The sequence below is a fragment of the Salvelinus namaycush genome, chromosome 19, assembly GCF_016432855.1.
Source record: "Salvelinus namaycush isolate Seneca chromosome 19, SaNama_1.0, whole genome shotgun sequence".
Lineage (NCBI taxonomy): Eukaryota > Metazoa > Chordata > Actinopteri > Salmoniformes > Salmonidae > Salvelinus > Salvelinus namaycush.
In genome coordinates this window covers 32,348,744-32,419,678 of record NC_052325.1, presented here as the reverse complement: position 1 = coordinate 32,419,678, position 70,935 = coordinate 32,348,744, and the positions used below count along the sequence as shown (strand labels likewise).

Sequence of the window (70,935 nt, the reverse complement as noted above, 5' to 3'; positions counted from 1 at the left end):
GTCTCCTCTCTCTCTCTCTCTCTCTCTCTCTCTTTCTCTCCTCACTCAAGAGTTCCACTGGACCCTGACAGAGTGGCTCTGATGTACAGCACATACCTAGAGTAACCCCTGACCTTCACCTCTCAGCACCACATTCAAGTACACACACACACACACACACACACACACACACACACACACACACACACACACACACACACACACACACACACACACACACACACACACACACACACACACACACACACACACACACACACACACACACACACACACACACACACACACAAAACCTTGATCTAGGTCCAGAGATCTTGGATTTAGATTGAGCTACTGCTGCATATTTGGCACACAAGCCCCCATATTCCAAGCCAGCCATGTCTCTGTGATAGCCTATACACGCTTAGATTTCATTGTCATAAGCAGCTATGAAGTCTCCCAGGCGTCAAGCTGTGCATTACCATACGGGGTGTTTGTGTGTGTGTGTGTGTCTGTGCTACGCCTCGGGCCCTAACCCAAATGTGATAACCTCACACAGTTACACATAGACAGAAATATGCTCCCGCTCCCCAAGCGAACACTGATTTAATTTCCCAACCACATGTGAGTGGGTTGGGATTTCTGTGGGAAGATGTGAAAGGATAACTTCATGGTGCGCTGTAGTGTGTTCTACAAACTCCACGTCTGCAGAACGAGTTCGGAAGGATCGTGTCCAGTTTTGCATGTTTAAGACCGGGGCCTGGCATTCACAGAGAGAGTTACTATTTCATTTATCTGTTTTCGTAATAACTAAAAGAGTACGTAATAATAGGTTCATTTAACGTTTTTACTTGAGTAATTACAGAATAACTATAGCATAACTACTGCACACAGATTTTCAGAGGAAACTAATGTGAAGAGTTACCAGAACATGTTATCTACAGACGAGTATAAAGACGTTAGGTCTAGGATTCCTGTGTGGGTCCTGTCCTCTCCATGGTAGTCCATTGAAGAATGACCTGTCTCATGCAGGGGAGAGCTATTGTGTGTAAGGACTGATGGATGGACGCATGGCTGAAAGAGAGCTGCACCCCAGAGTGGGCAACAATAACATAACTGTCAGTCTGGGATGTAGGTTAGTGAGAAGGCATTCTGAACATGAGGAGAGGCTGGCAGATACTCTGATATATATATATATATATATATATATATATATATATAGAGAGAGAGAGAGAGAGAGAGAGAGAGAGAGAGAGAGAGAGAGAGAGAGAGAGAGAGAGAGAGAGAGAGAGAGAGAGAGAGAGAGAGATCATCCTGGAATATCCAAGGCCTGAGGTCATCTGCCTTTGGCCTAAAGAGCAGGAACCCGGACTTCACCAAAGAAATCGGTAATGCAGACATTGTCATCCTGCAAGAAACCTGGTACAGAGGAGACGGACCCACTGGTTGCCCTCTAGGTTACAGAGAGCTGGTAGTCCCATCCACCAAACTACCAGGTGTGAAACAGGGAAGGGACTCAGGGGGAATGCTAATTTGGTATAGAGCAGACCTAACTCACTCCATTAACTTTTACCGAACCTCAACCCCGTATCCGGGATCACCCCCCACCCCCCACACACTGATTAGCATAGCTAGCATAGCTTCACAAGTAGATAGTAGCATCTAAATATCATTAAATCACAAGTCCAAGACACCAGATGAAAGATACAGATCTTGTGAATAAAGCCACCATTTCAGATTTTTAAAATGTTTTACAGGGAAGACAAAATATGTAAATCTATTAGCTAAACACGTTAGCAAAATACACCACTATTCTAACTCCATCAGTTTCTTACTCCTTCAGGTGCTATCACCAATTCGGCTCAACTAAGATATTGATAGCCAATAACCTATAAAAAAAAACATCAGATGACAGTCTGATAACATATTCATGGTATAGGATAGTTTTTGTTAGAAAAAAGTGCATATTTCAGGTAGAAATCACAGTTTACAATTGCACCGACCATCACAAATCGACTAGAATTACTAGATAGAGCAACGTGTATGACCAATTTACTCATCATAAAACATTTCATAAAAATAGACAAAGCATAGCAATGGAAAGACCCAGTTCTTGTGATTTCAGACCATATTTCAGATTTTCTAAGCGTTTTTCAGCGAAAACACAATAAATCGATAAGTTAGCATACTACATGTGCAAACGTTACCAGAGCATCGATTCCAGCCAAAGAGCGCTATAACGTCAACATCGCCAAAAGATATTAATTTTTTCACTAACCTTCTCAGAATTCTTCCGATGACACTCCTGTAACATCATTTTACAACATACATATACAGTTTGTTCGAAAAGGTGCATATTTAGCCATACAAAACCGTGGTTACACAATAAAAATACTAGGAAATCAAGCCTCAATATGTCTGACGTCATCTATCAGAGTGATCTAGTTTAACTTCTTGCGACTACAGGGGGTGCTGTTCCGAATTAGCATTTTGTCGTCTCCAAATTAAACTGCCTAGTACTCAATTCTTGCTCGTACAATATGCATATTATTAATTCTATTGGAAAGAAAACACTTTCTAGTTTCATACAAAGTTGGAATGATGTCTGTGGGTGACCCAGAACTCTTTCTACAGCGAAATCCATGACAGACAGTGAAAGGTCTGAGAGCGAAGCTCTGGTTTCAGATCAGTTTTTAAGGTCTCTGTCTATCCTATGGAACGACACGAACTGCACCCGCCTTCCCCTGGATGTCAGTAACCAATGAGAAGTGGAATGGGCCTTCTCCGTAGCTCTCAGAGGTTATAAAAGACCAAGGAGTGAGAGTAGCCCCCCTTTCGACGCTCGCCCTTACGCAGGAAGGGACCTCCGGACGCCATTTTCACAGGCTCGGTTATCAACTTGAAATGTATCCGTCTGTAATTTAATTCGATATAGGACTTAGAAACATCATAAGGTAGTTAATTTAAACCGTTTTATAGGAAATTATATCCGTTTAGTGCGATTTTGAGGAATTTCTTTGTTGTGCACTCTGAAACTTTGGACACGTTTTGGGGTCCCGTTCGATCGTTAGTGGATATTTCGAAGGACAGAGGACATCTATCGACCAAAAGACGTTTATAACATAGAAAGGATACATTGCCCAAGAATATGATGGAAGAACAGCTCATAGTAAGCAATATTTAATATGATAAATTGTTGTTCTGTCGAAATATTTTAAACGCATATTTCGCCATTTTGTTTGGTGTAGCTTCACTTGGCGAACCCTGTATTGAAAAGTAAGGATAATTTTACAAATGTAAATCAGCGGTTGCATTAAGAACTAATTTGTCTTTCGATTCCTGTCAACCCTGTATTTTTTAGTCAAGTATATGATTAGCTTTCAATTAAACTAGATCACTCTGATAGATGACGTCAGACATATTGAGGCTTGATTTCCTAGTATTTTTATTGTGTAACCACGGTTTTGTATGGCTAAATATGCACCTTTTCGAACAAACTGTATATGTATGTTGTAAAATGATGTTACAGGAGTGTCATCGGAAGAATTCTGAGAAGGTTAGTGAAAAAATTAATATCTTTTGGCGATGTTGACGTTATAGCGCTCTTTGGCTGGAATCGATGCTCTGGTAACGTTTGCACATGTAGTATGCTAACTTATCGATTTATTGTGTTTTCGCTGAAAAACGCTTAGAAAATCTGAAATATGGTCTGAAATCACAAGAACTGGGTCTTTCCATTGCTATGCTTTGTCTATTTTTATGAAATGTTTTATGATGAGTAAATTGGTCATACACGTTGCTCTATCTAGTAATTCTAGTCGATTTGTGATGGTCGGTGCAATTGTAAACTGTGATTTCTACCTGAAATATGCACTTTTTTCTAACAAAAACTATCCTATACCATGAATATGTTATCAGACTGTCATCTGATGGTTTTTTTTATAGGTTATTGGCTATCAATATCTTAGTTGAGCCGAATTGGTGATAGCACCTGAAGGAGTAAGAAACTGATGGAGTTAGAATAGTGGTGTATTTTGCTAACGTGTTTAGCTAATAGATTTACATATTTTGTCTTCCCTGTAAAACATTTTAAAAATCTGAAATGGTGGCTTTATTCACAAGATCTGTATCTTTCATCTGGTGTCTTGGACTTGTGATTTAATGATATTTAGATGCTACTATCTACTTGTGAAGCTATGCTAGCTATGCTAATCAGTGTGTGGGGGGTGGGGGGTGATCCCGGATACGGGGTTGAGGTTCGGTAAAAGTTAATTGAAAGCTAATCATATACTTGACTAAAAAATACAGGGTTGACAGGAATCGAAAGACAAATTAGTTCTTAATGCAACCGCTGATTTACATTTGTAAAATTATCCTTACTTTTCAATACAGGGTTCGCCAAGTGAAGCTACACCAAACAAAATGGCGAAATATGCGTTTAAAATATTTCGACAGAACAACAATTTATCATATTAAATATTGCTTACTATGAGCTGTTCTTCCATCATATTCTTGGGCAATGTATCCTTTCTATGTTATAAACGTCTTTTGGTCGATAGATGTCCTCTGTCCTTCGAAATATCCACTAACGATCGAACGGGACCCCAAAACGTGTCCAAAGTTTCAGAGTGCACAACAAAGAAATTCCTCAAAATCGCACTAAACGGATATAATTTCCTATAAAACGGTTTAAATTAACTACCTTATGATGTTTCTAAGTCCTATATCGAATTAAATTACAGACGGATACATTTCAAGTTGATAACCGAGCCTGTGAAAATGGCGTCCGGAGGTCCCTTCCTGCGTAAGGGCGAGCGTCGAAAGGGGGGCTACTCTCACTCCTTGGTCTTTTATAACCTCTGAGAGCTACGGAGAAGGCCCATTCCACTTCTCATTGGTTACTGACATCCAGGGGAAGGCGGGTGCAGTTCGTGTCGTTCCATAGGATAGACAGAGACCTTAAAAACTGATCTGAAACCAGAGCTTCGCTCTCAGACCTTTCACTGTCTGTCATGGATTTCGCTGTAGAAAGAGTTCTGGGTCACCCACAGACATCATTCCAACTTTGTATGAAACTAGAAAGTGTTTTCTTTCCAATAGAATTAATAATATGCATATTGTACGAGCAAGAATTGAGTACTAGGCAGTTTAATTTGGAGACGACAAAATGCTAATTCGGAACAGCACCCCCTGTAGTCGCAAGAAGTTTAAATTAATCAAAACAGGAACATTTTACATTTGGCTAGAAATTCAAAAGGAAATTATCTTAACAGAGAAAAATGTCCTCCTGTGTGCTACCTATATCCCCCCACTAGAATCCCCATACTTTAATGAAGACAGCTTCTCCATCCTGAAGGAGGAAATCAATCATTTCCAGGCCCAGGGACATGTATTAGTCTGTGGCGACCTAAATGCCAGAACTGGACAAGAACCTGACACCCTCAGCACACAGGGGGACAAACACCTGCCTGCAGGTGACAGCATTCCCTCCCCCATATGCCCCCCTAGGCACAACTATGACAACATAACCAACAAAAACGGGTCACAACTCCTGCAGCTCTGTCGCACGCTGGGTATGTACATAGTCAATGGTAGGCTTCGAGGGGACTCCTATGGTAGGTTCACCTATAGCTCATCTCTTGGCAGTAGCACTGTAGACTACTTTATCACTGACCTCAACCCAGAGTCTCTCAGAGCGTTCACAGTCAGCCCACTGACACCCCTATCAGACCACAGCAAAATCACAGTCTACTTGAACAGAGCAATACTCAATCATGAGGCATCAAAGCCAAAGGAACTGAGTAACATTAAGAAATGCTATAGATGGAAGGAATGCAGTTTGGAAACCTACCAAAACACAATTAGACAACAGCAAATTCAATCCCTTTTAGACAACTTCCTGGGTAAAACGTTCCACTGCAATAGTGAAGGTGTAAACTTGGCAGTAGAAAATCTTAACAGTATATTTGACCTCTCAGCTTCCCTGTCAAATCTAAAAATCTCAAATAGAAAACCAAAGAAAATGAACAACAATGACAAATGGTTTGATGAAGAATGCAAAAATCTAAGAAATAAATTGAGAAACCTGTCCAACCAAAAACATAGAGACCCGGAAAACCTGAGTCTACGCCTTCACTATGGTGAATCACTAAAACAATACAGAAATACACTACGGAAAAAGAAGGAACAGCACGTCAGAAATCAGCTCAATGTAATTGAAGAATCCATAGACTCTAACCACTTCTGGGAAAATTGGAAAACACTAAACAAACAACAACACGAAGAATTATCTATCCAAAATGGAGATGTATGGGTAAACCACTTCTCCAATCTTTTTGGCTCTATAACAAAGAATAAAGAGCAAAAACATATACATGATCAAATACAAATCCTAGAATCAACTATTAAAGACTACCAGAACCCACTGGATTCTCCAATTACCTTGAACGAGTTACAGGACAAAATAAAAACCCTCCAACCCAAAAAGGCCTGTGGTGTTGATGGTATCCTTAATGAAATGATCAAATATACAGACAACAAATTCCAATTGGCTATACTAAAACTCTTTAACATCGTCCTTAGCTCTGGCATCTTCCCCAATATTTGGAACCAAGGACTGATCACCCCAATCCACAAAAGTGGAGACAAATTTGACCCCAATAACTACCGTGGAATATGCGTCAACAGTAACCTTGGGAAAATACTCTGCATTATCATTAACAGCAGACTCGTACATTTCCTCAATGAAAACAATGTACTGAGCAAATGTCAAATTGGCTTTTTACCAAATTACCGTACAACAGACCATGTATTCACCCTACACACCCTAATTGACAACCAAACAAACCAAAACAAAGGCAAAGTCTTCTCATGCTTTGTTGACTTCAAAAAAGCCTTCGACTCAATTTGGCATGAGGGTCTGCTATACAAATTGATGGAAAGTGGTGTTGGGGGTAAAACATACGACATTATAAAATCCATGTACACAAACAACAAGTGTGCGGTTAAAATTGGCAAAAAACACACACATTTCTTCACACAGGGTCGTGGGGTGAGACAGGGATGCAGCTTAAGCCCCACCCTCTTCAACATATATATCAACGAATTGGCGCGGGCACTAGAACAGTCTGCAGCACCCGGCCTCACCCTACTAGACTCTGAAGTCAAATGTCTACTGTTTGCTGATGATCTGGTGCTTCTGTCACCAACCAAGGAGGGCCTACAGCAGCACCTAGATCTTCTGCACAGATTCTGTCAGACCTGGGCCCTGACAGTAAATCTCAGTAAGACCAAAATAATGGTGTTCCAAAAAAGGTCCAGTCGCCAGGACCACAAATTCCATCTAGACACTGTTGCCCTAGAGCACACAAAAAACTATACATACCTCGGCCTAAACATCAGCGCCACAGGTAACTTCCACAAAGCTGTGAACGATCTGAGAGACAAGGCAAGAAGGGCATTCTATGCCATCAAAAGGAACATAAATTTCAACATACCAATTAGGATCTGGCTAAAAATACTTGAATCAGTCATAGAGCCCATTGCCCTTTATGGTTGTGAGGTCTGGGGTCCGCTCACCAACCAAGATTTCACAAAATGGGACAAACACCAAATTGAGACTCTGCATGCAGAATTCTGCAAAAATATCCTCTGTGTACAACGTAGAACACCAAATAATGCATGCAGAGCAGAATTAGGCCGATACCCACTAATTATCAAAATCCAGAAAAGAGCCGTTAAATTCTACAACCACCTAAAAGGAAGCGATTCCCAAACCTTCCATAACAAAGCCATCACCTACAGAGAGATGAACCTGGAGAAGAGTCCCCTAAGCAAGCTGGTCCTAGGGCTCTGTTCACAAACACAAACACACCCCACAGAGCCCCAGGACAACAGCACAATTAGACCCAACCAAATCATGAGAAAACAAAAAGATAATTACTTGACACATTGGAAAGAATTAACAAAAAAACAGAGCAAACTAGAATGCTATTTGGCCCTAAACAGAGAGTACACAGTGGCAGAATACCTGACCACTGTGACTGACCCAAACTTAAGGAAAGCTTTGACTATGTACAGACTCAGTGAGCATAGCCTTGCTATTGAGAAAGGCCGCCGTAGGCAGACATGGCTCTCAAGAGAAGACAGGCTATGTGCTCACTGCCCACAAAATGAGGTGGAAACTGAGCTGCACTTCCTAACCTCCTGCCCAATGTATGACCATATTAGAGAGACATATTTCCCACAGATTACACAGATCCACAAAGAATTTGAAAACAAATCCAATTTTGATAAACTCCCATATCTACTGGGAGAAATTCCACAGTGTGCCATCACAGCAGCAAGATTTGTGACCTGTTGCCACAAGAAAAGGGCAACCAGTGAAGAACAAACACCATTGTAAATACAACCCATATTTATGCTTATTTATTTTAACTTGTGTGCTTTAACCATTTGTACATTGTTACAACACTGTATATATATAATATAACATTTGTAATGTCTTTATTGTTTTGAAACTTCTGTATGTGTAATGTTTACTGTTAATTTGTATTGTTTGTTTCACTTTTGTGTATTGCTACCTCACTTGCTTTGGCAATGTTAACACATGTTTCCCATGCCAATAAAGCCCCTTGAATTGAATTGAATTGAATTGAGAGAGAGAGAGAGAGAGAGAGAGAGAGAGAGAGAGAGAGAGAGAGAGAGAGAGAGAGAGAGAGAGAGAGAGAGAGAGAGAGAGAGAGAGAGAGAGAGAGAGAGAGAGAGAGAGAGAGAGAGAGAGAGAGAGAGAGAGAGAGAGAGAGAGAGAGAGAGAGAGAGAGAGAGAGAGAGAGAGAGAGAGAGAGAGAGAGAGAGAGAGAGAGAGAGAGAGAGAAACCCACCACTCATTCAGTTGCACTGAGTGAGGATGGTTAGGGTTAGAGAAAGCATTTCCAGAGACAGAGGCATCCACCGAGGCATGGTCTGTCTGAGGAATTGAAGGTTTCCAGTTTCAGACTGGGAAGAGCACTTGTGGGACACATGACCATGTATAATCTAGCACTAATGGCAAATCAGTCTGGCACTATATGGAGTAAAGGGAATTGTGAGCCTCAAAGTGCAAACAGCAACATATCTAGGCTACTGATAGGTCCTGTCACTACTTGAGAATGTTTGTACTGCTACTGTTGCCGCCCTGTAGGCTATGTAATTGTAGTCTCTGTCAGGCCTTGTATCTGCAAGGTCGTTGGTTCAAACCCTGTTGCAGGCATTCCAGCACAATTGCTACACTGTCTTTCGGTATTAGGACAACTGTGTGTGTGTGTTCGTGTGTGTCTGTGCGTGCAAGGTTCACTTACTTTCTGAGTCGCTGATGCCGCTGTCACTGACGCTGGCACTGCTCCGTCTCTTCGCGGTCTTCAGGTGCTCGTCGTACTGGAAGTGTCTCTTCTCCATCGGGGAAGTGAAATCCTCGATCACCGCGTCGAACTCACACAGCACGTCAAACAGATCATCCTCCTCAAGGAATTTACCTGAAATAACGGAGGGAATAAGCATGTGTTACTATACTGGACTGGCATGTCTATCCCACAACCATTCTCATACAAAATATATTTTTCTTTACTTCATTTCAGTTAATAAAATAAATAGCTCTCTATTAATTTAGCCTATCCCATGCAACCTATCGACAGTCTATGTTTTTGTGTCATTGAAATATGTGTAACACACATGTTAAATTGAAACATTGTTACATTGTAACATCTGTGGAATAAGAACCACACTTGCACGGTTTCACATAACGTCACATAACTCCCTTTCTGAAAGGTCCAATAACGCCATGCCTGGTCAGTGTTCAGTGCATTGTCCAGTGGAAGTCGACAGAACAACATATGAGATGGTCTAACTTACATTTGCCTTGAGACTTCAACTTTGGAGACTTCATTTTTCTTGTCTTGTGAATCTCAAAAGTATCCAGTATAATTAAGTCAACTCCGCGGGTATTTCCAATAACAACGTGTTTGCACTCTGTGTGCTCCTGTCCGCTACTAGTCCGCTAAAGCAAAGCGCTGTCCTTCTGACAAAGTGCCCGGTGTCTCAGGACTGGTTTTAAACTCTCCCCTACCCACAGCCGGGGCGGTGACTCGGAGGAGGCGGGAGAGAGAGAGGAGGGAGAGATAGATAGGGAAAGGGAGAGAGAAATTCTTATTCTTTTGGAATTTCTGTGAGTGTAATGTTTACTGTTCATTTTTATTGTTTATTTCACTTTTGTATACTATCTAATTCACTTGCTTTGGCAATGTTGACATATGTTTCCCATGTCAATAAAGCACCTTGAATTGAATTGGGAAAACGCACTATACATGATTTTACGGTATAGGCCTATCAGTGACCGTTTTCTATTCCTATGGTGATGTTCCGCTCTCTGGCGTCATTCCCGGTAACTATGTGTTTGTAAACAACTTGTGTGTCACTAAGCGGTCAGAGATGTAATGCTTACCGGGCATACAGTACGTGTAATACTTTTACGTTTTATTTATATCCCTGACCCTGAGATTTCCGTCTTCTATCACTGGGCAGTTTTTGAACAGAATGTGGTAAAACATTGTTAACTAATTAAACGAATTAACAATTTATTTCACAATGTATTATTTGAAATGTGGACAATGCCGATCTTATTCAAGATTTGTTTATAGTCTCATTCATAAGTTTAAAAAAAGTTTAATCTTGTAGCCTATCATAGCATGAAATGTATTCCTAAAATAGACAACTGTCTCTGTGCGATATCCCCTTTCAATATCTTTGTGTGGTCTATGTCAGAATGGACTGGAACTGGAATTACACATAAATACGGCAACCTAATTGAGTTTCTGGTAGTAGGCTAATTTTAATTTGGAGCGACACCATGTGGTGTGAAGTAGAGTTGCAGCCCCTGGAGTTGGCTGATGTCTGCTGCCCCTCTAATAAAATACAGTACATCAAGAATCTGACTGAATATTCATATCCTATGGTATCTGATGTGAAATACGGTGTGATAAGTAGGATAAACAGTATTTCTGATATTCTGTTTTTGTTCTAGGGTAACATTTCCTGCTCCTCATTTGTAATTAACCAAACTCCAATGATCTTTTTGTGTCATGATGATTTTGTATGGATCTTTAATGCAGTACAAAACACTTTTTTACATATCAAATCAATACATACATCATAGCACTGTCAGTACACATTTTCAGATTGCTTATGCACCACTGCATCATAAAAATACTTGTCTTTATTAAGCTATATACTGTATAATATAGATCAACCTACAATGTATTGGCTTTTCACTTTGAAGTCTTTGCATGAGTGGCAGCAGCAAATATATCAGGTCTCAGAATGTGAAGATAGGCTAATTTGCTCAGCCACTTGGGCATAATTTGCGTTGGAGAGCTGTGACAATGTCTGGGAGCCAGCCGTGTTTCTCCTCCTTACACAAACGAAAATGCTGAGTAGAATAATTATGGCCACCATGGCCAGTGGAGCTGACTTGACATAAAGACCCACTCTGTCGATCCCAGACTCAGGTATCCAGCTGACATTCAGCTTGTTGTCCAGACTGAGGTGGGAGGTGGTGCAGGTGTAGTTGTGTCTCTCTCTCAGCTCCTCTGTGTTGACCTCCAGACTCTTTCTCAGCTGGTAGGTCCCGTCTCCATTGGGCAGCAACTGACCCCCAGTCATCTCCTGTTCTACTATTGGCTGGCCGTCTCTCAGCAGGGTCAGATTGATGTGGCGGGGGTAAAAACCAAACGCCAGACAGCTCACACGGGCACCTCCAGACATGGCTTTCTGTATGAGCCTGACTCTGGGACACACTTTACGCATCACAAAGTTCTTCAATCTCTCCAGACATTTCTTCAATGTTTTTATGCAAATGGGTAGGTAAATGGTCTGATAAAGCCATTTTGCATATGTTTGATGCACCTCACTCCATGGCGACAGTAGGTTTCCAGAATTGTATGAATAATGTGTCATGTTGTAATATATTAAATCAGCAAAAATTGCATTGAAAGCATCTGTGGACAGAATAAGGCCGGGTTCACCAGTATCCAACATCTCACAGCCAGTCATTCTCTGCTGAACATCTATATTCCCTGTGGAATTAAAGCGATACCTCAGGTCTGACAGTCGCCTTTTCATGCTGAGGAACATGTGTCCAAACACATAAGCTGCATCTTGGGCTACGTCAACCTCTGTTTCGTCTGGGGCGTAAGGTCCCTTGTGGATAAACTGCTCCATGTTGGAGTCAAAGTAGCCAACTTGAATGTCATCCTGCATCAACACAACACTACACTCAGGGAAAGGTGCTTCTCCTGAGATACAAGTTGCGAATGCCCACAGAGAATGAGATCCTGAATGTGAGTGAAGGTGAAAACAAGATCAGTGAATATTTTTACAATGTCTGAGAAGCTCCTGAAAATATTTTACTCGGTTTTCCTAGGAGTTTTGTACTCTCTACAGTATGGTACTAAACACCATGTAGGCTGGTGCTCACACTGCTCCTAGAATCAAGATGTATACTAAATGAGATATGACAGAGAATAAAAAGTTAATTTTACCTGCGTTTACGATGGTGTAAAGTGAAAGCAAAAGCAAAAAGAAACACAGTTTTACCATGGTTCTGAATGTGTTCAATACTTTTCTGTACGCTCATATGCTCTCAAATAATTTGGCACACTTTCACTTTCACTAAGCCTTACACACTTTCACTTTCTTGGCAAACACCTAGTATATGCTGTCATTGGAAAAATCTGCAATAAACTGTTTCTCAAACAGAATTAGGGATTTAAATTATGATAGAAAAAAACCTGTTCGGTCTGCCTATTAAAGTATTTTGTGTGTGCCAAGCTATTCTTTTGTTAAATTACAGTTTACAAAAACTCTCCTGTGTGGTTTCTTATGTTTTGCATCACTGTTTGATTTGATCCAATTGCCATAGCATGTCAAATGATTTCTGAGAGCTTGCCTAAGGAAATTATGTCACAATCTGGCCTTGTTTCCAGAGCCCAAGCCATGAAAACTAGACAGGTGTGCTATAGTAACTCCCTGTCATCTCCAGGCTGACCAGGGGCGGACTGCCATCTGGCATTTTGGGCAAATGTTAGATGGGCTGGTCCATTTCTAGCCTAGTGGGCCTGTCTTACTTGGATTTTTTTGCAAAATTATAATTATCTGGCTAATAATGGGGGCCTTAACGAATAAAATTGGCTGGTGTGGGGGCCTTGAGAAAAATATGGGCCATTGTGGGGCCTCAAGGAAATAAATTGTCCCGTGTAATGAAAATGCCAGAGACGATTTCTGGTCCCAGTCCGCCCCTGAGGCTTGTATATAGAATGACGCTGCAATGGATAGCTGCCGTTTTACGGGTTCCTGGCCAAATCTGCTATTTTGTGTATTTTTTGCGCTGATCTTAACTTTTTTTGTACATAATGTTCTACTTCAGTGAGTTGGCAGCATTGGATACACTGCTCACAACAGACCAGGTCCTAATCCCCAAAACGCGTCAAAGGAAAATACGGCGTAAGAGAGGCCGACGTGTGAGCACCCTGACAAAATAACCTTTAGTGAATTAATAATCCGCCTCTACCCTCCACTCTATTGTCGAACGTACAATCACTGGAGAACAATCTGGATGAGCTCTGTTCGAGACTATCCTATCAACGAGACCTGAAGAACTGTAATATGTTTCTCTGAGTTGTGGCTGAACAACAACATGGATAATATACAGTTGAAGTTGGAAGTTTACATACACTTAGGTTGGAGTCATTAAAACTCGTTTTTCAACCACTCCACAAATGTCTTGCTAACAAACTATAGTTTTGGCAAGTCGGGTAGGACATCTACTTTGGCAAGTCGGGCACGACACAAGTAATTTTTCCAACAATTGTTTACAGACAGATTATTTCACGTACAATTCACTGTATCACAATTCCAGTGGGTCAGAAGTTTACATACACTAAGTTGACTGTGCCTTTAAACAGCTTGGAAAATTCCAGAAAATTATGTAATGGCTTTAGAAACTTGACATCATTTGAGTCAATTGGAGGTGTACCTGTAGATGTATTTCAAGGCCTACCTTCAAACTCATGGGAAAATCAAAAGAAAATCAGCCAAGACCTCAGAAAAAAAATTGTAGACCAAAATTGGCCAAAATTGTAGTCTGGTTCATCCTTGGGAGCAATTTTCAAATGCCTGAAGGTACCACGTTCATCTGTACAAACAATAGTACGCAAGTATAAACACCATGGCACCACGCAGCCGTCATACCGATCAGGAAGGAGACGCGTTCTGTCTCCTAGAGATTAATGTACTTTGGTGCGAAAAGTGCAAATCAATCCCAGAACAACAGCAAAGGACCTTGTGAAGATGCTGGAGGAAACAGGTACAAAAATATCTATATCCACAGTAAAACAAGTACTTTATCGACATAACCTGAAAGGCCGCTCAGCAAGGAAGAAGCCACTGCTCCAAAACCGCCATAAAAAAAGCCAGACTACGGTTTGCAACTGCACATGGGGACAAAGATCGTACTTTTTGGAGAAATGTCCTCTGGTCTGATGAAACAAAAATAAACTGTTTGGCCATAATGACCATCGTTATGTTTGGAGGAAAAAGGGGGAGGCTTGCAAGCCGAAGAACACCATCCCAACCATGAAGCACGGGGGTGGCAGCATCATGTTGTGGGGGTGCTTTGCTGCAGGAGGGACTGGTGCACTTCACAAAATAGATGGCATCATGAGGAGGAAAATTATGTGGATATATTGAAGCAACATCTCAATCAGTCAGGAAGTTAAAGCTTGGTTGCAAATGGGTCTTCCAAATGGACAATGACCCCAAGCATACTTCCAAAGTTGTGGCAAAATGGCTCAACTTCTTTGGGATAGGGGGCAGTATTCGGAAGTTTGGATGACTGAGGTGCCCAAAGTAAACTGCCTGTTACTCAGGCCCAGAAGCTAGGATATGCATATAATTGGTACTATTGGATAGAAAACACTGAAGTTTCTAAAACTGTTAAAATAATGTCTGTGAGTATAACAGAACTGATATGGCAGGCCGAAAACTCGAGGAGGATCCATCCGGAATATATATTTTTTGAGGTGTCTGCCCATTCAAATGCTTGTTTATGTGAAAATCAAAGGAATACCTCCCAGATTGCAATTACTAGGGCTTCCACTAGATGTCAACAGTCTTTAGAAAGAGTTTCAGGCTTGTTTTTTGAAAAATGAGCTAGAATTTGTAGTTTTTCTAGGTGGCTCTCCTTTTGACTGTAGTCTTGTGGCGCGCGTTGATGAGCGCACTTCATTATTTATCTCCGGTAATGAACATCTCCGTCTTAAATTTGATAGTTTATTTACATATTAGGGTACCTGAGGATTGATTAGAAACATTGCTTGACTTGTTTGGACAAAGTTTATTGGTTACTTTTGGGATTTCTTTGTATGCATTTTTGAACGAGGGGGAACAGTTAGATTACTGAATCAAGCGCGCCAACTAAACTGACTTTTTGGGGATATAAAGAAGGACTTTATCGAACAAAACGACCATTTGTTATGTAGCTGGGACCCTTGGGATTGCAACCAGAGGAAGATCTTCAAAGGTAAGTGATTTATTTTATCGCTATTTCTGACTTTTGTGACGCCTCTGCTTGTTTGGAAAATGTTTTTCATGCTTTTGTACACGAGGCACTGTCCTCAGATAATCACATGGTATGCTTTCGCCATAAAGCCTTTTTGAAATCTGACAAAGCGGCTGGACTAACAAGAAGTTAAGCTTTTAAACGATGTAAGACACTTGTATTTTCATGAATGTTTAATATTACGATTTTTGTATTTTGAATTTTGCGCTCTGCAATTTCACCGGATGTTGTCGAGATGGGGCCTTTCCCAAAGAGGTTTTAAGGACAACAAAGTCAAGGTATTGGAGTGGCCATCACAAAGCCCTGACCTCAATCCTAAGACAATTTGTGGGCAGAACTGAAAAAGGGTGTGCGAGCAAGGAGGCCTACAAACCTGACTAAGTTACACCAGCTCTGTCAGGAGGAATGGGCCAAAATTCACCCAACTTATTGTGGGAAGCTTGTGGAAGGTTACCCGAAACGTTTGACCCAAGTTAGGCAATTTAAAGGCAATGCTAGCAAATACTAATTGAGTGTATGTAAACTTTTGACCCACTGGGATTGTGATTTTAGCACTAACTGCTAAACAGAAGTGGGTGTGCTTTATCCGGGTAGCTGGAAAGTAGAGCATTTCAGAAGTCTAATTTAGAAGTGACACAGGCATGGATTAGCTTTTCTGCATCATTTTTAGACAAAAAGTTTCAGATTTTTGCAATGTTACAAAGATGGAAAAAGCTGTCCTTGAAATATTCTTGATATTTTCGTTCAAGGAGAGATCAGGGTCCAGAGTAACGCCGAGGTCCTTCATAGTTTTATTTGAGACGACTGTACAACCGTCAAGATTAATTGTCAGATTCAACAGAAGATCTCTTTGTTTCTTGAGACCTAGAACAAGCATCTCTGTTTTGTCCAAATTTAAAAGTAAAACATTTGCCACCATCCACTTCCTTATGTCTGAAACACAGGCAATTTTGGGGCTTCACCATGTTTCATCGAAATGTACAGCTTGCATAGCAGTGACGTTAACATTATATTTCCGAATGACATCACCAAGAGGTAAAATATATAGTGAAAACTTTATTCTGACTTTTCTCTCATCATTGATTACATTTACTTATTTCAGCAATTTGAGGGTTTTCTGTATAATGTTGGTTGGGCATATTATTCTGCTTTAATGTTACACCTGAATCACTATGATAAAAATACTTGTTATTCTTGAGTGTATTTTTAACAAAGCTGAGATGTGTAGGAATACAGGTGAAATTAGTCATTGACACAGACATTGTGGCGCAGCAGGACGATTTGACTGCAGTGAACCAAGGAGTTGTGAGTTCAAATCCCAGGTAAGGAAATAATGAATAATAATTTCTGTATTAAAAAACATGCACGATGTAGTCAAATCTGTAAGTTGAAAACACTGTGTGTATCATAACAGATTTGTGTTTGCAGGGTATCACCTGTGAAATCTCATGTTTTTATCAGCGTGAAACTTCATGTGATATATATGTCCGAGGTGTGACATATACCCCCACAGAGGGGATTATCTCTCTGACACCTTCACCCCACGGGCTGGGAGATCTCTCCTGTTCACACGCCTACAATGACAGGGAGTCTCTACCATCCACCTTTTCTCTCTGTCTACTCACTCCCTCAGGGTTGGGGTCAATTCACAATTTGACCAAATGATAGCATGGTAGAATGTAGTATTACGAAAAAGTATGTTTTATGCTTCCACAGTTTCATACAACGTGCCACAATCCTAGAATGAGGTACAGTGACTGACAAAATATGAGCAACAATAGATTTTTTATTGACAAAACTAACTAAATACTCTGAGTACTACTTACATTATTTACATTACATTCATGTTCAATTATGATACAACATACAAAGTATAAAGACGACATACAGCAATATGTATTTTACTATCTGCTAAGCTTTAGGCTACTTTCTTATGTATAAAGCAGTATTATTGTCTGTATCCTATATGAGCTAAGAGCTGAATCCCAATCTGAGAAACGTGCACATTACTCATACTTCCCTCGAATTTCCCTCAAATTTCCCTTTGACATCAGTTCGTCATTTATGGGACGGTTTGGGTTACTGCACGCACCTGACGTTTGGATGTGCGTGAAGATCTTAAAGTAGAAATGTGATTCTTGCATCTTGGATGTGTGTGTGTCCATCATTCAAAATCACAGCCCAGCAGTTCTATCCTGAGCGTGATGGAGGTCTTCCAGCTCTGAGGGATGACTCTGATAAAGCGAGAGAAGATTGGAGGATAGATGTAGTTCTTCACATGGCCATTGTTATCCGTGTTGCCGGGGAAAGTCTGCCGGGAGAGTGGAAGACAGCATGTCAGTATTTTGAAATCTTCATGTAATAATATTATCAGATTAATACTTATTAGCGATAGCTTGGATAGAGAATTAACAGCAGGACTGTAAAATAACCCTCAATACCATCGCTTAATACCATCGCATAACCCTTTTGCCTGACAATCCTACCTTTGACATGTTGTCATCATCGTCAGTGTACTTCATCCAGTGTAGTCCATCATCGCTGTACTCCAGAGTGTAGCAGATGACGTACATCTCCGTGCCCAGGGACTTGGCCCCCTGCGTTATGATACCTGTGATCTTCTTTACCTGGGCCAGCTCCACCTGCAGCCACTGGTTCACGTTGTTATTCTGGGGGGAGACAGGGGGGGACAGAGGGATGACTGACCTGGAATGGTGAGTGTGCCCACATTAGTTTATACATACAGGTATATATGTGTGTGTGTGTGTGTGTGTGTGTGTGTGTGTGTGTGTGTGTGTGTGTGTGTGTGTGTGTGTGTGTGTGTGTGTGTGTGTGTGTGTGTTAGCGTACCATGTGCCTACATGGACCTGTGTGTGTTAGCATACCTTGGCCTGCCAAGCGTTGATGGTGCCCTGTGTGTTGAGTCGTGCCAGTGAGGCTTGCCAGGAACCAGAGTACCAGCTGGAGGCTGTAGAGCTGGCAGTGATACGATGGTCCTCTATCCGACTGCTCTCCATACCCAGAGGCACTGAACAACCTGATGGAGGGAATTAGAATACATTCACTTTATTGCACGTTTATTGGGAAATATTTGTGCTCAAACATAGGCTTGGATGCTAACATCACATTAAACAGTAGGAATGCTACCCATCATCATTATCATCATCATTATCATCGTCATCATCACCATCATCAACAACAACAACATCATCATCATCGCTCACCGTCCAGCTCACAGCCGTAGTACTCCATGCGGACCATGGGCGAGTTGTGGGAGTGGAGAGGGTGAAGTCTGATAAACCGACAAATCAGGGGAGGGAAGAGGGTGTTGACCTTCACCTGATGAGGTTCCTGGTTACCAGTGAACGTCTGGAGAATGGAAGAAAAACATTTGGATTAAAAACATATATCGTCATATGTACTGTATCTCTGTATATTTAGCAGTCATAGCAATGATCAAATTCAAAAGTATCTATCAAAAGTATAATTTCAGATGACCAGAAGTATCTCTGATTTTTGAAAATGTAAATATAACGCAGTACATATAACTAGAATAACAGCAATGTTAGAATGTAAATACATAATCCCGTTACATGTATTCCATTGCTCTCCAACCATGCTGTTCTACAGATGTACTCCTCACCATCCTGAACTCGTTGCTGTCTCCCTTGTAGTAGATCCACTTCTTCTTGTCCGTGCTGTAGGATATGGTGTAGTTGACCATGTAGTGGGAGGAGAACATCTGCTTGGCGCCCTGTGTCGCTACCTGACTGATCACCACGGGCCTCTGAAAGTCTACCTACAGGTCAATGGTCACAGTAGGCATCACTACAGGTGTCATCAAATAGATATCACCACCCAGGCTTAAGTTGAGACACATAAACCTCACCTACCAAGTTTACAGGGTCAGGAAATACTCAGGACCCAATGCATGACACTCATGTGACCCCACATCAACAGAGTATATCCCCACAAAGACGCTGTAATGATATGATTATGCTGCCACCTGTAGGAAACTTTGAGGAATACATGCTCACTGCTCACCAGCTACATAATATTGCAGACACCACATGTATTCCCTGAGAGGTGAGGTTATGTACCTGTATCCAGCTGCCTGTCTTGTCTGTACTCCATGCATTGTATTTGCCTTGGTTGTTCAGTCTGGCCAGATGGGGCTCCCAGTAGCCTGCATAAGGAGAAATAAGTTAGTTAGAGGGTGAAACCAGCGGAGGCTGATGGGAGGAACTATTGGAAGATGGGCTCATTGTAATGTCTGGAATGGAATTAATGGAACGGAGTGGTGTGGTTTCCATATCTTTGATGTGTTTGATACCGTTCCATTTATTCCATTCCAGCCATTACAATGAGGCCATCCTCCTATAGCTCCTCCCACCAGCATCCTCTGGGTAAAACACTGCAACTGTTAAAGTGGCACTCCAGTCTCATTTTCACCTCATGTAGCCCTTTCCTGCAGTCAAATGACCTAGTGGCCTCATGGGTGGAATGTTATTCATATTTTTCATAATTTCATCATTAATAAACATAAAATAAAATAAAACACAGAAAATCCGGTGTTTCTGTGTCAAACGGTTTTGTTACATACCAGTCTTCTGTGATGTATGTCAAGTGTAATATTGAGATGCAAACTCAAAATGTAATCCATTTCAACTCCATATCTGACATGGTACAGGTGTCTTCTTGTTTTGAAGCCCATAACCATGTGTGTGAGGTGTTCACTTTTGTTTCAAAGTAGATTTGTTTAAGACTACTAAGTGTGACCCTGATTTAGCCCATTTACTAAACAAAAGGCACATCTCAATAGGTGGTCCAGGTATGTCATGGCAGAAGTGGGGGATGGGCAATTCCTCTTTTGTTATCTATTGTTCCTCAAGCAAGCGGGGAGGCTGATGATGTCATGGATTCAGACCAATTCCTTGAAGTGTCTATCCTTTATCCTTTAGTGTGCATACTTTACTGTATTCATACTTGGAATGTTGCTTTTTCAACAGTAAAAGTAAAAACATCACTGAAGGACATCTAACTTGGAAGGCTAGATGTCAGTTGGTAGTATTATTTCTGATTAAGCACCCAACATCTAGAGGGTGGAGGGATACAGAGTGGAGGTATGCAGAGGGATACTGAGTGTAAGGATACCTCTTTTGTCGTTCGCTGTGATCTGGTTGTCTTTGACGCTCCCAGAAATCAGACCCAGTGGATGGTAACACTCTGGAAAACACAAACAGATTTTATTATGGGACTGATTCTTTGGGATAATGACTGTTGATATGACTTGGCTTGAGTCAATTCACTCAATAAGCATTGACACTAGCAGTAAAAACGACTCTCTAGGAGTTGAGATGGACATCACACCTTTGCTGTTACATGTGGCATTGAGAAATTGGTTCCATTAGCATAAGTGCTTTTGAGTGGGTCGTACTATTATCTAGAACCAGGAAGAGGGTCTGCATCCCTCTCTGTTGGGAGAGTCCAACCTCTGACTCCAGCTGCCACAGCCCCGGCTTGGATGGCAACATCTCCAGAGTTGCAAAGCCCCCTGGGAAACAAAACCAGAGCAGGTTAGTAGTGTTGAGGAAAACTCTTTCCAAGGATCAGGTAGGGATAATTGTCCAGTTAATAAGAGTTTATTCAAGCAATTGCAGACGAGATCACACTCGGAGAGGAACTCAAAGGATACAGAGTCACACAGTCATTATATACTTCTTCTACACAAAGAGCTGCTTGCCTCTCTGAGGGGGAGGCAAGGTTACACGAGAGATAGCAGGACTTGGCTCCACTTCTTTCAAGCATTGTACAAACAAGAACAGGCTCTAATCACTTCTCACAGCCTACGCTAAGTTAAACAACAGTGTTTTCCCACTCAAATATTTACAGTACATATAATACTTTTCAACTCAAGCATTTACATAGCATTAGAACCATTTTGCCCTAACAGTAGCAATGTGTCACATAAATGTGACAAAACATGTCATCTATCCATCCAGTAAAGTTCTCACCAGGCAGCAGTGGGTAGACAGCCTGGGTGTGGTCCCTGGTCTGTTTGTGGATGAAGGTCTGGCCGTGGAAGTGAACACTGTGGAGGTCTCTGGGAGATCCCATGTTGAAGAGGTGCCAGCGGACCGTCTGGTTAGTGTACATCCTCAGACCCTTCAGACTGAATATGATTCCGTTGATGGCTGCCCCCCCCCAACATACACACAACCCCCCAAAAATTAACGATTAAACAATCTCTGTTTTGTAAATTTGTCTCTGTTGTTCATTACTCATATCATGATTTTACAACCAAAAATCCCAAATCAAGACTCGATCCAGGAGGGACCAGCCATGACCCACTAGTCAGTTATCCTACGATTAATTATCTAATGGTGTTAGATTAGAAGGTGCCTACCGCTGAACTTGAGGTTATCGCTGAAGTCATGGTCCATCACCCTGGCTCGTTTGTTCTTCCTCTCCATTATCTCATGGTTCTTCTCGTAGTACCAGCTCTTGGACTCATCGAAGGTCATGAAGAGGAGCATGAACTCCCTCATGTCCACTGCCTTCGTGCTCAGAGTGCCCTTACGACACACCAGCAATGGCCCAATCAGACCAGAGTTTATATCTTTCTCCTGGATGAGACGAGAGAAAACAAACAATCAAACACTATATTATTGGAATATCCCTCAACAGATCACAAAGACACACCAGGTTAGTGTAGGAGGTGCTTCAGAGGACAAGACATCACACGTCAACACAGAGTTATCACATGAAATACCTCAGAAGCACAAAAGGGACTATACATAGAAAATAGTGATGTTGTATCAGCTACGTTAATTAACTAAACCATCAGAAGGTAAGTGTTTACTCACAGGGTTAACCCCAGAGTAGTAGGCCCAGGTGCGACAGTCAGAGTCGTCTCCGGTGGGTCCGACATTGGCGTTGACCTTCCAGAGGTATGTGTATGTGGTGTTGGGCTGGACCTCGTTGTCATACTTGTACCAGTACTTGGACTCGTCCTCGTAGGACAACCCCTCTGTCTGCTTGGTGTAGGAAACCCCATTGGCGTGCAAGGAGTACGGGCGGCTAGCCAGGTTCCTGAAAAATACCTACAGACCAAGGACACACATTTAATTTCCTGAAAAATACTGTGATACCTACAGACCAGGAACATCAGTTTGATTACATGGTCCATTATTCATGATCATGGGCACAACTCACCTACAGTAGATTCATGCAAAAATGAGCAAAAGGTAGCCCTCAGGGTTTCCTGTCTTACCATTATGGTCTGTCCAACCTCTGCCTTGATGACTGGCCCCAGGATGCCCAGGTGTTCGTCCATCTCCCCCCGGATGTCTGGCGTGCTGAATGTGCTGTCCAGGTAACCTCGGAACACTACCTTGGAGAATCTTGTGGACAGACTGTCGGTTTTCTGTGCCTTATCCATCCTCCTGTTGTGGAGAGACAAAAGACAAAGGTTTTATTGAATAAAAAAGAAGGTATGCATAATTCCAGTCAGAAAAATATCATTTGAGCACATAGAACAATAAACAAGGGAGATTACATTTTCCCAATACATCCCACACCTCAGCCCCATCCACTATTTTATCCTTACTTCTGTCCATAGCCCCCGTAGTCCCACTGCACCTCCTCCGCAGTAATAAAGTATGTCCTCACGTTATCTCCCGCCATTTTGAGGAAATATTTTGCATTCTCATCCAGAGTTAGGTCATGCATGTCCTCCTTCTCTTTGTATGGGTCAATGTAGTCGACGTACTCATACTCCTCTGCAGCACTAACCGCTGCCATGTCTAGGACAGCATCCGGGTCATCACCGCCCTCACTCTGGACATAAATATCATAGTCGCTGAAGTCAGGTCGTGGCACGCCAATCACAATGGCTTTGTTTGAGAAGTCCTCCTCGCTGGAAATGGGTCGGGTCCCTCTGGGGGTTTGACCGGTGATAGGAGGGGGTTTGAAACCCCTGGGGGAGAAACTGCGGCCTCTCGGAGGCTGGGGCTTGTACTCCTTCTTCTTCTTGGTTTTCATGGCATAGCCTTTACGGGGTCTTTGTCTGCGGTGGACGACCTTGATGTTGGGTTTCCGCATTTCCGGAGTTGGGCTTGGTTCCAGCGTATTTGGCGGCTCTGGGAGCTCGTTTCCAATATATTTCGTCATGTGATCTGGCATCTCCATTGGGACCATCTCGTGTGTCCCCTCATAGCCCCAGTGCTCCCCCTGCAGGTCAACGGAGATGGTGCGGATGACCTCACTCCTGTTGTTTCTCAGGTAGATTACCACTTCCTCCTTAGAGCTCTCGGAACTCTGGGATAGAATGTCCTCCGAGCTGCTGTCTGGCTGCTGATTGGTTGACAGTGACAGATTTGCCGCAGCAGGATTAGCGTCAGTAGTCTCATTAGAGAATTCTGAGCTTTCTGAGGACAACTCTACAACAGCATCCGGCACAGCGGTGTTCTTTTTACTCTCAGAACTAGTCTCCTCTGATGAATTCCAGTGGTTCAAACCAGAAGTGTTTGCTGTGCCATTTTGTTTTGGCACTATGTCAGAGAATGTTTCAATGTCTGATGGTTGTTTGCCATTTTGTGGCACCACACTGCTGAAGTTGCCAGGTGTGGACGTGGCGTCAGAGAAATAAGTACCATTTCCTTGCTCAGTGGTGGTGTTGGTGTCCAATGAACCGTTCACGGTTATGTTACCACTATCCTCAGTTTCAAGGTCAAAGTTGGTCATGTTGTGTTCTTCCACCAAGGTAAAAATTAACTCTGCAACTTCAGCACTCACCACACTCTCTGATTGGTTGGTTATATTCTGAGATGAATTTGAAGCTGTACCGTTTTCATTGGATGAAGCAGTTGTAGACTCTCTGCCCAGGAGTACAATATCGTTGGCGCCAATCCCCTTGTTCTCTTCTGTAGTGTTGGAAGAGGGGTCGGGAAGAGGCACAGAGTAAGAGAAGACATCGCCTCGAGTAATCCTTCCCTCCAACTCTTCCACTAATGCTTCAACTTTTGAGGTGCTATTCACAGTGGCCCAATCACCTCTGATCTGCATCACTCTCTCACTCTCAGCCTTTGAGCTATTGTTGAACGGACCTGGTGAGGCTTTGGTTGCTGTAACTTCTGTACTATTGGTACTTACTGAAGTGATGTTGCTGTCTACAAATGATAAACTGTTGTTATTAACTGTTATGTTCTTTGATTCAGTCTCAGCCATTGAGGAGCTGTTAAGATTTGAGTCTAACTGATCTGTAGTAAAGTTCAGCGCTTCTGTTACATTCTCAATTATGCTCTTGTTCAACAAAGCCTTTGTCGTAAAGTTGCCTCCGTCAATCGTCTCCCTCTCGACCAATGACGTGTTTGTAGGTGCATCATAAGAGGATGAGGTGTGGTTTGCATTCGCGTCTCCGTCGGGATCAGGCACATCAACGCTATCGTAGTCGTACATAGAGAGATCCAACATCTCCACGTCCGTCTCATTCGTCTTTTTCTTGATTGACCTAAGATACAGAAAATCAGCCCAGCCTGCTGTATAATCATCAGTCTCCACCGTATTCTTTTTCTCTTTCACCTCATCCTTCTTCTCCTTATCTTTCGCCTCGTTAATATCCATGGGTTTCCAGATGGAGAAGTTAGCGCTGACCTTCGGATCCATCTCTGTCTCCGTCATTGTCTCGTACTCATAGATGTAGTCTCGGAAGCACTCCACGTCTCTGAACTTCACACGCATTCCCTTGGTGGTCTCATGGGAGTTCATGGAAGCCAGCAGCCAAACACCTAACAAAAGAACAGACCATATTTAGTCTTTGAATCGTAACAAAAGGAAACATTTTACATCATCTTAATCCTGTATTGTGCCTGCTGTAGAGTTGACGGTTTAGACCCAAATGCATTTTCCACCACTAACCTATCTATTGTATCTTGTAGAACTAAGGGTTAGAGGTTTGGGAGTTGAGTGTGTGGAGTGTATGACCAGTTAACTCATTAACCGCTGACTCACCAATGTTATCCATGTTCATGGTGATGGTCTCTCCAGTCATGGGGAACAGGCTGAGGAAGTCCTCAGTCTGATCGTTCAAGTCGAAAGTGTGACCGTAGAAGGTTGCAGTCTGGATGTAGTCCTGCTCTCCAACACTGGACACGTGCCACGTCACAATCTCACCATTGCAGAAGCCCAGCAGCTGACCACTCTCAAACACGTAACCGTTAATCGCTGGGGGAGGAAATTATACCATTTAAGTCAATAAAGGAAGTGGTCAAATTTTTGGAAAAGTATTATTCTGAATATGAAGCAGAATATGAACAGTTTTTGACAGTGATAGGCAGTTGATTTTTATGAATGTGATTCTTCTATGTGGAGTGCATTCTAGATAGGAGGAAAGATTTAGTATATGATACACTTTCTCAATTTCAATAATCTTCTGGCTGTACCAGACCATTCCTGTCTCTAAAATGTATGAATTGTATTGATGAAGGGGAGCGATACTCACTATGCATAACGTTTGATTTATAAAACTCTGGGTCTTCTTTCTTGACCTTTGCTGGTTCACTGTACGATGCAATGTTGTCGTCTAGATACCAGCTCTTATTCTCATCAAAAACAGTAAACATGGCGTGCTGTTCTTTGTCTGATTTCAGCTGCAGAGACAAAGCTTCATTTAACACTGTACATCCCAAATCTGTAAAAGTACATTGTATTAAATTATGTTCTGGCATTAGTAGAGAAGAGAGGCCAGTTGCAGTACCTATGTAGTAGTAGTAAAATGTTATAGTAGTGCAGTAGTAGTAATGAAGTAGCAGTAGTATAGTACCTGCATGTTCCTTAGAAGTAATGTATTAGTAATTGAGTATAAGTTGTATCAGTGTAGTACCTGCACATTCCGCTTGTTGAGGGACTGGCTCTTGCAGATGAGCAGAGGCCCAACTAGGCCTGAGGCGATGTCTCGGGGTGTGTTCACTGCACTGTGGTACATACGTGTCAGGCATTGCGAGTCGCCTGCCAAAGGTTCATCCTCTTCGATCACCTGCCACACATAGGTATGTGTCTCGCCAGGCTGAACCCCATGGGTCTGGTTACCTCCTGCTGGGTAGTTGGCCCCCTCTGCTACTTTGTCGATGGTCAGTCCGTGTGGGTAGATGCTGTACGGCCGTGTGGCCATGTTCTTAAAGACAATCTGTGAATGTGGGGAAAAGATGCTTGAGAAGGCACTGGCAAAAGACAATTGTGGACACACAGTTTAGTGTTCCTGCCTGGAGAAGAAGGTAGAATACACATCTTAACAACTTAAGAATTGGGCACATGAAAAAAGTGGGCATTTGAAAATATAACATTTGTATCTCACCTTGATGACATCATGGATCTGCGCCCTGATGACAGGGCCAACGATGCCCACCTCCATCTTCCTCTGTTTGTTTTCGGCCATCTCAGTGAACTTGGCATCTTTGTACTGCGTGTACACTGCCTTCTTATACTTCTGGCCTATACGCTCTGGACTTCGCTTCAGATACTTGAACTTGAAGTCACTGAAAGAAACATGGAGAGAAAAGGATGTGATGTCACAGGAAGTCAGGTCACACTGAGACTAGTCAACAGATTAATGGAGAATGTCAAAGTGGCGATCATGTCACAAATACAACGATGGTATTATCTATTACTGTATTAAGCTGAATTTGTTCCCAATTCTAAATTGGCTGAATTTAGTTTAGATAGATAAATAATTGTGGGCTAAAGTAAAGCGAAATGAGTAAGTCAATAAATATCTGTAAAGCTGTTTACCTGTCAATGTATTCTGGCATGTTTGGTGCGTAGTCCCAGACAACCTCCTCAGCTGCGATATAATAGGTCCACTCCTGGCTCTCTCGTTTCTGCTTGATGGTCAGCTTACGTTTGGGAGGGTTAAAGCCCTCGCAGCTCCTCACTTCTACAAAGCCATGCATACCAGCTACAACAGCAGAGAAGTTAGTTTGTTCAGGAGGGTCATGTTGATTTAACATGTTGGGAATAGAACATTACACATTCAATCAATCAAACTTGATTCAAAGTGCATTTCAAAATGTCAATACACTACAATACATCTGAATAAACTTCAATCTACTCTGTGGCCCATCACAGTAAATCTCACACCACACATATTCTCAGAACCCATATGCAAATATAATACATGCTACACACTTGGAAAAATAGGTTCTATCTAGAACCTAAAATGGTTCTTCGGGCTGAACCCTTTAAAATAAAAATGTTTTGCAAAAAGGGTTATTCTAGGGGGACAGCCAAAGAACTGTTTTGGCACCCTTTTTTCTAAGAGTGTAGCTCGGTTATATGAAGGTCATCAAGCCATTGACACGTACCCTCCAGGTGCTTGCTGGTGTGTGAGGAGAGGAGCCAGCGGCCCGTGTTGACGGCGGTCATGTTGGCGCTGGTGGCAGTGCCAGCGATCAGGCCCACAGAGGAGACCCGATGGTCAGCCTGCTGCAGGACCTGCCCGTTGATGTGCACCGAGAACAGCTCAGGCTCTGAACTCATGCCCACCAGGTGCAGGCTGACAGAGGTGTGGGCGCAGACAGTCAGACCTGGGGGGAAGGGAGGGACAGGAGGAGGAGATGGAGAGAAGACAGGGAGGGGGACAGACTTGAGGAAGGAATGAGCCCACTACACGCCCCATATCCATAGAATCTGAGAAAGGATTAGGTGGAAGCAATAGTTCCAAGCAATAACCAGCTGGGATGGAACAACTAAAGCAGACAACCTAAACGACTTAAAGCACAACAACCATTATCTGTAGATATCAGCAGAACTCAGAGTGATGAGAGAGGATCTGACTGACTGACCTGGCACTGATCCGTTGGTGTATCCATTGATTGTGTGTTTGATGTGGCTTTGAGTGGCAGTGGGACTGTCCATCTTTGGCTTATACCAGCTCTTACTCTCATCCAACACTCCCATGAGGAAGACGTATTCCTGGTGGAACAACACCTGTTCTCCAGACACGTCAAGACTACCTGGAGGGAGGTACAGAGGGTGGTTCAGTTGATTTCTTTCTGGTTACTTACTGACATGGTTGTTTTGGTACTTATGGCACTGTGTCAGGAATAGGCCTCATACATTTCACATTTACATTTACATACCTGCTTTACAGATGAGCAGGGTGCCGATCAGTCCTGAGTTGTAGTCCTTGACAATGTCAAAGTGGGAGAGGTAGGTGTAGGTGAGACAGGAGGGGTCTGCGGCCCGGGGGACAACGTCTGATGTCACCTCCCAGTAGTATGTGTGTTCACCTCCAGGGGGCACCGCATCATCTTCCTTCTCAAATTGAGACGTGTTGTCAAAGTACAGGGAGCCTAAAGGGAGACATGTTTGGTTCATAATAATAAAATAAAGCAGAATGAGAAAGAACTTAATTGCCATTTAATGATCAGAATTTGTCTTGATGTTGTACAAGGTTAAAACTTGGTCACCTGGCCTGATTCGCCTATACTCTAAATAAACGTACAATTTACAGTGACCCCAGTTAACATTTAACAAATGACTAATCTCCAAAATATGCAAACCATCTTCATAAAAAAATGTAGAATCTAGGACAATCTGGTGAATTTAAGAGGTCTATTTACTGCCACTTGTTACAATATTACATAACCTTGCAATGGCACAATTAATTTTGAGTTAAGAATGAATTAAAGAGTAATAATACTGTGCATTTACAAAACTCATCTCTCAACCCCCCCCAAGGCTTTATTAGGGGAAATCATGGATTTCCACAGGTTTTAGAGAGTATCCTTTGGACTTTAGTACTGGCTTGTATGTTAATCTGCCTGTCCTGGTTAATATTAATGAAAAGGCCAAACACAGCTGCTTGTGTTGCACAACATGTGTACTTAACTGAATGAATAACATTCAAAATGCCCTAAGTCCCCTTCTCCAACCACATCAATGACTGTCTAGGCCACAGGATGGGTGAATCTGTCTGGGATAGAATACCTCACTGTTTCCACATAGTTACCACAGTCATGATGACAACAACCATGGCTAGCCTTGTAAATTGTTGGACATTTCCGACAGATTTTAATAAATTATATCTGTAGAATTCTGGACGAGAACACTTTGTGGGAATACCTGTCAAAAAAATCCCAATTCAAAAGTAACCACCAATGAGCTCTGATAGGGCAGTTAATACAGACGACATCATTGGTTTGTACCCACCCTCTGACTGCTTCCCGTAAGCGATCCCGTGGGCATGGAGGGTGTAAGGGCAATCCGCCATGTTCTTGAACATGACCACAATGGTCTCTCCCTCTTGACCACGGATGGTGGGCCCAAGGAGCCCTGCAAAACACAACAAAAACATATTGGTTAAGAGGGATGTTCTTGCTGCTAATTTAGTTACTTTTCTGAACAGTCAAAATCATGTTTTCATGAAATTGGATGAAACCAGATCAAAGTATGATGAGCAAAGTATGAAAAATGACTGTTGCTTCTAAACTGATTAAGTTTGACGATAAAGTTACTGGTCCCATCCCCCATGTCAAACACTTGGATTCATTATTAGGGTAACATCATCCTAACGCTCATTTTAATACACCTATGGTAACATGATATTCTCTTACCTAATTTAAATAAGTATCACCTTGTAACCAACATCAGAGATAGCGTCTTTGCAGAGGGGAGTGGTTTATATAGTTCTATAGCTACCCTACTGGTGTCAAAATTTGACTGTAGGGTGTCAGCAAAAGTTTACCATATTCATCTATGGCAAAGATACTTATATGTTTCCCCTTTCATCTGTGTCTGGTGTTTGCTAGTTATTGGCTAGCTAGGTCTTCAGCCAGCATGGAACAAAAGAGGGGGGGGTCATTCGAAACGCTGACGCAGTTGTCAAGTCAACACATCCGTCAGTGCTTCTGTGAACCGCATCACAAGAGACTTGCCAAATGGGAGATGTTTGAGTTGCTTTGTGCATCACCAAATTTACATGATGATTTTACCGCAACACCTCTTACTGCATCCAAGTTGCTTGACATAGGTGTCTCATAGAGCTCATGAATATAAGCTCCCTGCCCACTCAGCCAGTCTTTTGAACTTCCTGGTAGTTAGCCATTGAAGAAAAAGTACTATCCAAACCAATATTATTGGTGATATTTTAGTCACTCAAAATTCTGTTTTACTTGGGAATCAGAATGACTGTTCAGGACCTTTAAAAGCCTACACATTAGTGGTGGTGGACTCAATATCATCCCATACAATGCAAAGCACTTTGTGACTAAAGGTGCTATAGCACACAGCAAATTGGCCAGTGTTTATTTTTCAGTATAACATTTCTAGTCTTTATTCAGGAGTTAAATTCGCACTCTAAGAGTGACATTAACACTCAGTGTTGGTGTTAATAACCATAGTTATTGTTTTATACTGTGGAGATTAAAACGGTCCCATCAAAACCACACCTAGCATTATTATATTTCCCAGCATGCTACTGCAGCTATTTTTTTTTAGGATTGTTTTTAATATCTGTGCTTTTGCATGTACAGTACCAGTAAAATGTTTGTACACACTTAGTCATTCAAGGGTTTTTCTTTATTTTTTACTATTTTCTACATAGTAGAATAATAGTGAAGACATCAAAACTATGAAATAACTGATATGGAATCATGTAGTAACCAAAAAAGTGTTAAACAAATCAAAATAGATTCTTCAAAGTAGCCACCCTTTGCCTTGATGACAGTGTTGCACACCCTTTACATTCTTTTCCAACAGTCTTGAAGGAGTTCCCACATATGCTGAGCACATGTTGGCTGCTTTTCCATAAATTTGAACAAGTCACACCGTTTAATTTAAATGCATTTCAGGTGACTACCTCATGAAGCTTTTGAGAGACTGCCAAGAGTGTGCAAAGCTGTCATCAAGGCAAAGAGTGGCTACTTTGAAGAATCTCAAATATAAAATATATTTCAATTTTTTAAACACTTTTTTGGTTACTACATGATTCCACATGTGTTATTTCATAGTTTAGATGTATTCACTATTATTCTACAATGTAGAAAATAGTAAAAAATAAAGAACAACCCTGGAATGAGTAGGTGTGTCCAAAGTTTTGACTGGTACTGTACGTTGATTGATTGCTTAATCTTATGCTACACAAAGATAAATAAAATAAATGTTTCTAAACTAATCCAATCAGTTAGATGTATTGCACCTGTTACTGAAATGATTGTTCCACTATAAATGGTTTAAGTAGTGTTTTTCATGAAGTGTCCTAATCCTGAAAGTCATTCTGAATGCAAGTTGCAGGTGAATGAAAATTCCAACCATTGGATATCTTAACTCTGGCTGGATTCCTATCGGTATTACATATCACTTTACAAGCCAGCATAATGTGACTTGCAGGCCTGCTGTGGCTTGTAAACCAGAAGTTCATAACACCACTAAGCCAATAAATAAGTGCTTATGATATATGTAATGTATTGTTATAGTTTAATTTTAATGATGACGCTTATCCAGGAAATCACTTGGTGAAAACTACAGGCCTTAAGTAGGAAATAATTCAACAACCATGTCTCTGTCACTAACAAATACTGTCATGGGTGTTAACTATACAATTTACTCAAAAAGAAAAGGAACCCTGGGAAATATGCAAATTAGACTTTACACCATACAGTGTTAAAACAACAGCCAAAAATGATTTACTGTAAAACTACAGGTGTTCATTTCTTACACTGAGAAAGTGTAACAGAGTCAGCACTTAGCAAAGGGAGTCCATTTTACGCCAAATCAAGTGTTACGTTTTACACTGTAGGTGTTGCGTATTACGCTACAGTAGAGCTAAGCAAACACCAGAATCGAGTTCCTTTGAAAACTTTAAAAGTAAAATGGGGAACACGGCAACAGAGTTACATTTTTAAAACTTTCTAAATTATTATTTTAATACCAGTTCAGTTCACTGACAATAGTGTACATTTGACACTTTCAGAGTTAAATTCACACCATTGATTTTGCTGTGCAAAATTCAATTCATCATTCAACATGATACATTGTCATTGGGTCAGAAAAGAAGATGGAGTAGAAGGTCCAATGAAAATATAATGTTCTCTTTATTCCAACCACTCTGAAAGACACACATACAGTACATGAGGGAACTTGAGGTGGGGTTGTGACTGTATGGGGAAATAGGAACATTCACTAATGAAAGACAGTCTGTATGTGGGATAGCCCAGACTCATACACATAATTTACCCGACAACGGTGAAAACGCCAAAGCATAAACAGAATTTACCTAGCCAGGAAGGATGGGTCTTGGCCTGCTTGAATCCCTTGTCATACTCCCTGTACACCACTTTCCTATAGGAGGGGCCAGACCTAGACAACAATGGAAAAACACAAACAGTGAATGAACAGAAAAGGACCCAATATAAAACATACAGTGGATGATATAGAAAGACAAATTCAACACATAATTCAGTAACGTAAATACATAATTATCATGTACATCCTTTTATATCCCCCAGTCTAGGGTCACATCATAAAGGTGATAATAATCAAGAACTTGACTGGAGATTGTAAATGTATTGACTATACGTTAAAACATAAAACATAATTATTAAAGCCTAACTTTTTCCAATGAGGACAATATTGCCTTCTAACCAGACTGTACTCGTCACATAATTGATAGAGATACTTGACATATACACAATGATATAAAGAAAGAACAGTAAGGTTTCATTTTGTCCCATGTTCCATTCAATGGAACACAAGTGAGAGAGCACTGTGGTGCTACCATGACCTATCCACCAGATCAAACAATTACACGATACACCCTCCAAGAAGACAAGAGCCAAATCAACTCAGTAAATCTGTAATGTAGTCAACAGCATATGCCAAACACTTGAATTAACACTGCTCTTAGCGAGGTCAAAGAGATTCAACTTCACATGCAGGACCCAACACAAAGACAAAAGTTCACAGAAAAAAAGGAATATAGTAAATCTCATATAAAGCTATTAACTAGTTTTTAGTTTTACCTGTGTGGTCCATTAGCTGTGTAGTCCCAGTCTATGTTCACAGCAGCAATATAGTAGTATCTCTTTCTGTCTGAGTGCTGCTCTGCTGTAGTGTGGGACAGTAGAACCGAGAAGAGCACCAGGAGAGGCAGGAGACGGTGAGTCCATTTCCAGGAATGAAGCCTCATATCTGGGGTTGGAACTCCAGGTGTGGACAGTCTGTCTGTTCTGGATGACAGGAAACTGTTATCTGACAAGAAGAGTCCACTCTGTGCTTTATCACAGGACACAGACAAAAGTACGCACACACACGCACACGCGCACACGCACACACACACACACACAGACAGACAGACAGACAGACAGACAGACAGACAGACAGACAGACAGACACACACACACACACACACACACACACACACACACACACACACACACACAGACGCAGACAGACACAGACACACAGACAGACACAGACACAGACACACACACACACACACACACACACACACACACACACACACACACACACACACACACACACACACACACACACACACACACACACACACACAGACGCAGACACAGACAGACACACAGACAAACAAACATCCAACGTATTTTTTCAATCTTGTTAATTGAAACCACATGATTTACTGTTAGTCACTCCTAGTGAAGCAATTTCCTTCACACATGTTACTACGCACTGGAGATGACACTCTTGTTTTGATATGTACTCAGAACTGTTCCAGACCTCAGACTTTAAGATAATATTTCATTCCTTACTGTGCACCATGGGTGTCCCACAGATGCTTTCCCAAAAAGTTTCCATGATAAGCCTGGTCCTGTTCATTCCTCATCAGGGACAGATAGTTCAGCAATAGCCCATGCACGACAATGGTTGGAGAAAAAGGGAAGAATGGTAAGTGTAGGGAACCAGGTTAAAATTCAACTAAAAGGCAACCTGCGATTTCTCCCCCGGTTGTCATATCTGTGTTATACCTGAGCCTGTGTTACTACCTGCACAAATTCCTATGCAATGAGTATACAGAACTTACTAAAGTTGAATAATCAGTCATATATTTTTAAACAAAAGGAAAGACAATAGCAAACTTGCACTCATACCTTTGTATAACTATTTTTGTTTCTTGCTAGACAGTGGACCTACTAAACAGCACAGTGTTGACAAGGGATTGCATAATCACAGACATTAGTCTGAATTTTAATTCAGTATACCAATCATAGTATGCAATTAAGCTGCAATACATACCTTCTTGGGTGACCAAACACAATTCATATAAATGTAATTATAGATATGTCATTCTCATTGAAAGCAAGTCTAAAAAGCGGTAGATCTGTTCTATGTGCGCTATTTCTATCCCTCTCGTTTTTAAGTTTCGGTTTTGCGTATTTAACTTTTGGTTTTGTACACCAGCGTTAAACAACTCAAAATACAACATTTTTGGTTATGGAAAATATATTTCACAGCGGTTTAGATTATACAATGATTCTCTGCACTGTACTTGCTTGTTTTGTCACATAAACTGAAATTAGGTGATCTATTAGAATTTTAGCAGCCAGGAAATGGCGAGTGATTTCTGAATAGTGCATATTCTAAATACGTTAGAACATGACGTCGCCAATCCCCGTTTCATACCCATTGCGCTTGCGCGCGTCCAAGGCTACCAGGAAGCAAGCCCGAAGCAGTTTGACTGTCTACAATGTGTAGACAGAAAGCTGTAGAAAATGTACGATTTCTATTAGCTAAGTGCAAACTCTTGCTTTTGGTTGAATTTTAACAGCAGGATTTCGTAGCCTACTCTTCATAGAGAAACTTTAGTTTTTGTGGACATTTTCGAGGTGGCAGTGCTCGACAGTGCTGTGTGCGTTGTTTACATTCTTGAGACACCACCAAACAATCAAGCAGCTGGATGAAGCTAGCTAGCTAGCTAACTAACTAACTAACTAACTAATGTATCTAGTTAATTGCTATTTGCTATTGTGGTGACAGTTTATGTGAACAATCAAAATACAGCTTGATAAATGTATGACTTGTATGTATGACTAGGCGTTTGATGACTTGCCCATGCACCTGCATTAGCTTGTATAGCCCTGCCTTTAACAGATTGTCCTAAAGTACAGTAAGCCTATTGCCATTACATATTGCCATTGCATTTGGCTATAGGCAAACATGCCATGCACACATTAGTCTTCATATACTACTTGTCCTATAACAGGGTGTTTTAATGCAAATGTAGCATGACCTCTATTCATAATTTAAAATAGCCACAATGTGACCTTTTGTTCATTTGTTTGTTTTGGTAAACACTGCACATTACTTTAGCAACCATTTCAGCTAATATAATAATAACTGCAGCTGAACTGTGTAACTCTGGAAGAAAACCCTCGGTGTGTGTCTTGTGTTTGGCCCTGTCTGGCTCTCACATGCTTCTAATCAGCAAGACAAACAGGAAGATTCCGCGAAGAGGTGATAACTGTGGCTACTTTAAGGACAACACTAGTTACTGTACATAGCCTAGGTCATGTCCTGTGGCTTTTAGAGAGGAGCAGAATAGCTAGACCTGTTTGGGATGTTGTGTTAGTAGAGGGAGAGTGGAAGGAGTTTTAATGTGGCCACTATTCTAGGCCTAAATGTACTGCTGTAGTCAACTGTATAGAGAGTGATGTGAAACTAGCAGGGTTAGAGTGGGGTGGGTTAGGCTGTGAACAGTTTCTCTCCGCACTGGGGTGTGTGCTGCGGACACTGAAGGCTTCTCTTACTGCTGTTGTCTTTGTTTTCTCTGCTCTTACTGTTTTTTTCTTATTTTCCCACCTCTGCGTGCTCTGCCTACATGTCGGCTCTTGGCCTGCACTCATATACCAGCTCACAGTGGTTTTGTTGTGTGTGTTTCAGTGAGCCAGGAGCCCTGCGTGTGTGTGAGCCCACACCATGGCGTGCTGCCGGCTGTGCTCCAGACTGTGTCCCAGGCTGTGCTCCCGCTCCTCAGCGTACACTCTGGCCCTGGGCTTGGGCTTCGTCACCCTGGGCACCTCTCGCATCCTGCTGCTCAAGTTCTCTGCCAACACACGTTAGTACTACATTATCATTCATGGACTTCAGTTTAAATCAATGGTTTTATGTAACTGTTTCTTCTCTTCTTTGACCTATAGAGAACAAGTATGACTTCCTCCCTGCGTCTGTCAACCTACTGGCAGAGGGGCTCAAGCTGCTCTTCTGTCTTGGCATGTCTCTCAGAGTCATGGTCAGAGGTAAGAGATGGGCACTGAGGGAGAGGACGCCATCTTGTCCAATGTCATAATTCAGAATGTTTAGAGTTGTTGTTGTCGAGCAAGAATGTACCTGAGAGAAGGGAGATTAAAGTGTATGTATTCCAGAGGGTCGTTCATGTCGAGAGCTGGGCTGCTCCTCGGGCTCTGCCTTCCTGAGTTTCATGAAGTGGTCCGTCCCCGCCTTCCTTTACTTTCTGGATAACCTCATCATTTTCTACGTCATGACCTACCTACAGCCTGTGAGTTTAATAATAACACACTGCAGTGTTTTAAATGCTAATGTTAAAGTCTCAGTTGTCTCTGATTCCTTTCCCCCACAGGCCATGGCTGTGTTGTTCTCTAATTTTGTCATCCTGACCACAGCTATCCTGTTCAGAGTTGTGCTGAAGTAAGTCACAGTTTTGTTCTGGACATAGTGTTCTCTACTGGACCTATATGTTTGTTTACATAGCTGATAGTGGCACTCAAGGTAAAAGTTTCCCCTAACTACTGATCTAGGATCAGCTTACCCTGACACAACCCTAACCAATGTAGCTGTTTTTATCTCAATATCAAATCATTTCTGGGTAAGAATTAAGTACCTTACTGTAATAAACAAAAATAGCTTCTTAGCAAGGAGCAATTTAACTAGGACTGTCTGGGAGTGGTGAGGGGAAACCTAGCTGTTATTGGCAGAGAGGTTTGGTACTCTTTCTTATTGGTCTATTAACTAATTTACTACTTGGTGATGTCACTAGACAGTTCAAAACTACATCCCACCACAACTGGCTGAAATTTCAGGCGCTTTTCAAACAGATCTTAGTGGCGCTCCCGAGTGGTGCAGCGGTCTAAGGCACTGCATCACTACAGACCCTGGTTCGATTCCAGGCTGTATCACAACTGGCCGTGATTGGGAGTCCCATAGGGCGGCGCACAATTGTCCCAGCATCGTCCAGGTTAAGGTTTGGACGTGGTAGGCCGTCATTGTAAATAAGAATTTGTTCTTAACTGACTTGCCTAGTTAAATAAAAAAAATACACTTAAAGGGCATTATCGTCATTTTCACAATTTCACAGTATTACTCCCAACAGGAAAATCATGTTTTTGACTGCACTGGTCCTTTTTAAAGCTGGAATCCGTACTTTGTGAAACTGGCACGACCGTTTGCGATATTACAACAACAAAAGTTATTTCAAACAATATTTTTTTTTTACCACAATACTGAATGCACCTCTCTTCCGTTTTATTAACAAAAACAATAACAGCTTTAACCATTATTGAGGAAAAATCGTAATCTGATTTCAGATCAGCATTTAGGGTCAGCCTATGTTGAAGGGCTCATCTCTGACCGCTGCTATTCCCCTCCTCGCCCCTAGGAGACGCCTGTCCTGGGTGCAGTGGGCCTCCCTGGTCATCCTCTTCCTGTCCATAGTCTCCTTGACGACGGGGTCGGGAGGCAGCCAACGGGCCATAGCGATGCCGGGCCTCCACCCCAGGCCCCTCTCCCCACCCACCAACAGCTGCCTGCTCTACACACAGCTAGAGGAGCAACGAAGGAACGAAAGGTTGTCAGAGCGAGGGATGGGAGGGAAGGAGGAAGGGAGGCAGTCAATGTGGAATTCAGCACTCCTCTGTACAGTGTCTGTATTAGGACATCTTCACACATCCTGCATGACACCACAAGTCTCCTTTCCCTGTCAATAAGTCAGTCTAAGTAAGTGTTCCTGCTGTCTCCCCTCCCTCCCTTCCTCCCAGTAACTCCAGCACATGGAGCTCAGTGCTGCCGGGACAGGCTGAGGCGTGGCGGGGGAGGCTGATGGGGACTCTGCGCTCTCTGGGCATGGGTCACATCCTCCTGGTGCTCCAGTGTTTTATCTCCTCCATGGCCAACATCTACAACGAGAAGATCCTCAAGGAGGGAGACCAGCTCCAAGAGAGCATCTTCATCCAGAACAGCAAACTGTAAGAACTCATGTGAATGTTGGCACACACATGCATGAATGCAAACATATGACACACACGCACATATTCACGCAGCTTTCAAACATCCCAATAACCACCAAACTACACACAAACACCCACACCCCATCTGTCTAAAAATCTGTGTATGTGGTTGCAGGTACATGTTTGGCATGCTGTTCAACGGTCTGACTCTGGGTCTAGGGGGCGAGGCGAGGGGTCTAACCGTCCACTGTGGCCTCCTCTACGGTCACAACGTCTACTCACTGGGACTGGTGCTGGTCACCGGTAGGACACACGTACACACTGGTGCTACTGTTGATGAATTAACCTCATACAATGTAAAGGACTGGTTCATTCATTAGCATGAATAGGTACAGTATGTACTGTGTATATGGTATATGCATGATTATTGATACACTATTCATTACTAATATATTGATCCATTATTCCTGACAGCGAGGGTCTGTCGGTGGCATTCATCCTGAGGCTGATTATTAGGAATGCATTATTATTGATACATCATAATCAATATATTCATTATTATTAATACATTACGAAATGTATCAGTAGCTTCCCTGGGCCTGTCAGTGGCGTTCATCCTGAGGTTGATTATTATAAATGCATTATTATTGATCCATCATTATCAGTATGTACATTATTAATATATCAAATGTTTTATCCCAAGCTGCCCTGGGCCTGTCGGTGGCGTTTATCCTGAAGTTCAGAGACAACATGTTCCACGTGCTGACGGGCCAGATCACTACAGTCCTGGTCACGGCCCTGTCCCTCTTCCTCTTTGACTTCCACCCCTCGCTGGACTTCTTCCTGCAGGCGCCCGTGGTGCTGCTCGCCATCTTTGTCTATAACGCCAGCCGGCCCAAAGACCCTGAGTACGTCCTGCAGCGCGAGAAGCTGCGCGTCATTAACGGAGAGGTGCTGCAGAGGTCGCGAGGGGTGAGGACATGCTTGAATGTATACAGTGCAGTCGGAAAGTATTCAGACCCCTGACTTTTTCCACAGTTTGTTACATTACAGCCTTATTCAAAATTGATTAAATAGTTTTTTCCCCCTCATCAATCTACACATACTACCCCATAATGACAAAGCAAAAACAGGTTTTTAGACATATTTGAAAATGTATTAAAAATAAAAAACACTGATACGACATTTACATAAGTATTCAGACCATTTAATCAGTACTTTGTTGAAGCACCTTTGGCAGAAATTACAGCCTCTAGTCTTCTTGGGTATGACGCTACAAGCTTGGCACAGCTGTATTTGGAGAGTTTCTCCCATTCTTCTCTGCAGATCCTCTCAATCTCTGTCAGGTTGGATGGGGAGCGTCTCTGCACAGCTATTTTCAGGTCTCTCCAGAGATATTTAATCGGGTTCAAGTCCGGGCTCTGGCTGGGCCACTCAAGGATATTCAGAGACTTGTCCCGAAGCCACTCCTGCGTTGTCTTGGCTGTGTGCTTAGGGTTGTTGTCCTGTTGGAAGGTGATCCTTCACCCCAGTCTGAGGTCCTGAGCACTCTGGATCACGTTTTCATCAAGGATCTCTCTGTACTTTGCTCCGTTCATCTTTCCCTCGATCCTGACTAGTCTCCCAGTCCCTGCCGCTGAAAAACATCTCCACAGCATGATGCTGCCACCACCATGCTTCACCGTAGGGATGGTGCCAGGTTTCCTCCAGACGTGACGCTTGGCGTTCAGTTCAATCTTGGTTTCATCAGACCAGAGAATCTTGTTTCTCATGGTTTGAGAGTCCTTTAGGTGCCTTTTGGCAAACTCCAAGCGGGCTGTCATGTGCCTTTTACTGAGGATTCGCTTCCGTCTGGCCACTCTACCATAAAGGCCTGATTGGTGGAGTGCTGCAGAGATGGTTGTCTTTCTGGAATGTTCTTCCATCTCCACAGAAGAACTCTGGAGCTCTGTCAGTAACCATCGGGTTCTTGGTCACCTCCCTGACCAAGGCCCTTCTCCCCCAATTGCTCAGTTTGGCCAGGCAGCCAGCTCTAGGAAGAGTCTTGGTGGTTCCAAACTTCTTCCATTTAAGAATGATGGAGGCCACTGTATTCTTGGGGACCTTCAATGCTGCAGACATTTTTTTGGTACCCTTCCCCAGATCTGTGCCTCGACACAATCCTGTCTCGAAGCTCTACAGACAATTCCTTCGACCTCATGACTAGGTTTTTGCTCTGACATGCACTGTCAACTGTAGGACCTTATATAGAAAGGTGTGTGCCTTTCCAAATCATGTCCAATCAATTGAATTTACCATAGGTGGACTCCAAGTTGTAGAAACATCTCAAGGATGATCAATGGAAACGGGATGCACTTGGGCTCAATCTTGAGGGTCTAAATACTATAGGAATTTCAAAAAACTTGTTTTTGCTTGTTTTTGTATTATGTGTAGATTGATAAGGAAAATGTTTTATTTAATCCATTTTAGAATAAGGCTGTAACCTAATCAAAATGTGGGAAAAGTAAAGGTGTCTGAATACTTTCCTAATGCACTCATTCAAGGGTTTTTCTTTATTTGGACTGTTTTCTACATTGTAGAATAATAGTGAAGACATCAAAACTATGAAATAACACATATGGATCATGTAGTAAACAAAAAAGTGTTAAATAAATCAAAATATATTTTATATTTGAGATTCTTCAAATAGACACCCTTTGCCTTTATGACATCTTTGCACACTCTTGGCATTCTCTCAACCAGCTTCACCTGGAATGCTTTTCCAACAGTCTTGAAGGAGTTCCCACATGCTGAGCACTTGTTAGCTGCTTTTCCTTCACTCTGCGGTCCGACTCATCCCAAACCATCTCAATTTGGTTGAGGTCGGGGGATTGTGGAGGCCAGGTCATCTGATGCAGCACTCCATTACTCTCCTTCTTGGTAAAATAGCCCTTACCCAGCCTGGAGGTGTGTTGGGTCATTGTCCTGTTGAAAAACAAATGACAGGCCCACTAAGCGCAAATCAGATGGGATGGCGTATCGCTCCAGAATGCTGTCGTAGCCATGCTGGTTAAGTGTGCCTTGAATTCTAAATAAATCACTGACAGTGTCACCAGCAAAGCACCCCCACACCATAACACCTCCTCCTCCATGCTTCATGGTGGGAAATACACATGCGGAGATAATCCGTTCACCCACAACGCGTCTCACAAAGACACGGCAGTTGGACAGATTTCCACCGGTCTAATGTTTATTGCTCGTGTTTCTTGGCACAGGCAAGTCTCTTCTTCTTATTGGTGTCCTTTTAGTAGTGGTTTCCTTGCAGCAATTTGACCATTAAGGTCTGATTCACACAGTCTACTCTGAACAGTTGATGTTGAGATGTGTCTGTCACTTGAACTCTGTGAAGCATTTATTTGGGTTGCAATTTCTGAGGCTGGTAACTCTAATGAACTTATCATCTGCAGCAGAGGTAACTCTGTGTCTTCCTTTCCTGTGGCGGTCCTCATGAGAGACAGTTTCAACATAGAGCTTGATGGTTTTTGCGACTGCACTTGAAGAAACTTTCAAAGTTCTTGAAATGTTCCGTATTGACTGACCTTCATGTCTTAAAGTAATGATGGACTGTCGTTTCTCTTTGATTATTTGAGCTGTTCTTGCCATAATATGGACTTGGACTTGGTCAAATAGGGCTACCTTCTGTATACCCTCCCTACCTTGTCACAACACAACTGATTTGCTCAAGCGCATTAAGATGGAAAGAAATTCCACAAATGAACGTTTAACAAGGCACACCTGTTCATTGAAATGCATTCCAGGTGACTACCTCATGAACCTGGTTTAGAGAATGCCAAGAGTGTGCAAAGCTGTCATCAAGGCAAAGGATGGCTACTTTGAAGAATCTCAAATATATTTTGTTTAACACTTTTGTTGTTACTACATGATTCCACATGTGTTCTTTCATAGTTTTGATGTCTTCACTATTATTCTACAATGTAGAAAATAGTAAAAATAAAGAAAAACCCTTGAATGAGTAGGTGCTCTAAAACTTTTGACCAGTAGTGTATGTGTGTGTACACACACACACACACACACACACAGAGAAACCCAAACATAAACACAACCCACTCTCACACATATACAGTGTGACACAGGCAAACACACATGCACACTGAGGGCAACCGTGATTCTCATTTGTGTGTAATAATGATTTAGACTGTGGGGAAACCAATATGATTCTGTGTAATGAACAGAGTTTAGATTCCCACCACAGCCTTAGCCCTGGGTAACTGCATTACAGTAGGTACATAGATGTATTCAATTAGGTTGGTTAGAGTATGATGATCAGTAGGAGGTTGTCTATCTATGGAGGCTCTGTGTGGAAATTGCCTGTAGACATAAATCTAGGATCAGCAAACCTTCCTCAAATCCTTAGTGTACCAAAAAACAGTTTGTGGCCGTCCTATCGCCTCTGACCGCAGAACACCGCCGCTGGCCGTTCATTTCCTGTCGATTCTAATAAGGATGGGCACAGTTAATCCAATATCAGGATATCTGAACATACGTTAGCATTCGATTACTTGAGTAAGTGTTCATTTACATGTTTTATTTATTGTAGCCCTATTTTGACGTTGAAAAGGCTTTGTTATCAATTCAATTATCCTTGTTACCTACAAGGATATACCATGACATTTTAAATACTTAATAAAATAAACTTTTGACTATTGTTTTTATAACTGTGCGTTGCCACTTTTCGCCACTTCAAATAGCAATTACTGGCGAGCCCCTAACAGTTTCCAGAAGACCTGACACAGATCAATGCAAAACACTCACCAGAACCTTTTTGTAAGACAATCAGTTCTATCGTCTCTTTTACTGTTGCTTTTAACCCAAAACTACGGAGTAAAACAGCCTTCTGTTGTTTTACCTCTGCATTTGCGTCATACTAATTGATCAAGGGAGTCATTATAATTATCTGTATATTCCCAAAAATATCCTGATATTATTTGAATAGTGAAATAATGTAAAATGCCCTTCCCTAGATTCTACATGGTTTTTAATCGCCGTTGTTCATCGACACCCAGCAGGTAAACGCTAACACACCACATCCACCCACTGCTTTCAGACGTTCGTCTTTCTGGTGTTATTCCTCTCTAATCTCCACCATGCTTCCTTTGTGTTTGTGTAGGATGGGGAGGAGCTGGAGAGGCTGACCAAGCCAAACACAGACAGTGAATCAGAGGAGGAGTCTGTCTAGCCTCCCATTATGACCTCACAATGGCTCAACCCTGTGATGTCATCAGAATGCCTGGCTCTGTGACATCACAATGGACAAACTGTCAGTCCTGAATTATGACTTTGCTATAACCTGGCCTGTGACGTCATCAGCCTGTGACATCAGAATGGACATGCTGTGTATTATGACATCAGAGCGGCTTGGCCTGTGGTTTTGTTGGCCTACTGTGATTGTCATAATTTATTGTACATCATAGATGCGGTAAAGAGGTCAATGGAACTCGACACAAACATGGAAATGCCATGGAAACGCATGGGGAAAAGAACCTGAGTCTCTTCATTGCCCCACAGCAAAATGATCCTACATTTAGGCTATTGTTTATATGTGTATTCCAACACTACTGTATGTTGAGTATAATGTGTGTATGGATGTCAACCTCAATACATGTTCATGTCATCACCAATCAACTGCATTGCAGTTAAAAGCGACTTTGACTACCATGACCGATTTCTAAATGCTAGCTGTGCTACCAGCTTATACGAACAAGAGTTAGCATTTAGCAGTCACTTCTTCTAAACCTGAAAATAAACAACTTTTAAATGTTATTCTGTGAAAACTGGCAAATATATCAAAATCTAATTTTAGTAACCACATTGTGGGCCTGTTCACAAATATTCACTTTGTTAGATCAGACTTGTTGAATGTGCGCCAATCCGGCGTCCTTCTTCTGTCCCCCAAGGTCTGCGTTCCATTGACCTCTCTACCGCATCTTTTCAGAAATGTGCTTGTTTGCGTATGAAATATGCTATACAAATAATATTGTAATGGAAGAAATGCTAAATATACAATTTTGTATATGTTGTTGTAGTTAAAATAATGCTATTGCTGTTATTGACACAGTGGCAAGGGTTACAGCTGTCAGATGTTGAGAAGTTGATATCTGCCGGTTATGATCTTATTTTGTCTCTGTTTTTCAAAACCAGTTTTTATTATACATTTGTTTGCATTATGTTGGTGGCTATTAAGAAATCTACTCAAGGCTGTTGGATGTTTGGGAGCTAAATTTGTTTTTCTAATGGCCAACTACTCAGTTTGTCTTACCATTATTAAGTACTCACAAAGACCATACAGTACTAGCACACGGACCATGTGATTTGTTCTGGTCTCAGTCCATGTTACGTTCAGAAAACCAAATCTGACGGTAAAACATGTAAGATTGTGTTTGACATTACACACTGAAAAGTAATTGGCTTCTCTAGTGGTTTACATGTGTTCAACGGTGTTACTCCTCTCCTGTCCATGCTTATTGTGCCATATAATTTACACTTCTATCATGTATTCAAAAAAGCTTCTTGTGAAGTTATGTTTATGAAATCAGTAAAATGTTATGCTGTATGCATTTAAGGCAATTTACACCTGGTTCTTTATATTACTATTCATGACACAGTGCATAATTACAATTTCTCACACAGTCAACAGATTACCAAATGAACATTAAAAACTACTGCCAAAAATACCATATTTTGTCTAGCTTACTGACTGTATTTTTCCATTCTGTTGATCTGTGTTGTAATGTTCGAATTGAACCACCAGGGGGTGGTGTAGTATAATAAATGGTTACTGTGTGCGTAAAGAACCTCTGACTAGACATTTATACAAATTACTGAGATGTGTATTAACTCAGAGAAACTGTTGATTGTAAACAAAGTTTTATTTGTCATAAAGCACAACGGAGTATAAATAAGAACAATGTGTAGCAACAGGAAACTTAAACGAGTTGAAAATTCATCTTAGAAACACAGTTATAGCTCTGATATTGATAGCCTCAAATAAAAAATCCAATAAATACAAAGGTTTTGACTTATCTTTACGCTTGTATCTACAATAAGGTGAAAATTAACATTTGGTCAGGAATGGAATTGAAGTAGACTGATAGAAAATGTGAAATGTTGATAAGTTTTTCGATTGTAATTCTTAATACACAAGAACAAGACTGATATAAAGAAAGATTGAGATTGATGACATCGCTATCCAATCCTTTATTTCCTTCTAGTTCAAAACCAGGAAGTACAGAGCTAACCCCTTACCCTTTAACCCTGTGCATAAACCTCCTGAAAACACAATCCATTAATAAGGAGGCGAGACAAAGTTTATACTCATGCCCCTCACACACACACATGCCCAATTTTAATTAAATATCTTTCCCCTAGCCCTAGATACTTACTGCTAACTTGTAGACCAGATTCAAGCGACATGGTGAAAATCCCATCTAGACTACCAGAGGGCTTGCTTACACCTATCTGATCCATTCAAATCTACAAAGGGCCATCAAGAAGCATCTATGAGATTAGGCAACATACTCCTTAGTGACCATATCATTGCTGATAGACTATTGACTATTGACACCCTCTCCCCGACCCTTTTAGTAACCGTATCCCTGGTGATAAGCGTCCTGGTAACCGTCGTAGCCATTGTGATGGTACCCGTAGCCCCCATACTCGTCTTCGGGGCAGCGCATGCCCAGTGACTGCTGGATGGCCATCTCCTGCCTGCGGAGCTGCATGGAGTCCACCAGGTCGTAGATGTTGGCCATGGACCACATGGGGCTCGGGTACCACGACTTGACGTTGCCGTCCTTTCCCACCAGCAGCATGGAGAAGTACTCTGGGCTGATCTGGAAGTAGTTGCGAATGTCTTTGACCAAGGCGGCAGAGAGGCCCTCACGTTCCACCGTGGCGCTGCCTGGAAGGTGGAGAGAGCGATGGAGAGAGTCAGTCAATAGGCTTTGGTATGTTTGATATCTTTGACTAAAGAGGCATTCTCGCTCCATGGCCAAGCTGCCTCTCTAGAGTTAGAAAAGATTAGTTTGTGTTAATACTGCTATGGAAGAATTGAATTTCATATTATCCATTTAATGCGAAAGTGTGTGTGGATTCATTTCGTTGTCTTTTAAAGGTTTCGCTAAATTCAGCACCTCTGCCCCATCATCTTCCCCTGCAAAACTACCACTTCACTCAAGGAAAGCATTGATGGGTATTCCGAGTCTATTCAGTGAGCCGGATTATTTGGCTCCGTTTAGCTAAAAAAGACCTTTATTTAGCTCGCAAACAGTTCTTTGTTCAGTGGTGCTTAAAAATACCAAATCCATTATGTAAAGCCTAGAATGTTGCCTGCAATTATGTCATATCATGATATGCAAGTACAATTTTTACCTGACCATTTTTACCTGACCATTTTTACCTGACCATTTTTACCTGACCAAAAAAAATGAAGAAATAAAATGTAATGCACTGCAAAAATATGTGTGGACCAGAATGAGGCTCTCTCCTCACTACCAATTTTTACTGCAGTGAAGAATTACAATCTTCAGAGAATGTTTTTACAACGTATCTGCAGATAATCGTTATCGGGAGCTCAACAACCAGTAGTAACAGTATGTAAATGAGGGAGCCAATTGAATGGCTCTCGCAGATGCGATTCGGTTCCCGACATTCACCAAAAAGATCAGTTCAAAAAGAGCTGTTCGTTCACGAATGACCCATCACTAAAGGAAAAGTCCATAAAGAGCTGTTCGTTCACGAACGACCCATCACTAAAGGAAAAGTCCATAAAGAGCTGTTCGTTCACGAACGACCCATCACTAAAGGAAAAGTCCATAAAGAGCTGTTCGTTCACGAACGACCCATCACTAAAGGAAAAGTCCATAAAGAGCTGTTCGTTCACGAACGACCCATCACTAAAGGAAAAGTCCATAAAGAGCTGTTTGTTCACGAACGACCCATCACTAAAGGAAAAGTCCATAAAGAGCTGTTCGTTCGCGAACGACCCATCACTAAAGGAAAAGTCCATAAAGAGCTGTTCGTTCGCGAACGACCCATCACTAAAGGAAAAGTCCATAAAGAGCTGTTCGTTCACGAACGACCCATCACTAAAGGAAAAGTCCATAAAGAGCTGTTCGTTCGCAAACGACCCATCACTAAAGGAAAAGTCCATAAAGAGCTGTTCGTTCGCGAACGACCCATCACTAAAGGAAAAGTCCATAAAGAGCTGTTCGTTCACGAACGACCCATCACTAAAGGAAAAGTCCATAAAGAGCTGTTCGTTCGCGAACGACCCATCACTAAAGGAAACGTCCATAAAGAGCACATAAGAATACTATTTGGCAGGCTAGAGAAATTAAAGGGAGGGTTTACATATTTCCTCCCTAACACTCCGGCCACAGGAGCTGTCTGCGTGCTTGTGCAGCAGTGAGGGGTGTATGGATAGAGGGCCGTGTGTGTGGTGTAGGCAGCAGCATCAGCAAGTTTTTTAGGTTGGGTCCCCTACCACAGAGGAGACATCAAACAGGTAGCATGGAGAGAATACAGAAGAAGCAGCTGGGCTATAGGGACTTGGACTGGGGGAGACAGCAGGAGTTAGGGCTGAGGCTGGCCTACCTGCCTGCTGTGTCAATAAAACAACATCAGAAATTCAACATCATGGCTGTATGAACTGATTAAACTAAACATAACACATACAGCCCCATTGACCTTCCACTTGTCTTGTTTTGTTTAATCTTCATACAGCCATTTCCCGTATGCAGTTTAATACAGTTGAAGTCGGAAGTTTACATACACTTAGGTTGGAGTCATTAAAACTAGTTTTTCAACCACTCCACAAATTTCTTGTTAACAAACTATAGTTTTGGCAAGTCGATTAGGACATCTACTTTGTGCATGACACAAGTAATTTTTCCAACAATTGTTTACAGACAGATTATTTCACTGTATCACACTTCCAGTGGGTCAGAAGTTTACATACACTAAGTTGACTGTGCCTATAAACAGCTTGGAAAATTCCAGAAAATTATGTGATGGCTTTAGAAGCTTCTGATAGGCTAATTGACATCATTTGGGTCAATTAGAGGTGTACCTGTGGATGTATTACAAGGCCTACCTTCAAACTCAGTGCCTCTTTGCTTGACATCATGGGAAAATCAAAAGAAATCAGCCAAGACCTCAGAATTTTTTTTTAGTGTATGTAAACTTCTGACCCACTGGGAATGTGATGAAAGAAATAAAAGCTGAAATAAATCATTATCTCTACTATCTCTCCTGACATTTCACATTCTTAAAATAAAGTGGTGATCCTAACTGACCTAAGACAGGGATTTTTTACTCGGATTAAATGTCAGGAATTGTGAAAAACTGAGTTTAAATGTATTTGGCTAAGGTGTATGTAAAGTTCTGACTTCAACTGTACATATAGGTGGTGTGGAGACAACAGGGTTCTTACCGTTGATTGGATAGAGCTCTAGGACTCCTCCCTGGTCCACTGCCTCCATGCCAACCAGCTTCAGGATGGAGATGTGTCTCAGGCCTGGGTCACCATGGAAACCACCACCACATCGATGAACACACAGCAGATAGGACATAATAGCACATTAGAACAACAAAATAATATTTGCATTGCCCACCCCCTCTTTTACGCCGCTGCTCCTCTCTGTTATTATCTATGCTCAGTCACTTTAAAAACTCTACCTACATGTACATATTACCTCAATTACCTCGATTAACCGGTGCCCCCGCATATTGACTCTGTACCGGTACCCCCTGTATATAGTCTCGCTATTGTTATTTTACTGCTGCTCTTTAATTACTTGTTCCTTTTATTATTTATTCTTATTCGTATTTTTTTAACTGCATTATTGGTTAGGGGCTTGTAAGTAAGTATTTTACTGTAAGGTCTACACCTGTTGTATTCGGGCACATGTGACTAATACAATTTGATTTGATTTGATTAGTTTAGAAGAATGTATGTTATTTATCTTTGTGTAGCCTAATATTAATCAACCAATCAATATACATGCAAAAACACAGATATTGAAACAAACAATTCTGAAAATCAACCTGCAATAGAGCATGAGGGAAATATGATAATGATGAGCATGGTTTTGAGTGTTTTACTCTACACAGAGTATTGACACACTCACAATCAACTCTAGTTATTAACACCAATACTGAAGTTCTCGTGCACCACTGATTGTTCGTTTTTTTATTTTCATGTGGTGAATTTTCCTCTTAGAACAAAACTCCAAACTGGTAACGCAGCCAGTCTTACATTCAGAACCTTTCATTGTGCGTTCATTGTGTTTGCAGGCATGTTTCCCCACACACTGAAAATATAATGAGTACATTGGTTGAATCACCAAAACACAACATAATGACATCTTCTCAACTTAGTTATTTTAACAACCAGTTTATCCAGTAGCAACACATTTAAGACCCATGTTTCAAAATGTCCCTTGGAATGTAGTATGCTACAGAACATTAAATGACAGTACATTACACTGTTTTCACATTAGGCAATACACTTGCACTACCCATACAATTTTACTCAACATCAAATTTCCATAATTTCTATCTCATGTGTGATCAAAGGTGTGATCATTGAATACATCTTTCAAAATGTAATCAAATTAAAGAAATGAAAAAAAAACAATATTTAGCAGGCATTAGTTTGTATCAAGCCTGTCTTGAACATTTGGCCATAGGTTGTCATCGAAATCGCAGTAAATATCATTGTTGGTTAAGGGCTTGTAAGTAAGCCCTTACAGCCCTTACACTACAGCCCCTTATAAGGGCTTGTAAGTAAGAATTTCACGGTAAGGTCTACACTTGTTGTATTCGGCGCATGTGACAAATAAAGTTCGATTTGATTTGTTCATACATCCCGGAAAACCCTTTTTGCATGGTTATTCCTAGCCTGACATACAGTACCAGTCAAAAGTTTGGACACACCTACTCATTCAAGTTAAAAAAAAAAAATTTGTACTATTTTCTACATTGTAGAATAATAGTGAAGACATCAAAATTATGAAATAACACATATGGAACCATTTAGTAACCAAAAAAGTGTTAAACAAATCTAAATATATTTCATATTTAAGATTCTTCAAAGTAGCCACCCTTTGCCTTGTTGACAGCTTTTCATAGTTTTGATGAAAGCCCCCCCCCCCCCCCACCTAAAATCCTATCTGACTGTATGGCCTTCCTCTTGCTCTCTTTGTTAGTATTATCTTTTACCAGATCTAATGTGCTATATTCTCCCTCATCAATTGTGTGGGTGCGTGTCTCTGTCCCTGAATGCGTATGCACATGTCTGCGAGAAACAATTATAATGGTCCTCCTCAATCTCAGTGACTGCCAACACTTATATTATGACTACTAAAGTATATGTGTTTACCTATCAATCTAAAATTCAACAAATGGATAGAGAGCCTAATGTTCTTCTGTATGAGATCAGGTCTGACTGGAGGCTGTTGTAAATCTAATATGATTTACACATACTTTGAACCACAGGGAGCAGTGTGTATGTGTGTGTGTGTGTGTGTGTGTGTGTGTGTGTGTGTGTGTGTGTGTGTGTGTGTGTGTAACAACCCCTAGGCACTAGACTAGTCACTTCCTGTAGATGGGATAAATATTGTTTAAGGAATATGATAATAACTCAACAATTCCTTCTTATACTCACCCAGGTTGCAGGCTTGGCTGGTCAGGGCATAGAGTTGCTGCTGATAGGCCCATTCCTCATCGTTGGGGGCGGAGATTACAAACAGGCGACGCCTCCAACGGAACCTGAGAACCCAAAGACGGAACTAGGATGAAAGATGTAGATTAAACAGTCATGTCATCAACCAAGTCATTTTCTGTCCAAACTCCAGACCCTTTGGCTCACTGTCAGACTGGAATTTAGTCTCTATTGCAACAAACCACAGTCAATCTGTTGAAGACAGAAATATAGGACCATAGTCAATCAATCCAAGACAATGGTGTTAACGTAGAGTACTAGAAGTACAGGCTCGTGCATACTGTCCGCCATCAGAGCCAAGTTTAGCTCATAAAGAACTGTTGAATTTGTGGTGCAGGTGATTTAGTGTGAATATTCATGTTGACTACAAATTCTGACCACAGCCTCCTCAACGAGACCCCTGCCTAGCTTGAGACAATATTCTCACTGGCTATGAGCTAATGACTGTTTAAAATTCCAGACGCTGCCACAGCCATCAGCAAGACTAACGTGCACACACACTACCTGGAGAGGAAGTTCTCCAGTGATCTGGGTTTGTCCTCCTTCTTGCAGACAACTCCGTCTCTCTTCTGCTGTTCCATCTCTCTGATGCGAGAGGAGAAGGTGTCGATGTAATCAAACACAGCCTTCATGGCGATCGGGACCTCGTAGGATTGCTGTTAGAGGGACAAACACACATCAAGACAGAAAAAAGACAGTGGACCAAAAAGATAAGCATTGGAGGATTTGAGTGTACAATCCTTATTCGATTCTTTAAGTTGTCAGGAGAAAAACATAACAAATGCTATTCCTTTGTTATACCTATCCCAGTATTCCTAGAAAATTGTGTATCCTTTATTCCTAAAAAATCTGTATGCAAATGAAACAAGACACTGAGCCATGTTTTCGATGAGAATCAGATTCCCTTCACACACAGCAAATTTGTGGGTGTTAAACTATTGGAGTTGAGTTAAAAAGTGTTGTGAGTGTTATATCTGATTCTAGTGGGGTTAACACCAGTGGGATTGAAATTGACACCACCTGCGGTGAATAAATGGAATTGAAATTGAGTGTTGTTACTCGACTGTTGAGTTAATTTCCGTTAACTCTCTCAGAGTGAAAAAGACATGGGTGGGGCCTCATTATTATATTTCCCAGCATGCTTTGTTGCAGGTTGCTTTTTAGAATAGTTTTAATATCTATGTTTCTGCATGCACAATGATTGATTAATTGATCTTATACTACACAAAGATAAATAACATAAATGTTTCTAAGCAAATCCAATCTGTAAGTGGTTGGATTTATTTAACCCATTATTGAGATGGTTTAGGTAGTCTCATTGATCAACCTTTCCTACCTTGGCAGTCATTTTAACTGCAGGTTGCGGGGGATTAAAAGTTCAAATTCTTCAATATCCTATGGCTGGATTTGAATAGGAATTATGTAACACTTTGGAAGCCAGCATAATATGACTTGTTGATGTGGCCGGCAAACCAGGAGTTTCAGACAACTGTGTTAGGGTGAAACTTGAATGTTGAAGTATGGTATAGTCAAAAAAAGTCATTTATTGTGATAAATAATTACATTTTGATGATAAAATATAAATTTAGGCACTCTCTGAAAGCTACGGGACTGAAAGCATTTGAATGCAACAGTCATGTCTCTGTCACTAGCAAACACAGTCATGGGTGGTACAGGTACCTCTAAAATTAACTTGAGTGGCACCCTGGAAAATAAATATGCAAATAAGGCTTTACACCCTACAGTGTTAAAAGAACAACAAAAAATGAGTTACGGTAACACCACAGGTGTTAATTCCATAACACTGAGGAAGTGTAACAGCATCTGCCCTAATAAAGTGTTAATTTAAGTCCAAATTTGCAACACCCATGGTCAATCAATCAATCAATTTTATTTTATATAGCCCTTCGTACATCAGCTAATATCTCGAAGTGCTGTACAGAAACCCAGCCTAAAACCCCAAACAGCTAGTAATGCAGGTGTAGAAGCACGGTGGCTAGGAAAAACTCCCTAGAAAGGCCAAAACCTAGGAAGAAACCTAGAGAGGAACCAGGCTATGAGGGGTGGCCAGTCCTCTTCTGGCTGTGCCGGGTGGAGATTATAACAGAACTATGCCAAGATGTTCAAAAATGTTCATAAGTGACAAGCATGGTCAAATAATAATCATGAATAATTTTCAGTTGGCTTTTCATAGCTGATCATTAAGAGTTGAAAAACAACAGGTCTGGGACAGGTGGCGGTTCCATAACCGCAGGCAGAACAGCTGAAACTGGAATAGCAGCAAGGCCAGGCGGACTGGGGACAGCAAGGAGTCACCACGGGCGGCAGTCCCGACGCATGGTCCTAGGGCCCAGGTCCTCCGAGAGAAAGAAAGAGAGAAGGAGAAAATTAGAGAGAGCCAAGATTTTCAAAATGTTCATAAATGACAAGCATGGTCAAATAATAATCAGGAATAAATCTCAGTTGGCTTTTCATAGCCGATCATTAAGAGTTGAAAACAGCAGGTCTGGGACAGGTAGGGGTTCCATAACCGCAGGCAGAACAGTTGAAACTGGAATAGCAGCAAGGCCAGGCGGACTGGGGACAGCAAGGAGTCACCACGGCCGGTAGTCCTGACGTATGGTCCTAGGGCTCAGGTCCTCCGAGAGAAAGAAAGAGAGAAGGAGAAAATTAGAGAGAGCCAAGATTTTCAAAATGTTCATAAATGACAAGCATGGTCAAATAATAATCAGGAATAAATCTCAGTTGGCTTTTCATAGCCGATCATTAAGAGTTGAAAACAGCAGGTCTGGGACAGGTAGGGGTTTCGTAACCGCAGGCAGAACAGTTGAAACTGGAATAGCAGCAAGGCCAGGCGGACTGGGGACAGCAAGGTGTCAGCATGCCCGGTAGTCCTGACGTATGGTCCTAGGGCTCAGGTTCTCAGAGAGAAAGAGAGAACGAGAGAATTAGAGAGAGCATACTTAAATTCACACAGGACACTGGATAAGACAGGAGAAGTACTCCAGGTATAACCAACTGACCCTAGCCCCCCGACACATAAACTACTGCAGCATAAATACTGGAGGCTGAGACAGGAGCGGTCAGGAGACACTGTGGCCCCATCCGAAGAAACCCCCGGACAGGGCCAAACAGGAAGGATATAACCCCACCCACTTTGCCAAAGCACAGCCCCCGCACCACTAGAGGGATATCCTCAACCACCAACTTACAATCCTGAGACAAGGCCGAGTATAGCCCACAAAGGTCTCCACCACAGCACAAACCAAGGGGGGGCGCCAACCCAGACAGGAAGATCACGTCAGTAACTCAACCCACTCAAGTGACGCACCCCTCCTAGGGACGGCATGAAAGAGCACCAGCAAGCCAGTGACTCAGCCCCTGTAACAGGGTTAGAGGCAGAGAATCCCAGTGGAGAGAGGGGAACCGGCCTGGCAGAGACAGCAAGGGCGGTTCGTTGCTCCAGAGCCTTTCCGTTCACCTTCACACTCCTGGGCCAGACTACACTCAATCATATGACCTACTGAAGAGATAAGTCTTCAGTAAAGACTTAAAGGTTGAGACCGAGTCTGCGTCTCTCACATGGGTAGGCAGACTGTTCCATAAAAATGGAGATCTATAGGAGAAAGCCCTGCCTCCCGCTGTTTGCTTAGAAATTCTAGGGACAATTAGGAGGCCTGCGTCTTGTGACCGTAGCGTACGTATTGGTATGTACGGCAGGACCAACTCGGAAAGATAGGTAGGAGCAAGCCCATGTAACGCTTTATAGGTTAACAGTAAAACCTTGAAATCAGCCCTTGCCTTAACAGGAAGCCAGTGTAGGGAAGCTAGCACTGGAGTAATATGATCAAATTTCTTGGTTCTAGTCAGGATTCTAGCAGCCGTATTTAGCACTAACTGAAGTTTATTTAGTGCTTTATCCGGGTAGCCGGAAAGTAGAGCATTGCAGTAGTCTAACCTAGAAGTAACAAATGCATGGATTAATTTTTCTGCATCATTTTTGGACAGAAAATTTCTGATTTTTGCAATGTTACGTAGATGGAAAAAAGCTGTCCTTGAAACAGTCTTGATATGTTCGTCAAAAGAGAGATCAGGGTCAAGAGTAACGCCGAGGTCCTTCACAGTTTTATTTGAGACGACTTTACAACCATCAAGATGAATTGTCAGATTTAACAGAAGATCTCTTTGTTTCTTGGGACCTAGAACAAGCATCTCTGTTTTGTCCGAGTTTAAAAGTAGAAGGTTTTCAGCCATCCACTTCCTTATGTCTGAAACACAGGCTTCTAGCGAGGGCAATTTTGGGGCTTCACCATGTTTCATTGAAATGTACAGCTGTGTGTCATCCGCATAGCAGTGAAAGTTAACATTATGTTTTCGAATAACATCCCCAAGAGGTAAAATATATAGTGAAAACAATAGTGGTCCTAAAACGGAACCTTGAGGAACACCGAAATGTACAGTTGATTTGTCAGAGGACAGACCATTCACAGAGACAAACTGATATCTTTCCGACAGGTAAGATCTAAACCAGGCCAGAACTTGTCCGTGTAGACCAATTTGGGTTTCCAGTCTCTCCAAAAGAATGTGGTGATCGATGGTGTCAAAGGCAGCACTAAGGTCTAGTAGCACGAGGACAGATGCAGAGCCTCGGTCTGACGCCATTAAAAGGTCATTTACCACCTTCACAAGTGCAGTCTCAGTGCTATGATGGGGTCTAAAACCAGACTGAAGCATTTCGTATACATTGTTTGTCTTCAGAAAGGCAGTGAGTTGCTGCGCAACAGCTTTTTCTAAAATTTTTGAGAGGAATGGAAGATTCGATATAGGCCGATAGTTTTTTATATTTTCCGGGTCAAGGTTTGGCTTTTTCAAGAGAGGCTTTATCACTGCCACTTTTAGTGAGTTTGGTACACATCCGGTGGATAGAGAGCTGTTTATTATGTTCAACATAGGAGGGCCAAGCACAGGAAGCAGCTCCTTCAGCAGTTTAGTAGGAATAGGATCCAGTATGCAGCTTGAAGGTTTAGAGGCCATGATTATTTTCATCATTGTGTCAAGAGATATAGTACTAAAACACTTAAGTGTCTCTCCCGATCCCAGGCCCTCGCAGAGCTGTGCAGATCCAGGACAGCTAAGCCCTGGAGGAATACGCAGATTCAAAGAGGAGTCCGTAATTTGCTTTCTAATGGTCATGATCTTTTCCTCAAAGAAGTTCATGAATTTATTACTGCTGAAGTGAAAGCCATCCTCTCTTGGGGAATGCTGCTTTTTAGTTAGCTTTGCAACAGTATCAAAAAGAAATTTTGGATTGTTCTTATTTTCCTCGATTAAGTTGGAAAAGTAGGATGATCGAGCAGCAGTGAGGGCTCTTCGGTACTGCACGGTACTGTCTTTCCAAGCTAGTCGGAAGACTTCCAGTTTGGTGTGGCGCCATTTCCGTTCCAATTTCCTGGAAGCTTGCTTCAAAGCTCGGGTATTTTCTGTATACCAGGGAGCTAGTTTCTTATGACAAATGTTTTTCGTTTTTAGGGGTGCAACTGCATCTAGGGTATTGCGCAAGGTTAAATTGAGTTCCTCAGTTAAGTGGTTAACTGATTTTTGTCCTCTGACGTCCTTGGGTAGGCAGAAGGAGTCTGGAAGGGCATCAAGGAATTTTTGTGTTGTCTGAGAATTTATAGCACGACTTTTGATGCTCCTTGGTTGGGGTCTGAGCAGATTATTTGTTGCGATTGCAAACGTAATAAAATGGTGGTCCGATAGTCCAGGATTATGTGGAAAAACATTAAGATCTACAACATTTATTCCATGGGACAAAACTAGGTCCAGAGTATGACTGTGGCAGTGAGTAGGTCCAGAGACATGTTGGACAAAACCCACTGAGTCGATGATGGCTCCGAAAGACTTTTGGAGTGGGTCTGTGGACTTCTCCATGTGAATATTAAAATCACCAAAAATTAGAATATGATCTGCTATGACTACAAGGTCTGATAGGAATTCAGGAAACTCAGAGAGGAACGCTGTATATGGCCCAGGAGGCCTGTAAACAGTAGCTATAAAAAGTGATTGAGTAGGCTGCATAGATTTCATGACTAGAAGCTCAAAAGACGAAAACGCCATTTTTTTTTTTGTAAATTGAAATTTGCTATCGTAAATGTTAGCAACACCTCCGCCTTTGCGGGATGCACGGGGGATATGGTCACTAGTGTAACCAGGAGGTGAGGCCTCATTTAACACAGTAAATTCATCAGGCTTAAGCCATGTTTCAGTCAGGCCAATCACATCAAGATTATGATCAGTGATTAGTTCATTGACTATGACTGCCTTTGAAGTGAGGGATCTAACATTAAGTAACCCTATTTTGAGATGTGAGGTATCACGATCTCTTTCAATAATGGCAGGAATGGAGGAGGTCTTTATCCTAATAAGATTGCTAAGGCGAACACCGCCATGTTTAGTTTTGCCCAACCTAGGTCGAGGCACAGACACAGTCTCAATGGGTATGGCTGAGCTGACTACACTGACTGTGCTATTGGCAGACTCCACTAAGCTGGCAGGTTGGCTAACAGCCTGCTGCCTGGCCTGCACCCTATTTCATTGTGGGGCTAGAGGAGTTAGAGCCCTATCTATGTTGGTAGATAAGATGAGAGCACCCCTCCAGCTAGGATGGAGTCCGTCACTCCTCAGCAGGTCAGGCTTGGTCCTGTTTGTGGGTGAGTCCCAGAAAGAGGGCCAATTATCTACAAATTCTATCTTTTGGGAGGGGCAGAAAACAGTTTTCAACCAGCGATTGAGTGCTGAGACTCTGCTGTAGAGCTCGTCACTCCCCCTAACTGGGAGGGGGCCAGAGACAATTACTCGATGCCGACACATCTTTCTAGCTGATTTACACGCTGAAGCTATGTTGCACTTGGTGACCTCTGACTGTTTCATCCTAACATCGTTGGTGCCGACGTGGATAACAATATCTCTATACTCTCTACACTCGCCAGATTTAGCTTTAGCCAGCACCATCTTTAGATTAGCCTTAACGTCGGTAGCCCTGCCCCCTGGTAAACAGTGTATGATCGCTGGGTGATTCGTTTTAAGTCTAATACTGCGGGTAATGGAGTCGCCAATGACTAGGGTTTTCAATTTGTCAGAGCTAATGGTGGGAGCCTTCGGCGTCTCAGACCCCGTAACGGGAGGAGTAGAGACAAGAGAAGACTCAGACTCAGACTCCGACTCGCTACATAATGGGGAAAACCGGTTGAAAGTTTCTGTCGGCTGAATGAGCGACACCGGTTGAGCATTCCAACAGCATTTCCCTCCAGAAGCCATGAGAAAGTTGTCCGGCTGCGGGGACTGTGCGGGGGGCTTTATACTAACGTTACTATCTGTACTTACTGGTGGCACAGACGCTGTTTCTTCCTTTCCTACACTGAAATTACCCTTGCCTAACGATTGCGTCTGAAGCTGGGCTTGTAGCACAGCTATTCTCGCCGTAAGGCGATCGTTCTCCTGTATATTATGAGTACAGCGACTGCAATTAGAAGACATCATGTTAATGTTACTACTTAGCTTCGGCTGTTGAAGGTGTTGACGAACCATGTCCAGATAAAGCGTCCGGAGTGAAAAAGTTGAATGAGGGAAAAAAGTTGCGATGGAAAAACTAAAAATATAAACGGTAATTAAAAACAAAAACAAAACAAAAAACGTAAAGTTGTCAGCTAGCAAAGTAAAGTAAAGTTGGCAGCAAAACGCACAGCAACAAAACGCACAGCAACACGTCTGCAGATTCAACAGGAAGTGACGTCAAGAATGTCAAGAGCACAATACTTGGTGGAAGCAACCCATGGTGTTAGGGACCCAACACTCTTGGGGTTTTAGTTCATCAACACTTTGAAAAGTGTTAGTCATATACACACCAAGAAAGTGTTACATTTAACACTGTGGGTGTTCAAATTCTGATCTCAAATTTGCTCAGTTCAGAATGTGATATTCCCCAATGCAGCATTACACACTCACAGAAGCACAGGCACACAAACTTTCTAATGGATCAGGTGAGGGTCTGCTGCCATGGATACAGTCTCCCTCACTGTTTTTCGCATTCCCTGTCACTCCCCTCTCTCTCTCTCCCTCTCTCTTACCCACACCATGTGCCCTGTAATGTTAATAGAATTTCCTGTCTGTACTGACAGCATTAGAGGGTTGCTTGCACACTGGCGTCTTTGTTTAATCCGCCTGAAAACAGCCTGGTGGTTTACACACACACACACACACACACACACACACACACACACACACACACACACACACACACACACACACACACACACACACACAAACACACAAACACAGCTGTTGGGAGAACGTCATGATGTGTGAATTAAACCAGTGTTTAATCACGGCAGGATGTTTACAGTATGGAGAAGGCAGGTCAGCCAACATGAGTCTATGTCTAATTGGCCAAACAGAGAGGTTAGGTGTATGTGCTCCATTTAGCTCACTTGGCAAGATGGTTGGGTCGAGTAGTAGACTTTAGTTCTAAACGGAATGGTCCAAAAAGTGCGGACTCCGACAATGCGGTGTGCCAGATTGCAAAATAATGCACGCCTAGTAAGACGCCTAGAAAAAGAGAGAGAGAAAGAGCGAGACAAAACCCACCTTGGCTCTCATGTCAGTGTCAGTGAGAACCATGTAGAAGTCGTTAAATGTCATATAAAACTCCTTCCTGAGCTCTGTGATCAGATCCTGGTTCACCAGGTCCTCCTGACGAAGACCCGTCATAGGCTTGTCGTTCTCTGGGAGGGGAAGAGAAGGAGAAGGGAGAGAAGAGAGCGAGAGAAAAATGAGAAACAGACAACCAATTAAAATTGAGTTTAGTACAATTTAACAGACTCCTGTCCAGAGCAACTCACAATAATGAGTGCATTTTCAGATAAGGAAGCTAAAACTACTGCATAGTACAACCAGAGTCATGGGGAAACAGGGATTGGACATCCCACTTCCTACCAGAGACTGGATGGGTTGACATATGTTTCCCTCATAATATTTAGGAGAGGTGGAGTCATGGCCTTATTAGTTATTATTGGTTACACCTATCCCTGTCTCTTCAGCTCTGCAAAAATAGAGGTAGGGTAAGGAGGGGACTACTGGGGGAATTGACGGTTGATTTTGGGCGAGCGTCTGTTTGAGGTAAAATAGATCTACCACCCAAAAGGAGGGCAATGGTGTGTTTACTCTAGGCTTACTGCTTCCTCTGAGAAGACACACACACGAGCGCGCGCGCACGCACACACACAAACACACACTGAGGCCATCTCTATTACCAAACATTGGCAATATTCTGTATCAAACAGAGTGAGAGGGAGATGGCTGAGGAGGAAGAAGCCAATCTAGATTGTTTGTCTTATTTTTATTTCCTTCAACTCTTTGGAATGTCTCACTCCCTTTCAACATGGATATTCCTTAAAAAAAAAAAGAATGCTTGTTGGGGCAGACCGGATTGCATCTCAGACTACATTCCAGATCTCGCTCTGTTTTCCTTTGTTTTGATTGGAATCCCACCCAAAAGACCACAGCTCTCTTCAACATGAGGGAATGACAGAGGCCATTTGTTGACTTACTGTATGTTTTGACTGGAAACCCATCATTCTCCACCCCAAGGATTTTCTTTTAAACCCAATGTTTCCTGATGTGATTGAGAGGATAAGGACTCCAAATTTCTGCTTTATACTATAAACAGAACTGGTCACCTTTTGAAAGCATACAGCAATATATATGAAGATGTTTTCAATCCACAACCATCCCCCTTTCTACAGAAAACAAATGGTGTCTTCCTATGGATTACATATACAGTATCTGTAGCGCCATGGTTTCTAAGGCAAAGCGGTGATCCATCTATCTATCCTGAACAGGAATATCCTCATGCAGGAAGTTGGCTTGATCACATGGCTTAGAGGAGCTAACACAGCTAGCACATTTGGTTCCTTGGAAGTTGTGGGAACGTATGTTTTTGGTTTCCCATTGGTACTGGGAATGAAGCCATAAGTTTCCTGACTTTTTAGGATGCAGGGAGGTTCTGAGAACGTTTCACTATGGTTCCCTGAAAGTTTTCTTGAGAAGTTTTCTTAACATTCTGATGACGAAATGATTAGTTATTTGAAGGTAATTAAATAACGTTCTGAGAACATGTTTCCATAAGACTTTTAATAACACTGCTAGCTTAATTTGGGTTAACTGTTCTGAACTCCAAGCACAGCTAGGACACATGGAAATTCATTAACTTATGCTGAAGTACTGAAATTCCCACCTAAGAAACATGGTTCTCAGAACGTTATGTGCAATCTGGTTATCCTGCACCATTCCCAGAACATTGTGCGATGGTTGTATGCAAAATAACTATCGGATAACCCCACTCCAAGAAACAAATGGTTCATGAACATTATGTGCTAGCTGGGACTGTAGTTACCACTTACACAGCCCACAGCTATAGCCCTTAATCACAGCACCCTGTACACACACACCCTGTACACACACACCCTGTACACACACACCCTGTACACACACACCCTGTACACACACACACACACACACACACACACACACACACACACACACACACACACACACACACACACACACACACACACACACTGACCAATGCCTCAAAGTCTGCATTACACTCAAAGGTAAGGATGATGTCATCCAACACAGGGAACCTTTTTCCAGCTGTGAAAGGACCATTTACACACGGACACACACACATCCGCACGAACACACACACACGCTCACCCGCACGAACACACACACACATTAACCCTTGGAGCGATGCTCGGAACATAAAACTAACCACCGTCCGGTTTGTAACATGGGTGGGTGTGACATCACTTCAAAACTTTCTGGCATTCCGTCTGTGGAACATGTCGTTGTGTAGAATCAGAGGGAATAATAACGTTTTATACAGTAGGGCTGTGTCCTGACATTAACACATCCTAACTATAGGCTGGAGGCAGGATTCAAATCTCCATAAAACTACAAATATTGTCGCTTGCCAAGCCCAATTTACAACGCAAATCTCATAAGACGCATTTGTAATCTTGAGCCATCTGAATAAGTAGCTTTGAAGAAAATCAACAAAAGGGAGACTCTATTTCATCTTGAAGATAAGCCATGTAAGCTAACCCAAGACACATGAGTGTGTGGTGAGCTGTGTGTGTGTGTGTGAGAGAGAGAGGTGACCTAACTCTAGCTTACACATTAGCTGCAGAGGAAGCAGACTTTCCCAATGTCACCAATGATAAACTAGGAAGGTATTCAGCCGGGATCGCCACCCACCACACACACACACTGGCGGACTTACCATTAGGCAGAAGAGGCAATTGCCTCAGGTCTCACATTATCAAGGGGCCTAATGAGCTGAGCGTAAAAAAAAATATATATATATATATATACAAATATTACAATAGTTTTTCTGCTTGAGGCCCCCCTCATGCTCCGCTCGAGGCATAATACATAAATATGAATAAAAATCCCCTTCAAAAGCTGTCTGTTTAAGCTAGAGATATGCATGGGCTGAATCTTAATCCACTGCATCCGCCGATGTCTGCCTTCCGCATCGGTGGTGGAAGGTGGCAGAGCTACAGAGGTGTTTCTCTGTAGCTTTTTCTCATGAAAACGTCTGTAGCGATCGAACGGTTTGGCCAATAAATGATTATGCCCATTCTATGGAAAGGTGAGACTCTCACAAACACAAAGCCCCCCTTCCGATCCGTGTGGGCACATGCGCGAAGCACTCATGGCGAAGCAGTGAAAGCCTTTGTGCACCATTAACTTTCATGTCTGGGACTCAGAAGGCTTTGGCGCTGTCACCACATTGTGTCTTTGCAATGGTAGTGTCATCCTGTTCACAGTGTTATTGTGTCGAGCCTCTCTTATTGTTTGCTGCAGACTCACTCCAGACACCTGCTAGCCTTCTGTTCTATCAGAGGAGTTTAGGATAGCAGGGGTAAAATCAGGACAGGGCAGTAACAGCAATACAGGACACCTACTGTAACTTAAGGGCTCAATTGAATCTGTATCGCCGAAGTTCAGCGCTATAGCGCGTTTGAAATCTAAAGGCAATGTTCCCACGTTCGCGGAGACTGCATTTACGGTATGCCGGCTGAATCAGAAATTACCTTTACATTTCAAGTGTACTATAGCCGATACGGACTGTTCTGTCCTGTACAGGCTACGTGTAGTAACAATAATAATAATACATTACATTTATATAGAGTTTTCAAGGACCCAAAGTCACTTAAACTTTTCCTGCAATAGTGTGTTAGTAGAGATGTGTACATACCCAGCTGGTAGTGATCTATCTTCATTGTGGAGTTGGTGACAGAGCCAAAGATGGTGATGATGGAGACTTTCCTGATGGCCATCTCACACACCGTCTCCAGGTACTCATCCCTCTGTTGCACATACATAGTGCTCTCCTCACTGGGGGCCGTTATGATCTGGAGACACACACACAGAAAGAGACTGGGTTAGACACACACACACACACTGCTGTGGAGATTGTGTTTATAATAGACAGTGGGGATGGAGAGGATGGGGACTGATTTTACTACCCTGCCCTCGGCAACACTGCTGTGATAAGAATCTAGACAGGCTGCAAAACACTGGTACTTACCACAAGTCGTCTCCTGTTCTCAAAGTAGGTCAGGAAGGAAGCCAGGGAACCCTTAGGAGGCGGAGGCTTCTTGGTGGGTTTGTGGTACTCCTCTTTCTCGTGATTCTTCAACACCTTCTTTCCGTTCTTCTTCCCGTTGTTTTTTCCCTCCTTCCCCACCTTCGCTCCTCTCCTCTCTGCCTTGTCCCTCTTGGTGGCCTTTTCCGGTTTGCCGTTCTTTTTCTTCTTCTTCTCAGTATTGTCGTGTTTTCCCTTGTCCCTCTTGGTTGGGCTGACCTCTGTGTTGACCTCTGTCTGTGTCTCTGGGATGCTGGCGGTGGGCCGGCTTGATTCATAATTCTCCTCATACTCATTATTCAACACCTGGAGAGAAGAGAGGAGAGAAGAGAAGAGAAGAGGAGAGAAAAGTAGAGGATAGGAGAGAAGAGGACTTTATTGATCACCAAAATCAAGCCTGATGCAACAAATGCAACAGAGAACAACATACAGCAACATTCTGTCTCAACATCAATGTAATAAGTGAAATGTAATAAGTCAACTGCATACCTTCCCATTCTTCCTTTTGGTAGGTTTGCCCTTGGTGGGTTTGTGCTGGGTGGGTATCACTCCGGCCGGTTTACGGCCGTTGTGGTCCTTCCCCTCCTTGTCTGTTCGGTTGTCCCCAGACGTGGTGGTTTTGGGCGGGTACCTCGCCCTGTCTCTCCCCTTGTCTCTGCGGTTATAGGGCTCAGGCGTGGTCCTAGGGGCAGGCAGCCAGTGAGGGGTGGTTTGGGCTTTTGTGGGTCTCTGGGTTCTGGTGGTAGTGGTGGTGGTCTGTCGTGTGGTCACAGGACGTTTAGTTGTGGTTGTTGTGGGCTTTGGTGTGGTTGTTGCTTTCGTTGTTGTCGTGGTGGCTTTTGTCGTGGTCGTCGTGGGTCTTGTTGTTATCGAAGTTGTCGTTGGCCTCGTTGTCGTCGACCTCGTGGCAATGGTGGTGGTTGTTGTGGGTCTCCTCATTGGCTTCCTCGCAGGCGGCTTCCTCTCTGGGATCGGGTCTACCTGTCCACCTGTTTCAACTTCCATCCCTGAGTCTCCACCCCCACCACCCACTTGGCCCTCTACTCCCGCCCCTTTACACTTCTGGACGAATCCCTTCTGTCGGATCTTCTCCAGCTTCCTCATTGGTGCCTGGTCGATGACCTCGTACATGGCCTCCAGCCTGACTGGATAGGGGTACCTCTCCTCCACTTGCAGTGTTTTCCTCAGGAGCACCATACCAAACTTACCTGGACAGGACAGGGTGACAAGTTTCATTTACTGAGTAAAGTAGACTAGCTAATATGGCTTTGGCCACAAGCAACATGCCGAAACGAGAAAACCTCAGCAAGCATGCTGTAAGCATCCCAAACTTACCTGTAAAGACTCAGATTTATGTTATTAATTTTCACTGCTTGTCAGCATAAAACATGCAGTAAACATACAAATAGCCAGCATCACACCAAGCACCCCCATAACCCCCACTCCTAACACCAAGCACCCCCATAACCCCCACTCCTAACACCAAGCAGGTGTTGACAGATCTGAATGGCAGGTTCAATCTAGCCCCCCACAGAGATTCTCTTAGATCTGCTTACACTGAAGGAGTAGGGCTAGGGGATGTTTCCAGGTGGGCCAAGCCTACCTTTCTCCAGTTTGAGGAAGGTCATGAGGCGGGGGATAAGCACTTTGTCCAAAGGTTCCTCCATCACCTTCCCCTCGCTGGTGATCCGCCTCACCTTCCCACCCATCTCCCCCTCCTGGTGGAATATCACGATCTGCTGCACGTGCCTCTCTGCCAGCTCACAGTACACGTCTGGCTTCAGCAGTGTCATCATCAGCCGGTAGTAACCATCTGAGTCATGTGGAGCAGAAATCACTAGGACTCGGTTCTTCCCTGCAAAGCTCGCCAGGAGGTTAGGCGAGCCTGCGCTGCTTGGCAGTCGGGTCTGTCTGGCCCTCGCCCCGGGAGTGCCTTCATCCTGAAACATGCCAGACTGGAGGGGAGCCATCTTCCCAGCTACCCTCCTCCCTGCTGCCCTTGCCAGCGCTCCACCTCTCCTGCCCTGTCCAGACCCAGTCCTGGGCTGAAGAACAGAGACCTGGTCCGCCTGCATGTCCTCGTCGCGCCTGGCACTGATCCCGGAGGGCACCGAGGGGGAGCCGGGTCCTGGGCGGGTTCCTCCCACGCCGACAGTGCGCTCGAGCTGCAGACGCCCGGTATTGAGTTTGGTGCGTTGGCGCAAGGGAAACCTTCTGAGGTGGGCCTGTTTGTCGGCGTGTCCTGCCCACGCTAGCAGACACAACAGGGACAGACCCAGGACAAACTCTCCCCGCATTATTGTAAACTGTTAGTTACAATAAACAACCAGAAAGAGAGAAGAATATCCAATAGTGGACATGGGACCTGTGTGCGTCTTTAGAGCATTTATGTTAAATAAATAAGAAATAAAGTCCAGCGCAGTAAAAAAAAAACTGAGTGCAAGAGAGAGGCCAACACTTTATTATTGTGTTTTAAAGCATGCCTTTACTTTTTGCAGTGGAACACCAGCCAAACCCAAACCCCACTTCACCAGCCTGCGATCAACCTGAGAGCCGCGTGAAAACGCAGACAGGAAAACTCACCAGAGAGGTTCTAAAATATCCAAACCAGGCACCAATTGACGGAGTCAGCAATTCCTGAAAAACATTCGGGGTATTTAGAAACCGTTAATCCAAACTTCCAACTTCAGCTCTCAAAATAACCACACAAATTAGGAAAATACGCGGACTTTGCCAATTCTGGAAAAAAATTTCATACCATTTATAAACTCTGAGTGTACGCGACATTTTAACATCCACAAGTAAACAGATATACAGCACTGTCTCGAAAACAATTCCGTGTTATTTTATTCTCGGACCTGACCATTATTTAAAAATATCGTTTTTTCCAACTATCAAAGTAATCCAACTAAAAAGCAGGGCGTTTTACGCATAGCAAGCCTAGTCCGATTTCAAGAGGAAAACCTGCACAGAGTGGCTCTTCTGTATGGGAAATGCGTCTCCCTCTTCTTTCTCCCGACTCCCCAACCTAAACTACAGAAGCTATCCCAGTAATGTCGACACCTTTAAGCCTGCCCTGCCTCAGACTCTCCTCGCTAGCGCAGTGGCGCTATACCAGCCTGGCCTCATAGACTAGACGTAACATAGTAAATGTAAATCTAGGAGACAAACATTTGTGTCAAATCAAGACAAATCAAATCAAATTGTATTAGTCACATGCGCCAAATACAACAGTTGTAGATCTTACAGTGAAATGCCTACTTCGAGCCCCTAACCATCAATGCAGTAAAAAAAAAAAGTAATTAAAGACCAGAAAGTAAAATAACAATAGGGAGACTATATACAGGGGGGTACTGATACAGAGTCAATGTGCGGGGGCACTGGTTAGTTGAGGTAGTATGTACACATATGTAGAGTTAATAAAGTGACTATGCATAGATGACAACAGAGAGTAGCAGTGGTGTAAAGAGGGGGAGGGGGGTAATGCAAATTGTCTGGGTAGCCATTTGACTAGATGTTCAGGAGTCTTATGGCTTGGGGGTTGAAGCTGTTTAGAATGTTTATAGGCTTATGTAGCCAAAATTTATCTATGATCGTACGCTATCCATTTATGTTTTTTGTATGCTATTTTAATATGAGAATTAACCAATGATATCAGGCCACAACCGGCCATGATTACAGACACCTGTGTGTCTTTTTTCACTATATAAATGAGTCAGTGTTTGTCATTATACCCTGATGAAGACAGCTTGTCTGTCTAAACATTGGACATAAATATTTTTGCATCTGAGCTCCTAGAGTGTGCAGGTCTCCTTTATTTTTTTAGAAGCCTCTTGGATCTAGACTTGGCGCTCCGGTACCGCTTGCCGTGCGGTAGCAGAGAGAACAGTCTATGACTAGGGTGGCTGGAGTCTTTGACAATTTTTAGGGCCTTCCTCTGACACCGCCTGGTATAGAGGTACTGGATGGCAGGAAGCTTGGCCCCAGTGATGTACTGGGCTGTATGCACTACCCTCTGTAGTGCCTTGCGGTCAGAGGCCGAACAGTTGCCATACCAAGCAGTGATGCAACCGGTCAGGATGCTCTCAATGTTGCAGCTGTAGAACCTTTTGAGGATCTGAGACCCCATGACAAATCTTTTCAGTCTCCTGAGGGGGAATAGGTTTTGTCGTGCTCTCTTCATGACTGTCTTGGCATGCTCGGACCATGTTAGTTTGTTGGTGATGTGGACACATTTACATTACATTTAAGTCATTTAGCAGACGCTCTTATCCAGAGCGACTTACATTTAACCTTTATTTAACTAGGCAAGTCAGTTAAGAACAAATTCTTATTTTCAATGACGGCCTAGGAACAGTGGGTTAACTGCCTTGTTCAGGGGCAGAACGACAGATTTGTACCTTGTCAGCTCGGGGATTTGAACTTGCAACCTTTCGGTTACTAGCCCAACGCTCTAACCACTAGGCTACCCTGCCGCCCCACGACACCAAGGAAGTTGAAGCTGTCAACCTGCTCCACTGCAGCCCCGTCGATGAGAATGGGGACGTGCTCGGTCCTCTTTTTCCTGTAATCCACAATCATCTCCTTTGTCTTGATCACATTGAGGGAGAGGTTGTTGTTCTGGCACCACATGGCCAGGTCTCTGACCTCCTCCCTATAGGCTGTCTCGTTGTTGTTTGTGATCAGGCCTATCACTGTTGTATCATCGGCAAATTTGATGATGGTGTTGGAGTCGTGCCTGGCTTTGCAGTTATGAGTGAACAGGGAGTACAGGAGGTGACTGAGAATGCACCCCTGAGGGGCCCCTGTGTTGAGGATCAGTGTGGCGGATGTGTTGTTACCTACCCTTACCACCTGGGGGGCGGTCCGTCAGGAAGTCCAGGATCCAGGTGCAGAGGGAAGGGTTTAGTCCCAGGGTCCTTAGCTTATTGATGAACTTTGAGGGCACTATGGTGTTGAACGCTGAGCTGTAGTCAATGAATAGCATTCTCACATAGGTGCTCCCTTTGTCCAGGTGAGAAATGGCAGTAGGGCGTGCAATAGAGAATGCATCATCTGTGGATCTGTTGGGGCGGTATGCAAATTGGAGTGGGTTTAGGGTTTCTGTGATGATGGTTTTGATGTGAGCTATGACCATCCTTTCAAAGCACTTCATGCTTTCATGCCATTCCAGAGAGACATCAGAGATTGTAACGTTCTCTGCTTCACGGAAACATGGCTAACTCAAGAGACGCTAACGGAGTCGGTGCAGCCAGCTGGTTTCTTCACGCATCGCGCCGACAGAAACATACATCTTTCTGGTAAGAAGAGGGGCGGGGGTGTATGCCTTATGATTAACGAGACGTGGTGTGATTATAACAACATACAGGAACTCAAGTCATTCTGTTCACCTGATCTAGAACTCCTCACAATCAAATGTCGACCGCATTATCTACCAAGGGAATTCTCTTCGATTATAATCACAGCCGTATATATCCCCCCCCAAGCAGACACATCGATGGCCCTGAATGAACTTTATCTGACTCTTTGTAAACTGGAAACCACACACCCTGAGGCTGCATTCATCGTAGCTGGGGATTTTAACAAGGCTAATCTGAAAACAAAACTACCTAAATTCTATCAGCATATCGATTGTGCTACCAGGGCTGGTAAAACCTTGGATCATTGTTATACTAACTTCCGCGACGCATATAAGGCCCTCCCCCGCCCTCCTTTCAGAAAAGCTGACCCTGACTCCATTTTGTTGCTTCCAGCCTACAAACAGAAACTAAAACAACAAGCTCCCTCGCTCAGGTCTGTTCAACGCTGGTCCGACCAATCTGATTCCACGCTTCAAGACTGCTTCGAACACGCGGATTGGAATATGTTCCGCATTGCATCCAACAACAACATTGACGAATATGCTGATTCGGTGAGCGAGTTCATTAGAAAGTGCATTGACGATGTCGTACCCACAGCAACGATTAAAACATTCCCAAACCAGAAACCGTGGATTGACGGCAGCATTCGCGTGAAACTGAAAGCGCGAACCACTGCTTTTAACCAGGGCAAGGTGACCGGAAACATGACCGAATACAAACAGTGTAGCTATTCTCTCCGCAAGGCAATCAAACAAGCTAAGTCCCAGTACAGAGACAAAATAGAGTCGCAATTCAACAGCTCAGACACAAGAGGTATGTGGCAGGGTCTACAGTCAATCACGGATTACAAAAAGAAAACCAGCCCCGTCGCGGACCAGGATGTCTTGCTCCCAGACAGGCTTAATAACTTTTTTGCTCGCTTTGAGGACAATACAGTGCCACTGACACGGCCCGCTACCAAAACCTGCGGGCTCTCCTTCACTGCAGCCGAGGTGAGTAAAATATTTAAACGTGTTAACCCTCGCAAGGCTGCAGGCCCAGACGGCATTCCCAGCCGCGTCCTCAGAGCATGCGCAGACCAGCTGGCTGGTGTGTTTACGGACATATTCAATCAATCCTTATCCCAGTCTGCTGTTCCCACATGCTTCAAGAGGGCCACCATTGTTCCTGTTCCCAAGAAAGCTAAGGTAACTGAGCTAAACGACTACCGCCCCGTAGCACTCACTTCCGTCATCATGAAGTGC

At 42.7% G+C, this 70,935-nt stretch overlaps 5 protein-coding genes across 9 annotated transcripts in view; 1 reads left to right on the top strand and 4 right to left on the bottom strand.

Moving 5' to 3' along the window:
• rgcc (regulator of cell cycle) overlaps nt 1–10,061 on the bottom strand; it is a 14,871-nt gene extending 4,810 nt beyond the window's left edge. The window contains exons 1-2 of the mRNA XM_039014855.1: nt 9,868–10,061; nt 9,318–9,491 (exon numbers count right to left, since the gene is read on the bottom strand). Coding sequence (XP_038870783.1) covers nt 9,318–9,491; nt 9,868–9,901 — 208 coding nt within the window. The 5' untranslated portion in view covers nt 9,902–10,061. The remainder of the gene's footprint in view (nt 1–9,317; nt 9,492–9,867) is intronic.
• A 1,111-nt stretch (nt 10,062–11,172) lies between these two features.
• On the bottom strand, nt 11,173–12,862 carry LOC120063807 (class I histocompatibility antigen, F10 alpha chain-like). Its single transcript, XM_039014112.1, has one exon. The coding sequence runs from the start codon at nt 12,268–12,270 to the stop codon at nt 11,320–11,322; it is 951 nt and encodes a 316-aa protein (XP_038870040.1). The 5' UTR covers nt 12,271–12,862; the 3' UTR covers nt 11,173–11,319.
• Nucleotides 12,863–17,394: 4,532 nt separating this feature from the next.
• f5 (coagulation factor V) lies at nt 17,395–34,936 on the bottom strand. Of its 2 annotated transcripts, XM_039014847.1 has the most exons (26): nt 34,895–34,936; nt 34,411–34,469; nt 33,646–33,852; nt 32,901–32,983; nt 29,837–29,959; nt 28,765–28,977; nt 28,468–28,638; nt 27,988–28,209; nt 27,416–27,581; nt 26,982–27,162; nt 26,511–26,813; nt 26,130–26,277; nt 25,640–25,852; nt 23,238–25,416; nt 22,902–23,073; nt 22,495–22,731; nt 22,035–22,254; nt 21,643–21,822; nt 21,066–21,182; nt 20,783–20,854; nt 19,729–19,814; nt 19,272–19,427; nt 18,853–18,997; nt 18,514–18,665; nt 18,115–18,297; nt 17,395–17,939 (listed from the first exon to the last, which is right to left on the bottom strand). In XM_039014847.1, exons 1-26 carry the CDS (start codon nt 34,919–34,921, stop codon nt 17,793–17,795), a joined length of 6,162 nt encoding a protein of 2,053 aa, XP_038870775.1. In that variant the 5' UTR covers nt 34,922–34,936; the 3' UTR covers nt 17,395–17,792. The 2 variants fall into 2 exon arrangements, 1 of the variants encoding a protein (XP_038870775.1); XR_005478587.1 differs by lacking the exons at nt 17,395–17,939; nt 18,115–18,297; nt 18,514–18,665; nt 18,853–18,997; nt 19,272–19,427 and having other exon boundaries at nt 19,797–19,814; nt 20,999–21,182.
• Nucleotides 34,937–35,276: 340 nt separating this feature from the next.
• Nucleotides 35,277–45,569, top strand: slc35a5 (solute carrier family 35 member A5). Of its 3 annotated transcripts, XM_039014854.1 has the most exons (11): nt 35,277–35,372; nt 36,539–36,713; nt 36,796–36,894; nt 37,021–37,154; nt 37,236–37,303; nt 38,271–38,459; nt 38,650–38,856; nt 39,014–39,141; nt 39,542–39,810; nt 43,860–43,904; nt 44,006–44,658. In XM_039014854.1, the coding sequence occupies exons 2-10, from the start codon at nt 36,575–36,577 to the stop codon at nt 43,875–43,877; spliced, it is 1,251 nt and encodes a 416-aa protein (XP_038870782.1). In that variant the 5' UTR covers nt 35,277–35,372; nt 36,539–36,574; the 3' UTR covers nt 43,878–43,904; nt 44,006–44,658. The 3 variants fall into 3 exon arrangements, with proteins under 3 accessions (XP_038870782.1, XP_038870780.1, XP_038870781.1); XM_039014852.1 differs by lacking the exon at nt 43,860–43,904 and having other exon boundaries at nt 44,006–45,569; XM_039014853.1 differs by lacking the exons at nt 35,277–35,372; nt 43,860–43,904 and adding an exon at nt 35,379–36,112.
• Nucleotides 45,570–45,750: 181 nt separating this feature from the next.
• ccdc80 (coiled-coil domain containing 80) lies at nt 45,751–67,363 on the bottom strand. Of its 2 annotated transcripts, XM_039014849.1 has the most exons (10): nt 67,090–67,363; nt 65,935–66,968; nt 64,821–65,539; nt 64,275–64,637; nt 63,942–64,098; nt 60,263–60,399; nt 52,124–52,275; nt 51,563–51,666; nt 49,328–49,411; nt 45,751–46,795 (listed from the first exon to the last, which is right to left on the bottom strand). In XM_039014849.1, exons 2-10 carry the CDS (start codon nt 66,626–66,628, stop codon nt 46,476–46,478), a joined length of 2,730 nt encoding a protein of 909 aa, XP_038870777.1. In that variant the 5' UTR covers nt 66,629–66,968; nt 67,090–67,363; the 3' UTR covers nt 45,751–46,475. The 2 variants fall into 2 exon arrangements, with proteins under 2 accessions (XP_038870777.1, XP_038870776.1); XM_039014848.1 differs by having other exon boundaries at nt 65,935–67,363.
• Nucleotides 67,364–70,935: the final 3,572 nt, after the last annotated feature.

Excerpts from the sequence above, each read along its gene's own strand:
- f5 (XM_039014847.1), bottom strand. The coding sequence starts at position 34,921 with ATGAATTGTGTTTGGTCACCCAAGAAG. Across the intron at positions 34,470-34,894 it reads GTGTTTGGTCACCCAAGAAG|GACCAGGCTTATCATGGAAA; the intron begins GTATGTATTGCA and ends AGGAATGAACAG. Across the intron at positions 27,163-27,415 it reads ATGCCAGAATACATTGACAG|TGACTTCAAGTTCAAGTATC; the intron begins GTAAACAGCTTT and ends TGTTTCTTTCAG.
- ccdc80 (XM_039014848.1), bottom strand. The coding sequence starts at position 66,628 with ATGCGGGGAGAGTTTGTCCTGGGTCTGTCCCTGTTGTGTCTGCTAGCG. Across the intron at positions 51,667-52,123 it reads CTGGAGAACTTCCTCTCCAG|GTTCCGTTGGAGGCGTCGCC; the intron begins GTAGTGTGTGTG and ends TTGGGTTCTCAG. Across the intron at positions 49,412-51,562 it reads CAGCCAAGCCTGCAACCTGG|GCCTGAGACACATCTCCATC; the intron begins GTGAGTATAAGA and ends ATGGTGACCCAG.
- LOC120063807 (XM_039014112.1), bottom strand. The coding sequence starts at position 12,270 with ATGCAGGATGACATTCAAGTTGGCTACTTTGACTCCAACATGGAGCAG.
- slc35a5 (XM_039014852.1), top strand. The coding sequence starts at position 36,575 with ATGGCGTGCTGCCGGCTGTGCTCCAGACTGTGTCCCAGGCTGTGCTCC. Across the intron at positions 37,155-37,235 it reads TCATGACCTACCTACAGCCT|GCCATGGCTGTGTTGTTCTC; the intron begins GTGAGTTTAATA and ends TTTCCCCCACAG. Across the intron at positions 38,460-38,649 it reads GAGCAACGAAGGAACGAAAG|TAACTCCAGCACATGGAGCT; the intron begins GTTGTCAGAGCG and ends CCTTCCTCCCAG.